The following is a 62,400-nucleotide window of genomic DNA, read 5'->3' as shown; positions in this document are numbered from 1 at the left end:
AGCAAGGCAGTCTCGGTTGAATGTCCACTTCTGAAACCAGACTGGTTGCTGTCAAGGAGGTTGTTCTGTGTGAGAAGGGCTGAGACTTGGTTGAACACAACTCATTCAAGTGTTTTTGCAATGAAAGGTAGAAGGGAACCGGTGTCTGTAGTTCTCTAAAAAAGATGGGTTAAGGGTGGGTTTCTTAAGTAGTGGGGTTATACGAGCCTGTCTACATATTTAGGGACAAACACCAGTGTGAAGGGATGTGTTAATGATGTGAGTGAGTGCAGGTACAACTACATGAGAAATGGCTTGAAGGAGATGAGATGGAATAGGATCAAGCGGACAAGTAGTAGAATGATTAGAAAGGATGAGTTTGGAGACTTCTGCCTCAGCGAGTGAAGAGAAGGATGTGAATGAGTGTATGTTTGCTGGTAAGATGTGCTTGACATATTGTGGTGTGGAAAATTGTGCACCGATGTTTTTAATTTTATTAATGAAAAATGTGGCAAAGTCTTCAGCTATTAGGGTTGATGCAAGAGGGGGAGGAGGAGGACAAAGGAGCGAGGAAAATGTTTTAAAGAGCATGCGAGAGTTAGATGAATAGTTAATTTTGTTTTGGTAGTATGTCATTTAAGCAGTGGAGACATTAGCAGAGAAGGAAGAGAGGAGTGACTGATACACATTAAGGTCAGTAGGATTTTTGGATTTACGCCACACCCTTTCAGCAGCCCTGAGCTTAGAACGATGTTCGCGGAGAACATCAGATAACCAAGGGGCAGAAGGGGTGGTACGGGCTGGTCTGGAAGACAAGGAGCAGACAGTGTCTAAACAAGATGTAAGAGTGGAGCAGAAAGTATCAGTAGCACTGTTAGCATCACAAGATGCTAACAGTTTAGGGGAAGGAAGCGAAGATGAAACCAAAAGCAGATAACCGGGAGGGTGAGAGTGAGCGTAGGTTACGTAGAAAGATGACATGTGGAGGGGTATGTGTTGTGTCAGGAACCATGTTGAGGTTAAGAGTGAGGGGGATGTGATCCGAGGTGTGCAGTGGAGTAACCAGTACATGATAAGTGGAGCAGTGTCGTGTGTAAATAAGGTCCAGTTGGTTGCCTGATTTGTGAGTAGCAGTAGTTGACACTCGGTTGAGATCAAAAGAAGCAAGCAGAGTGTGGAAGTCTGCAGCCTGAGGTTTATCTAGGTGGATGTTGAAGTCTCCAAGCATAACTAGGGGAGTACCATCCTAAGGAAAGGTCGAGAGCAGCACATCTAATTCATCCAAGAAGTTACCTAGTGGTCCTGGGGGTCGATAAACAACTACAAAATTGATTTTAAGAGGGTAGGTAATAGTAACTGAATCAGATTCAAAGGAGCTGTTGATACCCAAAGATGGTAAAGGATTACATTTCCAATCATTAGAGATAAGCAGACCAATACCTCCACCACTTCCAGTCAAACGGGGGGAGTGGGAAAAAGAGAAATTATTGGAGAGTGCTGCAGGTGTAGCAGTGTCCTCTGGTTTGATCCAGGTCTCTGTCAGGGCCATGAGGTTTAGCTTTGAGTGACTAATAATAGAAGTAATGAAATCAGCTTTGTTTACAGCAGACTGGCAATTCCAGAGACCAATAGAAAAAGAAATTAGTGTATTAGCAGACATAGGCAAAGTGTGCAGGTTGTTAGGATTGCGCTGCCTACAGTGTGTGAAACATGGTTTGCGAGTGGTAGTTATAGTAGGGATCTGGAAACACATACTAAGAATGTGTTGTATATATATATGTATATATATATATATTTATTTTTTTTGTCATGATATGTTGAAATGTTAGTTAAATAAATAAGTACCGTAAGTGAGTCTACATAATTACTATCAAGAGACTGCGATTGTATATCAATATATCAATTGTGATGGATATATTGGCGGAAAGTTAGCTGCAGCTGTTAACAGCTTGACATGATGTGTTATGAAAGGTACTGTATTCTCTCATTCTGCGTGTGAGAACAGGCATTGATGCTGTGTACTTTTTCCCTGCAGGTGCCTCAGGATGAGTGGGGGGGTTATCCAGGGATTGAGAAGGAGGAGGAGATCCCATGTCGTCGGATGCGTAGCAGTAGTTACGTCAAAGCCATGGGAGATGATGATAGTGGTGAGTCTGATACCAGCCCCACGACGTCACCTCAGAAGACTGTGCGGTCCGATGCCCTTGTCCTCAAATCAGCCATGCAGAGGCCACATATAGACACCCAAAGGTAAGTCTGAATAGATCTTCATTGTTCTCATTTTTAACGCTGAGTTGCCCATGACTGTCTGTCCGTTGTTTATCCTCCTGCCTTATCAAAATGTTTCTTCTCAATTTAAAAGTTTGAGCAGTTTCCAGGGTGTTTGCCAAAACGCTCTTTAGAATCAGCTGGTTTTCTCTAGTTTTGAAGTGTAGATTCTGTGGTGTTTGAGTGGCTTAGTACTTCACAGCATCGCAGAGGACAATATTAATGTTGAGAGAAATTGTGTACTATATGATCTTTTAATAGTCTTATTATCTTGAATGCTTTAGACCATATTCAGTGCATGAGGCCTGGCCACAGGCGTGTAAAAATGTATTGTAGGGGTGTAAACAGTCAGTGTAAAAGAGAAATGATAGTTTATAGTTGAACTCACCCTTGTGTCTTCCCAAACCTCTATGACTTTCTTTCACAAAACAAGATATTAAAAAAAAAAAAAATTAGATTTTTTGTCCATGCAGTTAAATTCAATGTGGTCCAGTCAGTGTTGTATTATACTCCATTAACTTCCATTGTATGAACATACATTTTGCTACAAAATAACTTATTTTGTGTTTTATAGAAGAATACATTTTGTACAGGTTTGGGTGGATTCTGAGGTTTGGGTTTTTTCCTGATAAAGAAAAAAAAATCTGAAGTTCTTAAATTCTATGTTTAACTGAAAGTGGCTAGTGCTGTTACTAAATCTATTTAAAACAATTCCTATTTATCAAACAATTCTTAAAATACTGTATATTACGGTTTATAGTATACAGCCATATTACACAGTATATATTCATCTTTTCACTCTTACTCTATATACATATGGAAATGTATCTGAGTAGAGTAAAAAGATTAAATTTCAATAGGACTTGAGTAAAGTGCAAATGATAGAAAAATTGTAGCATAATAAAATAGAGTAACTGAAGTACTTTACATCCCTGCATGGCCCCACAAGGGAAAGTTCAAACATAGGATTGGAGGAGGAGGACAAAGGAGCGAGGAAAATGTTTTAAAGAGCATGCGAGAGTTAGATGAATAGTTAATTTTGTTTTGGTAGTATGTCATTTAAGCAGTGGAGACATTAGCAGAGAAGGAAGAGAGGAGTGACTGATACACATTAAGGTCAGTAGGATTTTTGGATTTACGCCACACCCTTTCAGCAGCCCTGAGCTTAGAACGATGTTCGCGGAGAACATCAGATAACCAAGGGGCAGAAGGGGTGGTACGGGCTGGTCTGGAAGACAAGGAGCAGACAGTGTCTAAACAAGATGTAAGAGTGGAGCAGAAAGTATCAGTAGCACTGTTAGCATCACAAGATGCTAACAGTTTAGGGGAAGGAAGCGAAGATGAAACCAAAAGCAGATAACCGGGAGGGTGAGAGTGAGCGTAGGTTACGTAGAAAGATGACATGTGGAGGGGTATGTGTTGTGTCAGGAACCATGTTGAGGTTAAGAGTGAGGGGGATGTGATCCGAGGTGTGCAGTGGAGTAACCAGTACATGATAAGTGGAGCAGTGTCGTGTGTAAATAAGGTCCAGTTGGTTGCCTGATTTGTGAGTAGCAGTAGTTGACACTCGGTTGAGATCAAAAGAAGCAAGCAGAGTGTGGAAGTCTGCAGCCTGAGGTTTATCTAGGTGGATGTTGAAGTCTCCAAGCATAACTAGGGGAGTACCATCCTAAGGAAAGGTCGAGAGCAGCACATCTAATTCATCCAAGAAGTTACCTAGTGGTCCTGGGGGTCGATAAACAACTACAAAATTGATTTTAAGAGGGTAGGTAATAGTAACTGAATCAGATTCAAAGGAGCTGTTGATACCCAAAGATGGTAAAGGATTACATTTCCAATCATTAGAGATAAGCAGACCAATACCTCCACCACTTCCAGTCAAACGGGGGGAGTGGGAAAAAGAGAAATTATTGGAGAGTGCTGCAGGTGTAGCAGTGTCCTCTGGTTTGATCCAGGTCTCTGTCAGGGCCATGAGGTTTAGCTTTGAGTGACTAATAATAGAAGTAATGAAATCAGCTTTGTTTACAGCAGACTGGCAATTCCAGAGACCAATAGAAAAAGAAATTAGTGTATTAGCAGACATAGGCAAAGTGTGCAGGTTGTTAGGATTGCGCTGCCTACAGTGTGTGAAACATGGTTTGCGAGTGGTAGTTATAGTAGGGATCTGGAAACACATACTAAGAATGTGTTGTATATATATATGTATATATATATATATATATATTTTTTTTGTCATGATATGTTGAAATGTTAGTTAAATAAATAAGTACCGTAAGTGAGTCTACATAATTACTATCAAGAGACTGCGATTGTATATCAATATATCAATTGTGATGGATATATTGGCGGAAAGTTAGCTGCAGCTGTTAACAGCTTGACATGATGTGTTATGAAAGGTACTGTATTCTCTCATTCTGCGTGTGAGAACAGGCATTGATGCTGTGTACTTTTTCCCTGCAGGTGCCTCAGGATGAGTGGGGGGGTTATCCAGGGATTGAGAAGGAGGAGGAGATCCCATGTCGTCGGATGCGTAGCAGTAGTTACGTCAAAGCCATGGGAGATGATGATAGTGGTGAGTCTGATACCAGCCCCACGACGTCACCTCAGAAGACTGTGCGGTCCGATGCCCTTGTCCTCAAATCAGCCATGCAGAGGCCACATATAGACACCCAAAGGTAAGTCTGAATAGATCTTCATTGTTCTCATTTTTAACGCTGAGTTGCCCATGACTGTCTGTCCGTTGTTTATCCTCCTGCCTTATCAAAATGTTTCTTCTCAATTTAAAAGTTTGAGCAGTTTCCAGGGTGTTTGCCAAAACGCTCTTTAGAATCAGCTGGTTTTCTCTAGTTTTGAAGTGTAGATTCTGTGGTGTTTGAGTGGCTTAGTACTTCACAGCATCGCAGAGGACAATATTAATGTTGAGAGAAATTGTGTACTATATGATCTTTTAATAGTCTTATTATCTTGAATGCTTTAGACCATATTCAGTGCATGAGGCCTGGCCACAGGCGTGTAAAAATGTATTGTAGGGGTGTAAACAGTCAGTGTAAAAGAGAAATGATAGTTTATAGTTGAACTCACCCTTGTGTCTTCCAAAACCTCTATGACTTTCTTTCACAAAACAAGATATTAAAAAAAAAAAAAATTAGATTTTTTGTCCATGCAGTTAAATTCAATGTGGTCCAGTCAGTGTTGTATTATACTCCATTAACTTCCATTGTATGAACATACATTTTGCTACAAAATAACTTATTTTGTGTTTTATAGAAGAATACATTTTGTACAGGTTTGGGTGGATTCTGAGGTTTGGGTTTTTTCCTGATAAAGAAAAAAAAATCTGAAGTTCTTAAATTCTATGTTTAACTGAAAGTGGCTAGTGCTGTTACTAAATCTATTTAAAACAATTCCTATTTATCAAACAATTCTTAAAATACTGTATATTACGGTTTATAGTATACAGCCATATTACACAGTATATATTCATCTTTTCACTCTTACTCTATATACATATGGAAATGTATCTGAGTAGAGTAAAAAGATTAAATTTCAATAGGACTTGAGTAAAGTGCAAATGATAGAAAAATTGTAGCATAATAAAATAGAGTAACTGAAGTACTTTACATCCCTGCATGGCCCCACAAGGGAAAGTTCAAACATAGGATTGTTTGTGGTTTGGAATACGATGTGAAATAATTAGTGATCAGATTGTTTTTTTTAACAACTAGTTGAATCCTGTGCTTTATTGCACATCATACCTTCATACACTTTTGCTTCTTTTAACAGCTGATTACTGTGTTGTCATCAGCATATTTGGGTGTGGCTTCAACTGCTGGCACTTATGGCCCTGGAAACACACTTGTCACACTTTCACTGAATTATTTAATTTCTGAAAGGCATATACAAGATTGACATCCAAAATGTATATACAGGACATGCATTACAGCAGAATAGTAAATACTTTTCACACAATATTTCATTCTTATATTTTTATGTCATAGTTATTATTTATTTTTATATGATGGAATTTCTATCATTACAAATATTTAATATATTTTTTAAGATCATTGCAGAACAGTCAAATGTATTTTTTTTATTTTTTTTTTTTTCAAAGGACCTAAGAAAATATGCAGTGATACTGAGGTGGAAGTGAAGCAAAACAACATCTTGTCCAGGTTTTCCAAAGAGCTTCATAGACAATGAAGTCTGTCTGCTGTTCAAATATACACCAGTCGACAAAAGAGACAGTGATCAACCTTAATTGAGGAAACTTCTGAAGCTACAAGCTACTCATAATTTAGATACAGTTAAGCTACAGGTATACAAGTAGTTAAAACACTGAAAACACTTATACTATCACTAAAACTCTGCACTAATGCACTAAAAGCAAAAAATACACTAACAACTCGGACAACTTTATCTTTAACTCAATATCTTAGTTCTAACTAACCCAACATCTCAATAAAATTCTTAATTAAATGTAATCAGAATGTTTTCAAAATGTCATCTGACACGATTCTGGGCACTTTTAAACTAAAGAAAGTGACAGTACTTACTCAGACAATCACAGTATTCATGGACAACAGCATTTTTTGAGAATCAAAAGAGAAAAAAACGAAAAAGCCATGACTCCTGACGACAGCAGTGATGTGGATGTTGGGTTTGTAGATTTCGACCCCATACAGATGTGTTCCAGGAGCTGGAGAGTTGCTGAGATCATAATTTATCACCATGGTGCCCTTCATGAAAAACACTTAACCCACTTTTCCCCAGAGACTGTGCCTATAAAAAGTGCACTATGAGATGTTATGGGCAATAGACGCCACTAAATAACAATAGGGACACTTAATTAAGACATCTCAGGGTTTAACTATCATTGACTCATGTCTTATAATGCAATTGCTGGTATGAAATTATCTGTAGTCTGCAGAAGAATATTGGATTTTGATGCTAGGAGCGTCTCGGAAATCTCAATCACATTAAATAACCCTGGCAATATGTTAAAGGATTTGATATTGCTTGACATGGGCTCATAAAATAGTAAAACTCTGAAATGCACAGAGTAAGTAGTATAGTCATTTTAAATAAGTAATTTTCATCTAGAAAAATGTATTGGCAATTGACTACTTCTTTGAGTAACTTTCCCAATGCTAGCCAACAGTGCGAAGTTGAGGATTTTGTTGAGACATTGTCCAGACAGTCATTTTTATATGCTGTCAAACTGATGATAAGAAGGGCATCTGTTTGGGTGCCGGGGCGACGTCACTGAAAATGGAAAACAACATGAGGCACAAGGTGTCTAGTTTGCTCCAGAGACACTATCACACTCTGTATTTCCCAAAATAGTTGTTCTGTGTGTCAATTCGGTGCCTACAAATCCTGCACACTCAGAAACTTGTAAGCTGGGTTCATACAGCTGCTGATGACACAGTAAAATACGTTCATTGTCAGATTTGTGTTCTGAGTGAGCACTTCTTAGCAAGTGACTTGCCCACAATTCTGTGCTGTATCATTTTGAACTTAAATTTATGCTGACTAATGTTTGATTGGATAAACTTAGAGTAAACTAATCTTTAATGTTTGGTGGTTTAAAATAGGTTGTTTTAAATAAATATTTAACCCCAAAATTAATAGTTCACTCTTTTTTTCTTTCTCATGTTGTTTTAAGTTTTAAAGAAATTGTTGTCCTATATTATGAAAGCAAGTGGGAAATGACAAAACGACTCAAATGTTGGGATAATTTGATATCCTTGATATTCATTAGGGGAGGTAATTTAATTACGATATATAATGTTTTAGTTAAGTGCCATTTTTATGTAATTATAATATATAGTGTTTTAGTTAAGTGTAATTTAGCAGATGTTTTGCATCCATAGTACTTCTGTTGATGAATGACAGTCCTAGAAAAACCTGGTATCTTGCTCAAGGGCAACAGGAAAAGGGGATCTCAGTGACTTTCCAGTTCACAAGCTGCACTTACCCTAGGATTACCCATTGATATAGAATCTGTCGGTCTGTCAGCCATAGCTCCTCATTTTATCATTTAGGTGTATGAAAGTAATGCACCAACATTGTTACATTCTCTTTTTCAGTACGTTCAGTCTAATTAATCAGCTAACAACTAGGGAATTAATGTCTGTTATTACAGATAATTACAGACTTAAATCACAGCTTCTGTTTTATTACATACTCACGCCATACCATGATCTCCATTCCTTTCAATACACATTATTAAAATAGGGCATACACCCACACAGTTTCATTGACTACATTTTTTTTTTTATATATATATAATTTCTGAGGCCTTTGCCTACATTGATTAAAGAATAGGGGGCTCACAGGCATACATTCACTAGCAGGATGTTTTATAAAAATTTAAATGAGAGGTACAAAGTCTTGGCTGGTGTGAGTGTGGATACAAAATAGGGTGGACAGAGTTTGAGTTTGACTCCGTCTTTTAGATTGTTTACATTTTAATGGTGAATAATGTTCTGAATGCCTTAATTTGCATTGGCTATTTGTTAACAATTTAAAAGTTGATTTTCCTGAAAAGTTTGTTTGCGTATCCCAGACAGCCAGGCACATCAACTCTGGCTCAATCAGTAGTGTTTGTTTGGGAATTGTTTGTCCAACCAATGGCAGACAGAAGAAAACCTGTTTGAAAACAGTCATTATTTTTATAGTTATGTTTGTTGATTCTAGTGTCGCAGAAATTACACACCTCACTTTTCAGGATAAAGAATCAGATCAATAACTTTCTTTTCATGTTTATACGAAAGTAGTAATTCACACATTAGCTGCTGATGAAAGAGCTGAGGAAGAAGGGAATGCTGTCAATGTTTGAGATCTATCGGCAGTGAGGAAGTGTTAGAGGCTTCAAAATTGTCAACTGATTTGTCTTTCGCTCTCTCCACACTTTCTCTCCTGTCCATATGGTTGCCTGGTGTTTTCTGCTGACAGATAGTTGCTGTCTATGGTTTTGGACTGAGTTATGCCATCATACCATATGGGTTAGGCCATCATACCTTATAAATTCCAAGTACTAACCAATTTGGAAAACTAGTAAACAATTGATTGACAATCATAGTGAGTTCATTTTGATGTGTCAACACTAATCCAAAACCATAATGTTTAATTTTTTTCTGGCACTTCTTGGAAAATTGTTTGCTTACTGCATCTTAATTTTGGTGTCTTACATTTGGGTTCATGACAGCAAAGCTGTTAACCAAGTCATTTATCTTAAATCATATCCTCAGAGTTTGCCAAAAGGTCACCATTGGTGGTTATTGCAGAGTTACCCTTCAGTTTAATTCGGAATAGGTTACTCTATGGCTATATTAGTTTTTGGTTGTTCCCTCCATTTAGCTCTGGCTACCACTTGCAAACAACGAGAGATATGCGCCCTCATCCCAGCGTGTCTCTGGACCCAGCAACCAACTTCAACCTCCCACAGTTTCGCTCCAGAAACCAGAGCTACATGCGTGCAGTCAGTACCTTCAGTCAGGCAAGCTGTGTCAGCCAGGTGAGTCCAACCACTCGCAACACCACACGGCACTAATACACAGGTACAAGCAAGGACTATCTACATACAGTAAGTGGTTTCAAGCAAAGGGCTTTAGCTGTCTGAGATGTCCTGCTTTTTTCTCAGATTGTGTCTTGAGCTGATGTGAAGATTAGACTTCTTGTAGACTTGATGCTACCTTAAGTCAAATGGTCTATGCTTCATTAAGGGGTTTCCACTTAAAACAAGCTTAAGGTGTTGACTGATCATTAGCTGATCCAAGTTTGTCCAAGTTGGTTTAGGTGTAACAGTTGAATACTTCTGGTGGGGTCTTGTACAACCTGGGTTATCTTTGTCAATCTGGTTGGAGTTGATGGATGACCTTGGCTGAACTAGTGGGGAATAGGTTGGTCTGATTATCTGTGTTCCAAAACCTAGTTTGATGTAGGTGGTTGGCCAGTGTAACTACCAGCTGGTCAGAGAGAAAACAAGTAGTTAATCTTGGTCCAACTGATTAGAGTTGGTAGACAACTTTGCTAAAGCGGTGGAGATATTAATCTGATTAACTACATTCCAAACATCAGTTTGATTTGGGTGGCTAACCAGCAGAACTACCAGCAGGTTGGACCAAGGACAACTTGGGAGGTCATCTTGGTCAGCTTGAGTAGGACTGGTAGACCCCCTTGGCTAAACAAGTGGGAAATATGTTGAGTTGATTAATATCTCAGGTTATGCATGTAACCATGGTTCCCTGAGAGAAGAACAAGACACTGCATCCTCTAGCAGTCACTATGTGGAACACCTTCAGCATGGCCTGTGTCTGTAGCACATGTCTGAACATGACAATAACATTGGCCAGTGACAACCTATGATGTCACTACCAGTGTGACAATAGTATAAAAGGGCGCCAGGGGAATACATCATCAACTTCTTCGTCTGCAATAATGAAGCATTCGTCCTGAGGCATGGCAAGAAAAGAGGATGCAGTGTCTCATTCCCCTCTCAGGGAGCCATGGTTACATACGTAACCTGATATGTTCCCTTTTGAGGGAACACTAACTGCGTCCTGTAGCAGTTGCTATGAGGAATGGAATACCCACGCTGCCATGCTGAGGGAAGTGCATGCCATATTCTCTGAGGCGAGCACTAAGCATCAACTCCACAGTGAAAAACCATCTGTGTCACCCGTTGGACGCATCAGCGGTTGTCAGTGACACTATCCCCTTTGGCCAAAGCTACATACCCAAAATAACTTAACTGTTAAGGGCTGACAAGGAAGTCTGGTCCCAGGGCAGAGCTCAAAGGCTTTGAATCAGATAACAATGTGATTAATTTAAGGGGATATGGCTGGGTGTCTAGGTATCACCATATTACCAGACCCTGGCCTTTCACTTAGGGGGACTTCATACATCTACCCCCAATTCTCCCAGGGGGGCTACAGGATAGCCAACAACCTGTCCAGTGCAAATGGAATTGCAAGGAACCGGCAATATACACCTTCACTGTACCTGAGACAGAGACTTCCTATAGGATCTCTCTCTCCAGATATGCTGGTGGGCATATACCCCCACAGCCCAGTCAGATTGGAGACATTGTTAAGGTATCAGTAAAGATGCATATGTAGAGTGGGACCCAAGGTAAGAAAGGGTATAATGCCGGCAGTGCGTGACTCTTACCATAAATGGATTTTAGAAAGGACACAGGATGCTCAGCGAGTGCGCTTACCATAAACATGGATTTTAGAAAGCACTCAGTGCCGTTATAAAGGCCATGAAGAGGCCTAGCAACCTGGTATGACTGCATCATGGAGATCTAGGGAGTGGAGTACTCGACTCTAAGTAAGAGGACTCACATACTCGACCTCGCACATAACACGACTCATGAGAGTAACATGCTCAAGGAGACCCATCAAGAGTCCATCAGGAGGGCCGAAAGAATGGCCTAACAACCTGATATGTTTGCTTCACAGGCCTAAAGGAGCAGAGCACTCAACTCTCAGAGTGTCTTGGTCCAACTGATTAGAGTTGGTAGACAACTTTGCTAAAGCGGTGGAGATATTAATCTGATTAACTACATTCCAAACATCAGTTTGATTTGGGTGGCTAACCAGCAGAACTACCAGCAGGTTGGACCAAGGACAACTTGGGAGGTCATCTTGGTCAGCTTGAGTAGGACTGGTAGACCCCCTTGGCTAAACAAGTGGGAAATATGTTGAGTTGATTAATATCTCAGGTTATGCATGTAACCATGGTTCCCTGAGAGAAGAACAAGACACTGCATCCTCTAGCAGTCACTATGTGGAACACCTTCAGCATGGCCTGTGTCTGTAGCACATGTCTGAACATGACAATAACATTGGCCAGTGACAACCTATGATGTCACTACCAGTGTGACAATAGTATAAAAGGGCGCCAGGGGAATACATCATCAACTTCTTCGTCTGCAATAATGAAGCATTCGTCCTGAGGCATGGCAAGAAAAGAGGATGCAGTGTCTCATTCCCCTCTCAGGGAGCCATGGTTACATACGTAACCTGATATGTTCCCTTTTGAGGGAACACTAACTGCGTCCTGTAGCAGTTGCTATGAGGAATGGAATACCCACGCTGCCATGCTGAGGGAAGTGCATGCCATATTCTCTGAGGCGAGCACTAAGCATCAACTCCACAGTGAAAAACCATCTGTGTCACCCGTTGGACGCATCAGCGGTTGTCAGTGACACTATCCCCTTTGGCCAAAGCTACATACCCAAAATAACTTAACTGTTAAGGGCTGACAAGGAAGTCTGGTCCCAGGGCAGAGCTCAAAGGCTTTGAATCAGATAACAATGTGATTAATTTAAGGGGATATGGCTGGGTGTCTAGGTATCACCATATTACCAGACCCTGGCCTTTCACTTAGGGGGACTTCATACATCTACCCCCAATTCTCCCAGGGGGGCTACAGGATAGCCAACAACCTGTCCAGTGCAAATGGAATTGCAAGGAACCGGCAATATACACCTTCACTGTACCTGAGACAGAGACTTCCTATAGGATCTCTCTCTCCAGATATGCTGGTGGGCATATACCCCCACAGCCCAGTCAGATTGGAGACATTGTTAAGGTATCAGTAAAGATGCATATGTAGAGTGGGACCCAAGGTAAGAAAGGGTATAATGCCGGCAGTGCGTGACGCTTACCATAAATGGATTTTAGAAAGGACACAGGATGCTCAGCGAGTGCGCTTACCATAAACATGGATTTTAGAAAGCACTCAGTGCCGTTATAAAGGCCATGAAGAGGCCTAGCAACCTGGTATGACTGCATCATGGAGCTCTAGGGAGTGGAGTACTTGACTCTAAGTAAGAGGACTCACATACTCGACCTCGCACATAACACGACTCATGAGAGTAACATGCTCAAGGTGACCCATCAAGCCGTGAGGATGCACTGTTGCTCACAGTCCATCAGGAGGGCCGAAAGAATGGCCTAACAACCTGATATGTTTGCTTCACAGGCCTAAAGGAGCAGAGCACTCAACTCTCAGAGTGAAAGGAGAACACACATGCTCAGAAGGGCGCATAATGGGGCCCTGGGAGTGCATATTCATAGGAGACCCTCCAATTGAGGGGAGTTCTGCAAACTCAACCCTAAGGGCAGTCACATGGTGGGAACTCCAGGGAGCAGCGGTGAGGCGGTCATCAGGGAGGCCACACTGGAGGCCTTAATCCACCTGGTATGGTTTCCTCGTGGAGCTCCAGAGAGCTCCACCATAAGCTCAACCATGAGAGCAGCCTAACAGGGAGGCAAAAGATGACCTAACAACCTGTTGTGCTACCTGCAGAGCTCTGGGAGAGGAGTCCTTGGCTCTTAGATTGAGAAGAGAACTCACATGCTTGCTCTGGGAGCAGCGGGGTCAGATAACCCTCCCGCAGGGAGGGGAGCACTGCCAAGCTCAACCATAAGCAGTGGCTGTATACAGAGCCCTGAGAGCGGAGTACTCGATTTTCAAATCAACAAGTGAACTCACATGCTCAACCTGGGAGCAGCATGCTCATAGGCAACCCTAGGCAATTTCTGGAGACATGAATGATGGTAATAACACTTGGGATCACCTACAGTAGATCCAGTCCATCAGTATGCAGTTTTTATGTAAAAGGAACCAGCAAACACATAATCAGTGCAAGCACATGGAAGCACCTAACCTCAACAACATAATGTTACTGCATCACTGTACAATACCAGGGTTAGGGCACCAGATTCTGTGCCAGTGATGGACTCACAGGTGGCCCAGAAGCCCGAAGGAAGTACAGTCAAGCTCCTAGCCTCAAAAAGCAGGGTAGTGAAGTGACGTGTGGCCAAGTATGGTGACCCATACTCGAAATTTGTGCTCTGCATTTAACCCATCCAAGTTTAAACACACAGCAGTAAACACACACACACACACCGTGAACACACACCCGGTGCAGAGGGCAGCCAATGCTGCGGCGCTCGGGGAGCAGTTGGGGGTTCGGTGCCTTGCTCAAGGGTCTCACCTCAGTCATGGTATTGAAGTTGGAGAGAGCGCTGTTTATTCACCCCCCCCACCGACAATTCCTGCCGGACCTGAGACTCGAACCCGCGACCTTCGGGTTACAAGACTCTCTATCCATTAGGCCACGACTGCCCCGCGACTGGGTACTCAACTACACCGTTTGTGTGTAAGGAGCACCAGCTCAGTTCAGGATTTATAAAGGAGGCTCGCAAGCCTACACTTAAGAAAGAGAAGGAGCCTAATTGAGGAGGCCTTGTAGGAGGCCATACATCCAAAGAGGTACCCAGGGCGGGGGGAGGTCCATACAACCCTGAAATGAAAGTAAAGGCACACAGCATGCGTTTCTGGGGTGCAGTTATAATGTCAGGTCCCTTCCATGCTCTGCCTGTAAACTCCGCAAATGGTCCGACTAACCGCGGGCGATAGGCAGAGAATTATCACCACATCCGCAACGTGCAGTATGTATTCAGCTCTCGCGGAAGCTAAACACGCTTTGTTCAAGTGCTAGATTCCCTCGGAAATCAAGTGAGAACAGAAACCGCTGTATGTGTCGCTTTGAGCTTGTTCAAGGTGAACACACTCATGCAAACGCTTAGCTGCTAACATAAACAAATGGCAGTGAAGATGAAGAAGAGGATGATGAATTCTCCTGGCTCCTCTTTTATACTATGGTTGTACCAGCCAATGTTATTCTCATGTTTAGACATGTGCTTCAGACACCAGTCAAACTGAAGGCGTTCCCTGTAGCAACCACTGGTTGATTTATGTGGTTGCCCAGCAGAACTACCAGCTGGTCAGGCCAAAGACAAATTGGGATGCCATTTTGGTCAACCAGATTGGAATTTGTAGCTTGCCTTGGCTAGGCAAGTGGGGAATAGGTTAAGTTGATTAACTATGTTACAAAACTCAGCATTATTTAGGTTTTTGAACCCCCAAAATACCATCTGACAAAAACACTTTGAGCTACTTGACTAGCTCGACCACCTTAAAGTTAGTATGCCTGTTTGTTTTTCCCAAGAGTTATGGAGATATTTATTTAAGAACATAATGTTTTATCATGCTTGGTTATAGAGGCAATAAGGCCTTAAAATTGTGATGTTACCTTTGCTGAATACTGTTCATACAAACAGCTGTTAAAACAGGATATCAGAAAGTTGAAGTTAAGGTCTGTTGAGCTGTTGTAGTAATAGTTAATGTGGGCTTTAGGTAGGTGGCTTTTTACAGGCTTTTATTGATGGAATATGTTATAATTGAGTTGTTTTGTGGAGGTTTTATAGAACATGCTAAGTTTCAAACACATTAAAAAAATCTATTTGTTCAAATTTCTGTTGTAATTATAGGAAGACTTAAAAGCAGTAATTTAAGTTACGTAGACATGCAGACTATGTATCTTTTAGCTTAATATTGAAGTTGATTTAGGAAAGTTAGCCATCTTCTTATGCTTGGTTAATGAACATCTTTGCTTGTTGCTGTCTGCTGCTGTTGACTGTTTGTGTCATTTTCCCTCTGAAAGTTCTTCAAACAATCTGCATTTCTTCATTTACCTATTATGAAGTTAAATTCCAATCTGAAATGTTTTCTCTTATCCTGTTGCTTTTTGACATAACTCTACTGAGATGCTCAAGGTCGGAAATTGCCAGTGGTATATTCCTCCTGCTAACACTCCTTCATATTTACTGTGCAAAGGGGAAGAATCAAAGTGAGAAAGAGAAAGGAAGAGGAAAAATTAAGGACTGCTATTCCTGTTTTTGTCTCTCAGGTGAGTGAGACTGAGGTCAATGGCCAGTTTGAGTCAGTTTGCGAGTCCGTTTTTAGCGAAGTAGAATCCCAGGCCGTGGAGGCCTTGGACCTGCCCGGCTCTTTCCGCACTCGAAGCCACAGTTACCTGCGTGCAATTCAGGCTGGGTATTCCCAAGATGACGACTGCTTGCCTTCAATGACATCCTCTACTGTTACTTCAACTCTCAGATCCACAACAGGTAACCGTATGCCTCAAATCCCACCTGAGAGAGAGAGAGAGAGAGAGAGAGAGAGAGAGAGAGAAGGCTTAGAGCACATACCCGCCATACATCCAGCACATGCTGATTTTGTGGAGGTTTTATAGAACATGCTAAGTTTCAAACACATTAAAAAAAATCTATTTGTTCAAATTTCTGTTGTAATTATAGGAAGACTTAAAAGCAGTAATTTAAGTTACGTAGACATGCAGACTATGTATCTTTTAGCTTAATATTGAAGTTGATTTAGGAAAGTTAGCCATCTTCTTATGCTTGGTTAATGAACATCTTTGCTTGTTGCTGTCTGCTGCTGTTGACTGTTTGTGTCATTTTCCCTCTGAAAGTTCTTCAAACAATCTGCATTTCTTCATTTACCTATTATGAAGTTAAATTCCAATCTGAAATGTTTTCTCTTATCCTGTTGCTTTTTGACATAACTCTACTGAGATGCTCAAGGTCGGAAATTGCCAGTGGTATATTCCTCCTGCTAACACTCCTTCATATTTACTGTGCAAAGGGGAAGAATCAAAGTGAGAAAGAGAAAGGAAGAGGAAAAATTAAGGACTGCTATTCCTGTTTTTGTCTCTCAGGTGAGTGAGACTGAGGTCAATGGCCAGTTTGAGTCAGTTTGCGAGTCCGTTTTTAGCGAAGTAGAATCCCAGGCCGTGGAGGCCTTGGACCTGCCCGGCTCTTTCCGCACTCGAAGCCACAGTTACCTGCGTGCAATTCAGGCTGGGTATTCCCAAGATGACGACTGCTTGCCTTCAATGACATCCTCTACTGTTACTTCAACTCTCAGATCCACAACAGGTAACCGTATGCCTCAAATCCCACCTGAGAGAGAGAGAGAGAGAGAGAGAGAGAGAAGGCTTAGAGCACATACCCGCCATACATTCAGCACATGCTGAACAACATACTCTGGCATACCTACATATGTACAGTGGGATTCCCTTGTGCTTGAGAGATGACTGACTTGAATGTCGTTTCCGTCAGCTCCTGTCTGTTGTGTGTGTTTGCTTTTATGTGTCTGTGCTCCCCGAGTGTTGAAAGACGGTTGCCCGCAATTCCCTTTGCACGAGTCATATGTCTTTTTCTGGGCTTCTGATTGGTTGGGTCCAGTGGTAATGAGAGGCTAGACTGGGGGTCAGAGGGACTTAGGCAGAGACACAACTCAGCATGCTTTTAACTAGCACAGCTGTCCAGAGCATGCAACACACCATAGGCAAGCGTTTTCACACAACACAGAAAGTCAGGTTAAGGTTGGGCAGGAAGGTTGGCTTTAGACGTGTTCACAGTCCTTAATTTTTTTGTGTATTTTCTGTCTTCTATATATTGAAAATTGATTAGTAGTTAAAAAATAAATATGTTGGTTCGGTTTAGTAAACTTTAAAGGCTGTTTCAGTCCTGAATGCACAAAGCAATGACTGTGAACTGCATAAACAATTTTATGTGATATTATGTGTTGCATAAATCATCTACATTAGTGAGTAGAAAGAAATTCACAGTGCTTCAGAAGTGGGGGTCAAAAAGAAAGTTGAATCAAAATATTTGCTTAAAAAAATATTGAAATTAAAGTTTTCATTCTTCAACAAAATGAATCAGAATTAAATTTTAAAAACTAGATGCTAATTTACTGCCAAGTTAAATGCCTAGTGTTCAATGCATAATATTTAGTGAATTTTAGATTCTTTTATTTTAGATTAGTGTATTATATTGTCATTTCTGTATGCTAAACCAACTGCTCCACATGACTAAATCCTTTATTTTATAGAAAATATTAATTTATTTTAGAAAAATAAAATCTTCTCCTTAAAGATGTCATTTAACCACTTAAGGGTTTGGTTTATTATTTTGAATATTATATTGAATTATACAGAATAATAACAGGATATTTTAGTAGTGTATTTTTTACTTTTTGAAAAATGTCATTGTAATTTTGCATGTGAGTAATTCTCCTGTCGCTGAAGTGAAATTTTGGTTGGTTTGTTAATGCAATAATTGAATTATGATTTAATAATCTCTGTATGAATTCAAAAATTGGAGGTGAAAACAAATCCTATTATCCTAATCCAGTTTTAACATTAATCCTAAATAATTAGTAATTTTCACAACCTAAATGAGTTTAGGAAGACCTAACAGAGCAATTGTGGAGGTTTTGTGCAACACATACTCATGAGAATGTGTGCATCACGTGTCACAGTTTCTTTGTGCAAGCAAAATGCCGCCTCCGCACCCTGTCCCAACACCCCTGCTGTGTCTGGTGTACACATGGAGTAAAGCTATGAACCCTATTGAAATGCCACAAATTGATGTCAAATGACACTAAAAATACTTATTTTTTTTCAGTTGTTTACATTTTGAAACCAAAAGGATACTTTCTTTTGTATGATTTGTTTGGTCACTCCAGTCCAACTTTGTTTCTTTCATTTAATGTGGGCTTCTTTGTGTTTGTTATTCAAACTGGAGTGTGATTTGATTGGACCTTCATACTGCCAAAAACTCATACTGACAACACACCGAAGACTCTAAGGAGAAAGGAGAGCTCTCCAATCCCACCGTCTCACTCTGCTGAAGTGCTTTCACCACATATGGCTCTGTATGCAATCCCTGTCAGCTCAAGTCAACCGGCTGTAGGACTAAACCATTTTCTCAAAAGGATCTCCTCCACTCTGTTTCACTCTGAAGGACTTCTTGTTTCAGCAGTCCTGTACTACTTTGGATTTACAAAAAGAACCATACTTTGCGTATGTGTAGAAGCTAAATTAGGTGGTTTCTTCCCTTAAAAACTTACAAGAAAGTTCAAATATTTACTTGAGCTCTGGTATCAATGCTCTCTGGTTCTGTAGTTAATTCAAAAGCACTGACCAATCAGAGTAATATTATCAAGCATATCCTATAGATGAAGCTAAATTTAGTTGCTGCTAAAATCATTGGGAAATATTGAGTAAGGTGTTGGGTGTTCTGTGATGGTGGAGAGGGAGGGTGGGCGGCATGGCCCCTCATTGGCCATCACAGGAAAGAGATCCAGGGGAAAAGAGCAGCTGGAGAGATGCCTGTCACAGGTATTATAATGTCAACACATCTTTCAATGGATATGTGTGTTTTTGCACTGCCTTCTCAATTAAATCAGGACTAATCCTTTGAAAGACACATCACTGAAGGTCAGATTAGGGACAACCAGTGTTCAGTTGCCAAATTAGCAATGCTTTTCCATGAAGGGCATTTCAAAAGATTTATTTTATTGCAGGATTAAATGTTGTTTATTACCACAGAAAATAATTTTGATTATATAACAAAAAATGTATTTACAGTAAGATGTGCACTTACAGTGAAAGCCTATGGGGTGAGACATGCTGGAGGGTTTAGAAGTACAGTTGTGAAGAACGTAATTTTTTAAGCGATACTATCACACTAGTCTCATGTTCACACGTGTAATGTTTAAGTCTTATTTTGATATTTTTGCAATACATTGTATTTTACTGGTGCAATGCCTTGCCCCATAGAAATCCATTGAAAGAGCATTACTGTACTTGTAAATGCATTTTTTTTGTTTGTTTTTACAAACTGATGGATGAGTTTAAATTTTGTGGTAATCGACATCATGTCACAGATGCTGTCACTACAGCATAAATTTAACCCAGAACATTAAATATTCAAATGAAAATGATCAAATGCAAATGATCGAATGGTAAAGCAATTCTTATTCATTTTTATTTCATGCTTCTTTCTTTTTGTTGTTAAAAATGTTTGGGTCACTTTTAAAATTTCTCTTTATTTTAACACCAACCTTGGAACCCTTGGAGGACAAACGTGGCCAGCTAAATGCGGTTGGAAGTAAGAGCTGGTGTGGAAGATTTCAGCTGTGATGGACAGTGGGATTGCAGCCTCTGCCTGGTGCAGCCCTCATAAAGGACTTTATTGGATCGTGTTTCTTCTTAATCCCGCCCCTATAATCTCCACATGGTCCAATCAGCTTGATAGTTGGGCTTTTCAACATATTCAATAGGGTTCATATCTCCTTGCCTGAATGATTGTGTGACATTTTACTGCCTTTTCATCTTTTCTGTTGCACAAAAACAAGACAATCCTTAAAATTAGACTCCACATTTCCCACAATGCTCTGTGATTTGATAAATGGATAAACGGTGGTTACTAGTATTGAGATTTTTTTATTGGCTATGCTGTGAAGAGATGGAAAGGCTGAATAGATGAGATGCTCTTTGATGTGAGTGAGAAGGCAGTGTAAACACACATCTGAAAGCTAAATGTATGTGAGTAAAAGAAAGTGACCCTGACAACACAATGTTGAATGAATTTCATTCAGTACATTTTTAACATGAACACTTTCATTAAACGAGTGGCATACTGATGAATACTTGTATCAGTTTTTTGGGGGGATATAAATAGATATAAATAGTATTTACCTGCAGCACAAAGTCATTCATAATGTATACATGCAATAAAGATCTGCTTTGTAGTTGACAAATGATACCTACAATTGATTATAGGTAAATATTCACCTCATCCAGCTTTATAAAATATCCTGTTACCATTTTTATGTGAGGAACCACTGCAAATAATTCAAGCCCTGGCTCATTGAAAATATGTGCTTGTGGCAACGTTTCTGCAGCACCCAATATTATGTACCTCATTGCATATTTTGCATTAGTTTCAAAGTAAAATGTCCAGTGAGTGGTGCTAAAATGCACATTCAACAGGTGACCGTGGCCACTTTTAATATGTTGGTACAGGCACATATTGCAGTGTTTTTATTATGCTACTTCAAACACTTATTGGTTCACAATTCAAATGTCTGGGGTGTGTCGCTAAAAGGCTAATGCTCTATCCTGTTGGAAAATAACATGCTCCTTACACCACACCCAACCCTAAATCTACCAGATAATGTTAACGGATGCAAAAATAATATAAAACGCATTCACTGATGCAGCTGTGCTATTTTAACTTCCTTCTACATGGGTTTGAGCTGTTTTGTCAAACCAACACAGTATTTCCAATGAGCCTGGGTAGAATGATTCGGTGCATGAGTGAAGAGTCCGAATCGCGAACATTTTTAGACCTTTTTGCAAACCTGAATAGATTACCAAATCTGGCATCACAAGTTCTGATTCTAAACAGCTGATCTAAAACACAGAACTTGACTGCTGAAATATTAACAGCGAAAATTATTTTCAGGTTGATGTACGGCAATCCTGTGTACATATAATTATTTATTAGTAATATTTTGCTGGGCCATACTGGAGGGGTATTTGACTTGGATAATGTTAACGGATGCAAAAATAATATAAAACGCATTCACTGATGCAGCTGTGCTATTTTAACTTCCTTCTACATGGGTTTGAGCTGTTTTGTCAAACCAACACAGTATTTCCAATGAGCCTGGGTAGAATGATTCGGTGCATGAGTGAAGAGTCCGAATCGCGAACATTTTTAGACCTTTTTGCAAACCTGAATAGATTACCAAATCTGGCATCACAAGTTCTGATTCTAAACAGCTGATCTAAAACACAGAACTTGACTGCTGAAATATTAACAGTGAAAATTATTTTCAGGTTGATATACGGCAATCCTGTGTACATATAATTATTTATTAGTAATATTTTGCTGGGCCATACTGGAGGGGTATTTGACTTAGGCTCGTGACTCAGTAAAAAGAGTCTAGCTACACCCCTGCATTAAACCTAGTTGGAAACTAGTTGCTTGCGAGCCTGCAATTTAACATTAGCAGCAGAATGGACTTGCTTCCCCACTGCTGCTTCTGATGAAATCAATCTAATGTTTTGTCTTGTTCTTCAGTCTCTCTTCATAAACTGTCAGAAGTTCAAAAATTGTACCTTCTCGGGTACCACAGCTTGTCACTAGAGCAGTACCCTCAAAGGGACACCTTTGTACCTTCTTTACCCCTAAAGGGTTTATGTTAGTACCTTAAAGTAGTAATATGTACTCTTATGGTACTATCATGAAACATTGAGGGGTAAAGAATGTACAAAGTACTTTGAGGGTACTGCCCCAGTGACAAGCTGTTGTACCCCTAAAGGTACAATTTTGGCACTTTTTTTTCTGGGAATGTACTTGATACATGTGAATTTTCTCCCAGGAACCGATGTAGTACGCAAACTTGTGAAAATTGTGTGTACAGGGCCTTTACTCACATACTGCTACTACACGACACAAGTGTTGACGTTAGATAAAGTGAGAGGCTTCACTGAATTCCACAGCTGTTCATCCCTTTGAATATCCCTATTTCCATATTCAAATTTGTCTTCCAGAGGGGTATGATGCAATGGAGGGCACCTCATTGCTAAATGAGGATATAATTGATGACGATGATGGCGCCAGCTCCTCGGCTTATCAAGAAATTGAGCGGTTTGAAAGAGAAAATGCTGCGCGTAGTCAACACAGCACCAGTTCCACGGTCACGGCTGTCTCCATTCCTCCTACCTCCACACATGCCTACCAAGTCCCGTGTCCGCCCCCATCCCAGCCCCCACCGGATCCTCCCGTCCCGCAGGCTATTCAGGCTTTCAAGGAGTCCGCAAACATGGTGGCCGCCTTCAACATGCAGTGGAAGGAGGAGATTTCGGCAATGCGCTATGAGCTAGCGGAGCTGCGCAGGGACGTCTGCGGAGAGCTCAAGACTTTTAACAGCAACTTCTTTAATTTCACGCAGTGCTACAACATGTGGACAATGTGCCGGGAGGCTGCCACTGGCACCAATTCCAGCACCAGCGAAAGGGTGTCCGTTGGCGTCCAGACTGGCGCTAACGGCCTGGTGAGACAAAACACTGCAGACGCCTCAGTAATGTGCCAGCCCGAACCGGCTGCCTTCAACATTTTCGACTTGATGGAGCCTCCACGCATCAAGATCACAGAGGGAACTCCTGAAGGAACCACGGCCACCAACAGCCCAACCAGTCCTACCAGTCCAGGTAGAGCCACCACTGGCCCATCGCTGTCCAAGCCATTGGGAAGGTCCAAATTGGACACTGGCAAGAAGAAGAAGAGCTGCAGTCGAGCGGACGGTCAAAGAAGTGCCAGCCTTGAACTCTGGTGCAGAAAGTACACTAGTGGACCAATGTCCTACTTATCTCTATCCTTCTGATCATTCTTGTCATTGGAACACTGACTTCGTTTCTGAATCAACACTATACACATTTATCCAGAGAAGAGCTTGTCTCTTTTCTCTTGGCAAAGATGATACCTTGGCTCAAATGCCGACAGGAGAAGGTGCCGTTTTGGCATAACAGGGATAAGTGTAGCTATTCTAGAGGGAACCATTTGCTGTGCCAGATCATAAAATCTGTTTACATCACCACGGAGATGAATCATGAATGTCATTCGCATTGTAAGGAATGTCGCAATTTGTCTGACTGTCACTGTCATTGTTTTTTTGTTTTCATGGCTAAAAGCAGTTTTTGTGTGACAGTGGTGAATGATCGCAGCACTCAATTTGACCAAAAGAGGATATGAATGCAGCTGGAAGATGGCTTATACATTTAACGCTTATCAAATAAAGCGAAATGCATTCAAATTTGGCAAATTCCTTGAATATATTTCTTTGCATTGTTTTTAAGTTAGTTATTTTATTTGTTGTAGACTTGGGTGAAAATAGGGAATGCCATTAATTTTAGTGACAAAATCAAAGAGTCAAATCAAGGTTTTCAGTCATGAGGTCAGTTTGTAGGCCACCACGAAAGGCTAATTTGACATGATATCCCACTGAAATATTGAATGGATTTTTATACATTTCAAATTTAGGTTTATTTATGAGTATAATAAGTGGTTAAGATTAGCATTAAATGTTGTGCTACAACATAAATGATCAGATTTGAAATAATTGTGTGCTTGCTATCAAGTTGCTACTTAAGAACTACAACTACCACAATGATGCGAGTGTACATGCTATTTTAACTACATTTCAACTACTATGTACTAACATTTGAATTTAACATTTTATACAATGCACTTATTTTGTGCATACATGTTTTTATATTGAAAAAACCTGCTTGTAATTACATATGTAATTACACTGATGACCAGACTCCTAGCCAAGAGCAGCAAAAGTGTTTTGCATGAATACAATAAGTGCACTGTAGAAAAAAAGGTGCAAAAATTTTAATTTTAAGAGTACAACAGCTTGTCACTGGGGCAGTACCCTCAATGAGACACCTCTGTACCTTCTTTACCCCTAAATGGTTATAATAGTACCCTAACATGCACTTTTTTTTCTGACAGTGTTCCATTTATGTCCTTATGTAGCAACTTTTTAAAGTTTTAAAATTCACATTTGAACCATGACTCTGTAATTTATGTTGTAGAACAACATATTTTATGACAAAATTTGCCATTTCATTGGTCTACTAACTGAACCGCTCTAAAGCTGTCACACAACGCTTTTGCTTTTCATGCCAAGTGAACATGATGGTCCATGCACAGCAATCATGTTGAGCTTTTTGGTCTCAGTTTCCCAGGAGTGTCACATATAGATGGATTTAAACAAGTCACTAAATTCAAATGTTATTTTAACTCAAGCAGAAGCCCTTACCATATTTATTGTAACTCTACATCTGCAGTGTGTCATTACTAGCCAATATAGTATACAGAAAGCATCTGTGGACTATTTATAAAGTAGTGCTGAGTGGTACATCTTTTTATTATTGTTATACTTTAATCAAGAATGGAAAGAGATGCAATTTATTTGACTGAACAATTCAAAGATGGGTATCTCCCTCAATGTCAGATTTCTCAATAGCTGCTTTTTTGACCTCTACCCTCAATACTAAAAATATAGTTACAGCTGTGCAAAGTATAAGTAGTTAACCATTACAGACAGTCTAGAAATATGATGTCCCTTTCATAAATATGATATGTATATATGTGGCATATATTTGCTGACATATATTGCATCAGTAATAAGTCATGGAGACCCACATAACTCACAATGCATATGACCCTGCCACATTATCCCCCGCTCAATAAATACACATTTTGTATCCTGAATACACTAAAAATAACTAAAACTTGCTTTTATGAGAAGCAGCCTACATGAAAATGTACAGTTCTCAATTGCAATACCGATAAGTCCTAATTACAATTATTGACTAATTTTATATAATTTGATTTCATGTTAAATAGCAAACCAGGTAATGGCATTTTAAGAATTGCCTTGTTAGGTGCTTTTCTGAAACTGAATTTAGTTTTGAATTCTATTGCATTTATATTATTTTGTATTAATTAATGCACTACAACATATCTTTCATGATTACATGAACAGCCTTCTTGTAGACTGGAAGTACAATCATTTTATTTCAATCAGTGCTTACTATTAAAGCATTTGCATAATTCTGCTGCTCCTCCGCACTCTGTTAATAAAATATAGTGTACAATGTATATAATAAAAATCATATTTATTAATATTAATTTCCCAACGATTGTTGCATTTAGGAATTTGTTTAACAGTTGCAATCTTCAGAAGAATATATACTTATTTTCAATAACTCACAATGAATTGCAGAAATGAAAATGACTATCGCTCAGCACTACTATAGTTTTCTACTTTTTACGTAGCCTCACAATATGATTGCTCCTGTAATTGTGACCTTGACCCCCCCCCCCCACACACACACACACACACACTTCATTTATTTATTTTTTTAATCAAGAATATAAAATTCAAAACAGATACTGAATTTCCCTTTCCCGTTATTTTATTTAGTTAGTTAATTTTATTAATTTCATTATTTGGGATTTGTCCTAATCACCTAATCCAATGCCCTGGATAGTGATTCCTTTAAACATTTTCCATTTCAAGTCACTTTTTCATAATTTAAAGGACCTTCTGAATTTGTCTCCACAGGACACACACAGCATGTGGAACCAGTTATGTACAAAATGTACATGCACAAAAAGTTGTAAATCGAATCATGTAATTCATTTTATTTATTTATTCAAGGGTTTGTTTTCAGGACATTCAATCTTCATGTGCCACTATAATAAAAAATAAATGAGACACTGTGACACTTATGAAAAACTTGCATTTATCCTCCATTTATAAATGTAGTTAGCATAGAAAAATAGGTATTATGTTAAAAAATATAAGAAATACATTCCTTGTATTTTTATGTACTAGGGTTAACTAGTTTATTTAGAACAGAGGCTATATAAAACTATTTTGTTTACTGAAAATAACTATCATCATGCCAAAGTTTAAGGCAATATTTGTCTGCAAAAAATTAAGTATATTTTAAGCCACTGCAGAAAAAAAGGAATAAGAGGAATAAAAATCGCTGCTGAACTAGTGTGATTTTAAGAAAAGTTGGTCGAAGGTTTCTTCCATTTGTTGTTGCAGGATCACTAATGGTTGTTCTTAGAGTATGTTACACCATAATGTCAGTACAGATATTAAAGTTTTGGCATGTTCCTACTGAGTTGTAACAAAAGTTTTCATTCTAAAAGGTAATTTCATAAGTATAGAAGAAATATAAGAAAATGCGTCACTCATATCTTCATTTACCTTGAATAAATGATGAAAATCACTATTTTTGTTCATTTTATTTTATAGTCAGATTTGTCAATTTTACAGTCAATTTCTCTGTGCATGAGCATTTCTAACTTTAGTTGAAAACAGTTATCCAATGAAACCATCTTAAATCCATTAGCTCTAGCCTAGCCAATTTGTTTTGGCTTTAAAGACACTGTCAAATGCCCATGCTCCTTTGCAATGCACAGAGTGGCAGGTTTGAATGTACTGACACCGTCATCACTAGTGATGTCATTTCTAGGCTTTTTTTTTTAACTCATCAGTCCGTGGGTGGGATCTTGCTGATGTGTGTCCTGTTGCACATGGGAGATACTGATTTATAGAGTTTAACTGATCTAACAGGTGGCATTATTAGAGAGTATGAGATGATAGCCTTGAAATCTTAAAATTATTTTATCAATGATTTTTATTTCTACAATAATAGGATAGTTCACTCAAACCTGAAAAGTAGGGATGCACCGATACCGATACTGAACTCCACAGTACTGAGCCGCTGCAATGGAGCAGCTCTAATGCTATTAAATTAAAGATGATGTACCATAGAACAAAAAATTAACAGTGAAAGTAACAAAAACTTGTAAAATACATTGAATGGGCATAATTAAGTGTGAAACCAGTAAAATGTATACAAATTTGGGACCAACAATTATTCAGACCGAATCTACAATAAACATACCTTTCTATCAAAGTTATCTAACATTATCAAGCTGAATTTTTTCTGACTCAGTTTAACTCTGAGTTCTCGTTACATTTTATTACCATTTTCTAAACTATAGCGAATAAACTGTGATAATGTGAGAAATGTTGAAGGTGTCTGAATACATTTTGGCTTGACTGCATCTATTTGATAAATGAAGTTAACCAACTAACATTATACATACCCTTTTGGTTTCTGTACCCAATATTTAAAAAATGTACAAATGCTATAAAATATTGGTATAGGTACTCGGTATCGGCAAGTACCAAAAATAAAAGTATCGGTATCGGGCGAGTACTGGAAAAAATGGTATCGGTGCATCCCTACTGAAAAGGTTGTCATTTACTCAACCTTATGTTGTCCCAAACTTGCATGGCTGTTGTGGAGAGAAAAAGAGGATATTTTTAAAGATTAACTATTTTGTCCTTATAATCAAAATCAGATCCAAAACAACATTGACCCTATTAGCGTTCAATGTATGGACATTTTTTTTAAATATCTTCTTTTGTGAAGAAAAATGTAGGAATGACATGAGGCTAAGCAAATGAATTTTCATTTTTGGGTGAACTATCCTTTAAAGTGGTGAAGGTATGTTGTTTGCCTCTTTTTATTCTGTCAGAAATAAGAGAATCACATTGAAAAACAGTGACAGAGAATGTCTGGTGGAAAAAAAATGTATGGATTTTTATAAATTAATAGAATATTCTGTTGTTATATTCTAAATGTCCGTAGTTTGAAAATCTATGATATGTTATTCCATGATGAGCTTTATCCAAGGAAGGGGTTTTAGCCATAAGAAAACATTAACAGCTAAAAGGGAACCCTATAATGTTAAAGAAATTATATGATGCATTATTATTTTATTTATTTTTTGTGGTGCAAGAAGGACCTAGGAATTGTTATTTCGCATTCAGATATTGGTTTATTACACTATATATTGCATTGTCAAGAGCTTATACATTTTTTCTAAAAAACAATTGGCCAATACTAGGTAAAATAATGTTTAATTCCCACAGAGGTGTAATAGACTGATGAATTGTTCCAGTTTTTTATTTCTGTTTTTGATTTGCTTGGAGACATGTTCAGGGAATGAAAAAAAAAATGTTTGTTTAAAGGTGCTGATGATATCGCAGATGTTTTCATGATCTTCATTCATTCTATGCAAGTCCTGTGTTTATCTATACCAGTCACTGGCATGTGTCTATTTCATTTTAAACAACACTTAAAGGGCCATGAAAATGAAGCCCTTAGATATTTTTTGACAAACCTTGCATGAATCTCAGGCATTTACTGTAACACTTTGCCTCTTTTGTTGCTGTTACTAATGTTGTTATAAGAGTTTGCATTTGTTTGTTATGCTAATTCATACAATTTCAAAGTAGCAGCTACATATTTTTTTAACATTGTTAATACAGTAAGTAAAGAAAAGTTATGTATAGTGTGGTTATATGTGAATAAGGCAATGTAGCTGTGAAATTTAGATGCCATGATGATGATTTATTGGGTAATGGGATTTAATGGGATCACCAAAAACCAAAAAGTATTTTTTTAAATGTAGCTTGCTTATAATTGAATGCCAAAACTACACACTCCCCCTCTATAACAGATGTTATATTTGTCCAAACTATATTATGAGTGTAGTTCTAAAAATATGGCTATCAAGATTAGGAGGGATTCATTTTCTTAATTTTCACCCAAAAATTAAAATTCTGTCATCATTTACTCACCCTTGACTCGTCCCAAACCTTAATGACTTTCATGTTTCATAAACCAAGGGTTTGGAATGACTTGAGGGTGAATAAATTATGTCATATTCTTTTCATTTTTTGAAGTCATTTAATGTTTCAAAACTTGTTATATGTGCTTCTCTTTCCAAATTAACTGTGATTTTGATTTGTTTTGATTTTTTTTCAATGTATACATGCCTTATGTATTTTTTTCTTTTCAGAGATAAACATACAATATATATATATATATATATATATATATATATATATATATATATATATATATATATATATATATATAAATGAAATGATTATCAGATATGACATAGATTGTGCAGGTGTATTCAATCATTTGACATCAGAATTTCATGTGGGATCATAGCTACACTGCTGTGCTCAAAGAAGTGTTTAAAAGAAGAAAACGAGTGAACCATTTGAAAGTATGTTTCTTCTATAACCAAACATTAACATAATAGGCAGAATTCAAAAAACTAATAAAAATGCATTACAAATGCATTCACCTCTCGGACCCTTTAATTGACAGACTTATTTAACCACATACATTGCTTGCAATCATCATGAACATGGACATCAACACTTAGGTAGCTTGGTTTAGTGTGGAGATTTTCAGATGAATTTTTTTAGATTTGATAAAAGGAAAAATCCCTTACAATGCCCCAGCAAGAACGATATACCACAAATTTGAATCATATTTCTGTGAAATCCTGTGAAATTCTCAAAACCTAATGAATGAATAAATTTTAATTGTGGCAGAAGCCACATAATTAAGTTTTAATGGCAGAAGCTAACTAATATTTATTGATCATAATTTTTAATTGCACATGTTTACTCTACATTGTAGTTTTGTTGCTTTAGCGCTTAAAGGAATAGTTCATACAAAAATGAAAAATTGCAAAAAAAATCACAATAATCCACAAGTAATCCACACAACTCCAGTCCATCAATTAAATGCTATTCCTTTAAAGCTTTACATCTTTGTCAGTAAAAGAGAGAGAAATGATTTGCCCAGTGCACCCAAAATTAGGATTTTATAAATTTCTATGTTTATTTTTATTTTTATGTTAGCATTTTTTTCTTGTTAAATTTGTGCGTTTTATATATGTTTAGGCAGAATTTCACAGAATAAAAGTGGCTTGCTTGATGCATGATGACAGATCCAACACTGTCCTGATTTGCAAAAATTATTCAAATTGGAGCAATTGGATCATAATTATAGTAACTGCGTAAGTAACACTGAACTGATAATCGATACATTAAATATCCACTTATTTCCTGAAAGATTTCGATCTTTCTTGTTGTTATTTATTATATTTATTTATTTTATGTAGACATTTTAATCTATACATGGTATTGTTTTGCTTACTCAGTATATGCCATTTATTGATTTATGTCATCATTGATAAAGGATTCAATTTAAATCAATTAGTATGATAAGGTTTTTATGTAACATAATTTTTTTAACAAAATACTATATTCTAGCTTTCTGGTGTAGTTTAAAATTCTAACAGCACCTGCACGAAATTCTTTGTGAATTCGCCTAATTGTGTTTGTTTGATGTTTCTTTGTTTAATAAAAATTAAGACACATACATATCATCACTGCAGAGAGTGCATGACACAATGCATGAATCAGGGATAGTGTTTAGGTGTTTATGTTATATAGTGTTGAATTATTTGGCCCGGTGTTTTTTTCTGTGTTTATTTATTTAAAATTTTCTTCTTACTAAGCTATCACTTTTTTTTGTTTGTGTTTTTTTTTTTTCATTTTAGGGGCCCGTAGCTTAGCTGGGGGGCGTAGAATGTACGGTAGGTCTGACAGGGCTCCTTTGTAATATACCTGTTGTACTTCATTTCACATCATTGTTTTGTCTATTTTCATATAATCTAGCAAAATGTATTATCTTTATCAAAAAAAAAAAAATGAGGCAAATATAAATAACATATTTCATCAAATTAAAAGACCTCATTTAAACGTATTTTATTTTAATCTTGTAATGATTTCTTTGTCTGTTTTTAAACACATTATTATTGCTATTATTATTATTATTGATTTTTTTGTGTTGAAGTGTTTGATTTGTTATTTGAATTCACAGGGGATCGTGCATGATTACAGCATCAATAGCATAAATTAAACCGAATACGTTTTTTATTAAGTATGTGCTATAACTGTAGTGGTCCTAAGTAAAACTCTTAACATTTTTAATAAGCACATTCAGCCAATAAGAACATGTTATTTAAAAAGGAATGAAAACATGTTTAAAACAATTTAATATTTAAAAACAACATTTAAAAGAAAATGATGTAAAGTGGATTGTAATAATTTACAATTTTATATTACCCCAAATAATACCAAGTGACAGCAGCTTTTTACCATAGGACAGGGTAGCTGTATTTGGAAATGTATTTATATAAATGTATAGTGATATAAATTATATAAACTGGAAAAAAGTTAGATTTATTGAGTTTTCACTAGGATGTTGTGTTGAATGATTTTAGTTGATTGTAGTTCTCTATCGAAACAGTCTCTCATGTTGCATTTATGATGCTTTGGGGAAAGTCAAAAACTCAAGTTTTCCTCCGAATACTGAAGCTTGATTTGTTAACATTTGTGCAGCTGCACAAACCTATGGCATTTCAGCCAGCCAATGCGGGTGGAACCGACTACCTATTTATGTTGGCGCTGAATGCCATTTCATCAGAATCTTTCTCCTTCAGAGTGAAGATTATGTCCTCACTGGACTCCAAAGACGGAGAATGAAGGAGCCTGTTACTTGCCGTAGAAGAGCCCCTGCAGAGGAAAGATACTTTCCCACTCAGCGCTTCTCCTCTGCGGCCATCTGGGAATAACTGAGAGCAAATTTTGGCGGCGTTTGTTTCAAAATGCCGCACCATGAATGTGTCAGACGAGCACAGTGAGTGTGTCGCTTGCCTCGGCCATGCTCGGATTGCTCTCACAGCGAGAGCATGAGTCTCACCTCGCTTTGCTCATGGATCGCCTTCTTTACCTCCATTGATGGTGTCAAGCAAAAGAGCTATGAGAAATACCTTCCTCTTAAAGAGACCGTCGCTGAGCACCTCTGCCCACCCACAGCTTTGGGATGGAAAGCCAAGGCTGTTCATCTGTCCATGCAGAACTACTTTAGCCCTAGCGGCTAGGGCCTAATCCACAGCGGGGCAGGCAGGCTCAGCACTACACACTATGGCGGTCCCCCAAGTTTTTCAGGCCAAGCACCTTCAAGCCATGGATGAGTCTGGTCCAGACCCAGTGGATTTTAGGCTGCCTGAAAACCTCAGACCCCTTGCTGCCCGGCTGCAGCCTTGAGAAGCCATCCCGTGCATGCCAAGTTGGGTTCTGCAAACTCTAAAATGAGGCTACTTGTTTAAATTCGCTCGCAGATCTCCCCATTTCAAAGGTGTGGTCCAGACTTCAATTCAGGACAGCAATGCTCACGTTCAAGTGCAGTGTCTGCTGGTGAAGAGAGCTATCGAAATGGTCCCACCAGAGAGCAGTGAGTCAGGCTTTTACAGCCGTCATTTCCTCATTCCAAAGAATGATGATGGACTCAGGCCCATCCTCAATCTCAGGCTCCTGAATGACACCTTTGCCCAGGGGACTGGTTTTTATCAGTGGATCTGAAAGATGCTTGCTTTCTTATCTAAATAACCATCCATCACAGACCGTTCTTGAGATTCGTATTCAAGGTGATGGCTTAATATATAGAGTCCTTCCATTCGGCCTGTCCCTGGCTTCATGCACTTTTACTAAGTGCATGGACGTGGCTCTCTCCCTTCTGAGGCAGATGGGAATCTGTGTCATGAATTGCCTCGATGACTGGCTAGTTTTAACCCAGTCAGAACATGAGCTCTGTGCTCACAAGTCGCTGCTTCTCAGCCACCTGGAGCTTCCTGGGCTCAGAATCAATTCAGCCAAGGGTTGTCTATCTCCCAGCAGGTGTATCACTTTTCTGGGGACCGTTATCGACTCAGCCCAGATGTGAACTTGGCTCACTCCAGAACAGCATCTTTCAAAATAGGGGCTTTCCTTCCCCTCAAAACTTTCCAGAGGATCCTGGGCCTGATGGAAGCCGCATCTCCTGTGATAGTGCTAGGACTGCACCACATTCAGCCCCTGCAGTACTGGCTGAAAACCTGTGTTCCATTCCATGTTTGGCATCTGGGATGCTTTCGCTTTCGCAGTGTCTCAGCTGTGGCCTCCTCCTATGTGCTCAGTGCAACCTTGGCTCATTGAGGGCAGTGCACATGCTGGGGAGACTGAACCAGGGAGTGGACATGCTGTCCCTGGGCACTGTGTCTCCAGGAGAATGGAGACTTCACCCCTAAATGGTTCAGATGATTTGGGAGATCCTTGGGAAGGCAGAGGTAGACCTCTTCGCTTCAGAAGACAACTCTCATTGCCCAACGTTTTTCTCCAAGGAACAGGATGTGCTGGCCCAAAAATGGCCCAAGGCCTGCCTGTATGCCTTTCCCCCGGTCACTCTGCTCCCTCATCAGACAGATCAGTTCAGGGAGACCGGATGCTCAGCTCTACTGGTTGCTCCACTCTGACGAAACCAGTCGTGGTTCCCTGACCTGATTCAGCTGTCATCGACAGCTCCCTGGCCAATTCCACTGAGGAAAGACCTCCTCTCTCAAGCTAGGGGTTTCCTGTGGCATCCCCAAACCGAGTTGTAGAGACTTCATTTGTGGCCCCTTGACAGAAGCCTTTGCAGCTCCCTGTGAAAGTAGCGAACACTATAACATAGGCCAGAGCGCCATCTACAAGGCGCCTTTATGCCCTTAAATGGTCCATCTTCTCTGACTGGTGTGCAGTCTAAAACTAAGACCCATCCTCTTGTGAGGTAGTGACCATTCTTTCCTTTTTACAAGAGCTGTATATGTGGAGGCTATCGCGGTAAACCATGCCCTTGTGGCCGGCCAATTGGTGGGAAGAAGGACCTATGTGGAGCACTTTGGCTGATATTGGCAGTCAGAGCAGCTCTTTGTGTGATTCGGAGGCTGCTCTAAAGGGCTGCCTGTTATGAGATTATCCCGCTGGATAGTTTATGTGATAACCCTGGCTTATGCCTCAGTGGGCTCTGAGTGCCCCATTGGAGTGAGGGCCCACTCCATTAAGGGGGTGGCCTCCTCCTGGGCTTGGTCCAGTGTAATTTCCATTGGAGATATTTGCAAGGCAGCAGGCTGGTTGTCACCATCTAGTTTTGCTAGGTTTTATAACCTGGACTTCCCTGCCCTTCAGGCATGGATCTTGTCCGCTTAATTGTCTTGCACCCCTAGTAAGTGATCTAGAATGAGTGCTTTGGCTGGTGGCCCGAGCCTTACTAGTTAATCTGTGTTTCTTAGGGCACTCATGGCAATACCCTAGAGTTGGGCTTGCAGGACAGCTTCTTTTTTGTGCTTACAGCACAGCGCTATGGTAAATCATTCCCCCAAGCATCAAAAACACAATGTGAGAGACCATTTTGTTAGAGAACACTCTGTTTATAACGTAACCTTGGTTCCCTGAGAGAACGGGAACAAGCGTTACATGCCCTGCCATGCTATACCTCTGCACACAGGTCGATGCTGCCGCTTCTCAGTTGAAAGATTCTGATGAAATGGCATTCAGCACCAACTTACCCTGGCTTATGCCTCAGTGGGCTCTGAGTGCCCCATTGGAGTGAGTGCCCACTCCATTAAGGGGGTGGCCTCCTTCTGGGCTTGGTCCAGTGTAATTTCCATTGGAGATATTTGCAAGGCAGCAGGCTGGTTGTCACCATCTAGTTTTGTAGGCAATCAGTTCTGCCCATTTTGGTGGGCTGAAATGCGATAGGTTTGTGCAGCTTCACAAAAGTTAACAAATCAGGATTCATTATTCGGAGGAAAACAGAGTTTCCCCCAAGCGTCAGAAATGAAACACTCATTCTCATTATCTCAGGGAACGAAGGTTACATTTGTAACTGGAGTGCTATACTATGATGACATCCACTCTACATTCATGGGGGCATTGCCACTGTATGTATGTATGTATGTATGTATGTATGTATGTTGAGAAAAAAAGGTCATCAGGCTCTAACTTCAGATCTCGACCAAGAGGTGAGGTGTGCAAACTCGTCCTCCACCTCCACAGCTCTGATGGACTAGATGTGACATCCCTCTCTCCATCCACCTACCTGTAGTCACTGATTCTTCTGTGTATCAATCCATCTATTCAATCATTAATTCATTCACCATATGTCTGATCCACCACACAAGTATCACTGAAACACGTGAACAAGTCTGTTGGAATCAGAGAAATTAATCAAAACTCAAAGAAGTCACATTATGGCATTTTTTCCCTAAATAATATGATCCAAGATGGTAGACAAAGTGGGATTGAAAAAAGATTTATTACCCAAAAATAAATATTTTGCAATGTTTTTTGAAAGAAGTCTCTTATGTTCACCAAGGCTACATTTAATTGATCAAAAATACAGTAAAACAGAGGTATTGCATAAATAATATTATTACAATTTTAAAATAGTAATATCTTACTTACCCCAAGCTTTTAAATATCAGTTTATGGATACAGTAGTATACCACAGTAGTGGTGGTGACATATATTATATCAACTATATAATTAGTTCAGTCTAAATTATTTTAACCAAATATGTGTGCATGTTATTTATTTTATGCTTATTAGACCATGTTGTTGTTGTTAGCTTAGTAATATGCTAATGTCAGACTCTATGGAAATCTTGATAGGTGAGTCTTCCACATACTTAATTTGATGAGTACTATTTATACAACACACACATTTATACTGCCTGTGTAGGGAGTTCACACTTATGATTTTACCAGTTGGTGGAGTTATTGTGGTTAGGCGTGATGTTATGCGGTGAACAGTTGTTCCATCAAGTAAGAACTGTAGGCTGTTTAAATTTGTCAGACAAGCTCTTTTTTCTTTAAGTGGTTTTGAACATTGCTCATGAGATTTAAGAACCAGAACTATCCTTTAGGAAAGTAATATGTTCCGTATAGAATATTGCCCTGATAGCACACGTACATCACAGAGACATCTATTTGAGTTTTTTTTTAGAGTGTTTGCTCATCTACAATACATCTATAGGAGATGCCACTTTAAGATGTTTATGATTTAGAATGTATGTAAAACTGACATCTTAGAGACATCTATCAGATGTTTTGTACACAACAGATGCTTTCCAGATTAAGCGATCTTTAACAGAGATCTTGCAGACGTATGTGTGCTATCTGAGTAGCCTACTTGTACTACAGTAAATATACAGTGCACAGTATGCAAAATTGCTATATGCATGGAATATCCAGATGATCACTACTATACATTTGCTGAAATATGTAGCTTTTAACAGAGCACATCATATGAGGGACTGTATCCCACAATGCGATCTTGAGACCTTGTGTAAATATCTGTACACAAAATAGGATTCTAAATATAAAATAATAATATTTATATCTTGGTCATGTGACACTTCAGCAAATACATTTTTGGAACATTTATAATTTCATTTTGTATTACACAGTTGCGAATGTAAGATGTGACAGCTCTATTTATTCCCGGTATCCAATAGCCACACGATCTGATTTCATTAACTGTGAAACCTTTACCTTGATGCTTTACACTTTCATGACAGTGTGCAATTATCAGCTTTGTTACATGATGCTCTTTGGGAAGGATCAGTGGATGCTTAAATGAATGAGTGTATGATGAGTGACTTAGTCTACCTCCCACCTTGATCATACCATCCTTGTCTATGAAGGCATCCAAGTGATGAAGTTTACTATGACTTGGAAGTTGTTTTCCTCGACTCAACACATCAATCTCTTTCTGATACATTTGCTTTTGTACTCCTTTTAGAATCAAACATTTAGCATCCTCTTGTTCACTTACAGAAGCCGGTAAATTTGTTTTATCCTTCTTAATCCATCTCAGAAGGCGCGCGATGGCTTTGATAGTTTTAGACCAAGACGAGAACTTGGACAAATGGTCTACAAGATCTTTACTTTCCGTGGTCTTTGTTTGCAATGTCTGAATTTTCTTTACTTCTGGGTCTCCTACGGGGAGATCCGGCACGACATTTGAGGTCGTTATTTCCCTTTCCCACAAGAATGAGGGACCAGAGAACCAGTTAGATGAGAGCAGTTCCCTTATTGTTCTCCCTCTAGAAGCATTGTCTGCTGGATTCTCATCCGTTGGGACATACAGCCATTGTTTAGGTTCTGTGCTTTGACGTATTTTTTGGACTCTATTGGCTACAAATGTGTGAAAACGGCGGGCATCATTATTTATGTAACCCAGAACCACCTTTGAGTCGGTCCAAAAGAATTCGTCGACATTGGTGAGGTTAAGCTCCTCTCTGAGCATATTGCTCATTCTGACTGATACCACAGCTGCCGTCAACTCTAATCTAGGGATTGTAATAATCTTTGAAGGAGAAACCCGGGCTTTGCCAATGAGAAAAGATTTCATCGTTTCATCGTTCTCATTTATCATTCTCATATAAGAACACTGACCGTAACCACAGGTACTCGCATCAGAGAAATTCTGTCTTCCTGTCTTCACAACCTTGCCAAATTCAGCAGGTACATAACATCGTGGTATGTTCACTTTTTCCAAACTGACAAAGTCATTCTGCCATCTCTCCCACCGTGGGCTGAGTGTAGGGGAGAGCGGATCATCCCAGCCTGTACCTTGGCGACACATTTCCTGCAGGATCCTCTTGCCGTTGAGAACATATGGCGCTACAAAGCCTAAAGGATCATATATGGAGGCAACAGTTGACAGTATGCCACGGCGAGTTGTAGGTTGACCTTTTAGTGGGATATGAAATTTAAAGCTATCACTCTGTATGTTCCAATGAATACCCAAAGCTCTCTCAAGCGGCATGTCAATGTAGGTGAGATCTTTTGTTTCAAAGTTTACAGCACATTCTGATGCTGGTATACTCTGCAAAACAGTGCTGTCATTTGATACGAACTTATGAAGTCGAAGACCACCCTTTGCACACAGCTCCCGTGCTTCTTTTGTCAACTGAATGGCCTTTTCTACTGTCTCTGCACTTGTAACTCCATCATCGACATAAAAATCTCTCATGATGAACTGAGCTCCTAATGCGTGTGATTGACTGTACTCATTGACTAGATATCTTAATCCATAGTTTGCGCAACTGGGCGAAGACACTGCACCGAATAGATGCACTTTCATTCGGTAAGCTTGAAGCACTGAATTTGTGTCTTCATCTTTCCACCATAAAAAGCGCAGATAATCACAATCCTTTTCTTGGACGTGGAACTGGTGGAACATTTTCTCAATGTCACAAGTTACTGCTATAGGATGCCTTCTGAACCTTACAAGGACTTCTGTTATTCTTTTTGTCATCAAGAGAGTCAGCAATTTCAGCCAGCTCTTTATCCGTTATGTCTGTTTTTAAGTTCTGTCTTGCTTTACGAGCTTCTAACTTCCATTGCTCATACAAAGTGGTTAACCTTTTTTCTTTCTTACAACATTCATCTTTCTGATAAGCAAGCATTCTCTCCGTGAGCATATGTGGACGTTCTGAGCGTTGAGGGAGTTCTGCTCTATCTTGCACATGACTCTGAAGTTCTGAAGTATTTTTATCTTTAAATTTAACGGCTCCTTCTATATCCTTTTCACCTTCTGTTTCCGTCTGGAGCAGGCTTTCAGATTCTTGTTCGTCCGTATCCATTTCCATAGTGAACTCGTTGACTACAGCGTCTCAGCTCCGTAGACCATCACGCTGATTCGGACGTGCAGCAATCTGTTAATGACCGTCACGTTGCCATCTTGAGCTTGCACGTGCATCGGGGATCTGAACCAGCGAAGGTGAAGCTCTTACTGTAGCGGACCCCGTCCGAATGATGGCCGAAACTTTACTGATGATTTGAAGTTTTATTACTTGTCCGTTTAGTCAAGAAATCACCGTAAGAGCTGAATGAAGCGATAAGCCATTAGACATATTCAGCGATTTTCACAAATATTTGTTTTAACTAACAGTATACAAATACACAAACCTTATGCCTTTTCGGGGGGTGCTGAATAAACTTATAAACCGTCCTTTCATGCACGAGTTCTGTTAAGCCGTCATGAAGCGTTCGCTCTCCATACCATTTCTCATTACTCTCCGAGCAGTGAAAAGCAGATTCCGTTTCAGAATAAAAGTCCCCCATGAACAACGGAAATAATGCGACCCTTAGACCATTTTTAACGTACAAAATATATCAAAGGCAACGCAAAACAAATAGAGAAATTAAGGATAATTCTTATTAAAGTCTGTTACAATTTTGTTAAGCTGAAGTGCTGTTCATTTCCAAACAAATTGAAAAAATAAAAAATCTGAATATTCCTCAACCATCTGCCATTGGTCATAGAAGAGTTCATATGTACGTAAAGTGATGAGTCCTGCAACAGATGTTTTATTTCCGATTCAAAAGAACGCAGGGTGAAAATGTATAAAAGATATTAAGATGTGTCCGTATGGTTGTCTCTGCATATAGCCGTGATATGAGAAAATATTTTAACATTCGTAACAGTTTTAAATCTTCCACGCTTCCAGAGAGTAGTTGCAGAGATGAGTCATATTCTCTTGCTCTGAGAGTTTTCATTTTTAATCACAGCTGATGAAGTGTTCGACATGCTGATGACAGAATCAATTATGACACAGAGCATCAATACAACAGGTCATGAATGGATTTTTGTTTTCCTCTCTTATACAACCCTACATTCTATTTTTGGAAGTGTTTTACTCCTCTGTATGAATCACACGTCTCTCTCCCACATTTTTCCCTTCAGTCTGTGACTCATTCAGTAGTTTTATAATAGTGTGCTATTTAGAGCCCATGGTTTTGATTGGCACATCATATGTAGATTGTTACATTTAACCACACTGAGGTATTTTGTCATGTTGGCAAATACAAGTACCCTGCAGGTGCTGCAAAGTCATGCAGTAGGTCTATAATTCCTTCTTTAGAATTATTAATATTATTATTTTAAGGGCAGCTTGATTCTTCCAAGGCTTCATTGCCATCAAAGAATCAAGCTGGATTAGCACCAGGGTTTGGTTGCACAAGCCAGAACTGACCGGAGCAGGAGAGCAGCAGCACGTCATCTCAGTGCTGACAACTGTAGCAAAATACCCCCCCCCCCTCTAATTTATTCCATTTATTTCCATTTTTTCATTTTGATAGATTTTAAAATGTTATTTATTACTTTTGTAACATTATATTTGTCTTTACTGTCATTTTTTATCAACTGTGTCCTTGCTTGATTAAACGTATTAATTTCTTAAGAAAAGAAAAGAAAAAAAGAAAAACTGGTAATGTTATTTTGATAGTCCACTTTAGACTTTCTACTAACTATGTGTAACTTATTCTACTTACCATAACCTGACAGTCTACTAATATTCTAATGAGAGTTAGTTAGTCACAAAGTTACTTACAGTTAGTAAAATGTCGAAAAGAGGTCGAAATGTCGAAAGAAAGTGTGACCTATTTGCTTGCTGAGGGAAAACAATTGTCTTTTTATGACACTGAATGTTTTATACATTCAAGGATTTTGTTCATGGAAGTTAGTTGAAAGTAAATGAGATATGTTTGCCAAACTAATACCTTTAATGCACAGTGTATTGCCCCACTCTAAACATCCCTTAAAATCAAATCAGAATGATTTGTTCTTTGTCAGATTAAGCTACAGTATGCTTCAGATTTAATGTGGATAGTCAGAACATTGCAAGACAAACAGTCTTTGTCTAGTGAGACTGCATTGTAAAGGAGGAACAAAAGAGAATATCTGCAGTTTATATGAGCTGCTGGGATGCATGAATAATGCAGATACCACAGAGTACCAGCTCACTTCAAGCACTGTCCAATTTACTCACTATACACATTATTCCATTTGCAAAAGATTTATCCTGGTAGCTTGTGGTGTTCTTAAAGCTATACTATGTACAAATTTTTTCGTTGATCAAATTCAACTACCTGTGATTTTCTAATGATGCTGGCATTTCAACCTGTTTTCACTCCCAAGACATACGATACTGTCCAAAATCACCCTTTACATTTGGTAGACGCTTGTATGCAAAGCGACTTGCATTGCGGTCGAATTTTACATATATTTCTATCAGTTCTTGCATTCAGTGGCAATCGAATCTAAGACCATGGCGTTGCGAGCGTGATGTTCTACTGTTTGAGCAACACTCAATGGACAAATCATTTTGTCATCATGACATGATATGTTGGGTTATGAATTACAATTTGAATAGCCACAGTTGTCACATTATACACACTTAAAAGGGTTTTACCCAAAAATGAATATTCTGTCATCATTTCCTCACCCTCACGATGTTCCAAACTTATAAGACTTTCGTTCATCAAAAACACAAATTAAGATTTTTTAAAGATTTCTGTCCATCTATTGGAAGTCTATCCACCAAAACTTTAACACTCGAAGAGATTGTAAAATCCAAGGCATCTAAAAAGACACAATCACTTTATATGATAAACATTTCATTTAGGCTTTTATTCACATATAAACATTGATGAATGCACATACACTGAACAAAATTATAAACGCAACACTTTTGTTTTTGCCCCCATTTTTTATGAGCTGAACTCAAAGATCTAAGACTTTTTCTATGTACACAAAAGGCCTATTTCTCTCAAATATTGTTCACAAATCTGTCTAAATCTGTGTTAGTGAGCACTTCTCCTTTGCCGAGATAATCCATCCACCTCACAGGTGTGGCATATCAAGATGCTGATTAGACAGCATGATTATTGCACAGGTGTGCCTTAGGCTGGCCACAATAAAAGGCCACTCTAAAATGTGCAGTTTTATTCTATTGGGGGTTCAAAATGCCATCAATAAAATGTACCTGTGTTCGTTGTCCATAACATATGCCTGCCCATACCATAACCCCACCGCTACCATGGGCCACTCGATCCACAACGTTGACATCAGCAAACCGCTCACCCACACGACACCATTCACGCTTCAGCTCATGAAAAATGGGGGCAAAAACAAAAGTGTTGCGTTTATAATTTTGTTCAGTGTATATAAAGCACATCAAACTAGAAGCGCAAACGTGCTTGCTTGAGACTTAAGAACCAATGAGACTTGTTTGTATAGGTTTGGAATGACATATTGGTGAATTTTGAATTTTGAAATGGCAAATCTCTCCTTTATAAATGAACATTTTAGAGCATCAAACACAACCCCCTTCTGCTAAACCTAACCATTTCTGAACAAAAACATGTGGCATCAGTATTTGGCCCCTTGGAGGTGAGAATAAATTCAAATTATAGATGCATTTTAGTGAGTTTAGATGATTTTAGCCTTGATTTTAAAGTCTTCTATGTTTACAGCACTAGATGAGAGATACAAAATGAATAATCAATAAGTCATAAACCTCCAGAACATTTTTAAACTTTAAAATGCATCACTGTATGTTCATGATGCAATTTACAGGGACTACAGCATTACTCTGGATGCTGAAGAAACTAGCTGTCACTGCCAGAACTAATAATAATATGAAATAAGGAAATCAGGAATCAGAGGAAGGTCCATTTACTGTATGAAAGGCTTTTACCTAGCAATAAACCATATCTGCAATGTTTGGTTACAGTCTAGGAAAGTATTGTATAGTCCATTAATGGACTGTAACAGGTTGCTAGCAGTGTTGGGGAAAGTTACTTTGAAAAGTAATGCATTACAATATTGTGTTACTTCCCCCAAAATTACATTACTTGGTTACTTTTTATGGAAAGTAATGTTACATTACTTTTGCCTAACTTTTTCCCATATGGGCTGGGCTTTCTTGAAAAATAAAATGCATGAAGAATAGGACACAGGAGAAGAAATTTCAACACTCTTAAGCAAAATAATAATAAATAAATAATAATAATAAAATAATTTTTTATTAGTATGGTTGAATTGGATCATCAAAGGTCAGCAGCAAGACATTGGTTAATAAAATGGGATTAAATACATAAAAGGATATTTGTGTTAACATTTAATTATTGCAGGTTTGTGTCATTCATTTCACTGTTTGCATTTCACTGTTTTTATTCATTTTGAGAAATACTGTATCTGTTTTTGTGCAAGTGAGATGAATAAATGCATGTTCACATTTAGTCTAGAACTACAGTAAGCATCATGTTTACACACAACACACTCTCGAGTTCTCTCAAGTCAATAAATGGGAAAACAAAGTAACTGTCATTACTTTATTGAAAAGTTAACCCAGAAATGTTCTTGTAAATTAAAAAGTAATTAGTTACTTGGAAAAAAAAAGTAGTCTGATTAGGTAACTCATGTTACTTGTAATGCGTTACCCTCAACACTGGTTACTGGGATCCCGTGTCTCCATTGGGCTCTTGAGCAGGCTGCTTTAGGGGGCTGTCCATATAGCAAGTGTGCTATAAATCGCTTGAGATAACAAAGTGTCTGTGAAATGACAGCTCTTTAAGGAAAGTCTCATATGTGTGCCTCTAAGCTGTTGTTTTCTCTTCTGGGTCTGTGCTAATGTGTTCATGTCACCCACAGGACATTGTATTACTTTAGAAATACTGTATTTTGTAGGCATTGCCTTGAAACTTACATTACTACTCACTGAATGTGCGAAACCAATTTTGTATCTGTTAGTTTTGTTATTATTGTTCGGACTGGCTGGGAGTCTATGGCAATCACTAGAATCATATTGTACAACAATTATAGAGGAACATCTCAGCTTATATCATGGTAAATTTGGAGTCTCAAATGCTCTAACATCATCAATGGATCTTCTTAAAACCATTAGGCCAAGAATCAATATTTTTTTCTGTGAATCCTTGATTCATGCCATCAGTCATACAGGTGGTTTCGATTTCCACCCAACTAGATTTTCCACTTTTTACAATTTTGAAACTTCTCCGATAGCCTTTATTTGATCTTTTCCAAATTTAGGTAAATACATCTTAAGACCATATTGATCAGAAGTTTTAAAACGACACTTTGGCATACTGAATCAAACTTAACATGAAAACACACCATAAGTGTTACATAAGAATTACTTACTTGTAACTTATAATGGTTAAATTGCAAACTTAGCAATAATTAACATAAAAGTCACAGTGCTTTATTTCTTTGGATCATGCTTAATGCAGTGTGCATAATCTTAGCGTCTTTGGCCCCATAATTGCAGCTTGCAGCAATATTTTCTTACTTCTCTGGTTCACCTCAGATACTCAGTCCTATTTATTAAATATATATTCTCATTCACTATGTTTTCCTTTTTATCTCTTCCCTTCCTTATTCTTCAGGTGGAAGCAGCCACAGATTCTGAGACCGATAGTAAAGGTCTCCCACAGTATCAGTCCGTGGGTATCCAGGTGGAGGATGAGAAGAGGTAAGTTAACAGGACTTTTGTTCCACAGAAATACAGAGTTCTGGCATGAAACTCTAGATGGCGCAGTCCGATAGGTCTAACTCAATCTGACCTAATGACATCATTATGACATGGCACAGCTGACTGGTTCTCTCCTGTATCGGTAGCCAATGAGCTCGCTGCTCAACATTCAAATATATGACTAGTGCTTGCCGTAGCAAATGCAGCTTGCTTCAGAAACCCTTCACCTTCCCCAGCTCCACCTGTATAGATCTGCTACGAGGTGATTCATGTATGCTATATGGGGGTTATTTTATGTATGTTATATTTGCAGCAGCAATATTTCTTACATGCTCACAGCAGCATGTTGTGGATGTATTGGCAGTAGCAAGTATCGGTACTTGCTCTGCCGCAGCAGCAGCGTAGCAGATCTATTCCGCCAAGACCAAATACATTAACATTGTCATGTACATTACCATGCCAATCCCTCCGAGAGTTGTCATGACAGAACTAAGGTTATCCTGAACTAATAATCATTTTGAGACCAATAGAAAAATAAGTTAAGTGAAATAATTAATATATATCAATATAGATAGCCCTTTTCTGTGTGTAAACACAGAAACTGCTTTCTTTAATATTGTCATTCTTCTGTTCATTTTCAGACTTGGCCGCTTTAAACGGTCCAACAGTGTGACGACGGCAGTTCAGGCTGATTTGGAGCTGGAGGGGTTTCCTTCGACCGAAGACAAGAGTCTGCAGTTTGGAGGATTTCAGCGGCATTCTGAACCCAGTACACCCACACAGTACAATGTGGTTAGGACTGTACGCACACAGGGCCTTTTTAGCTACCGTGAGGATTACAGGCCCTCCAGTGGGCCGCCCAGTCCGCAGCCTGAACCCTGGCTGGTGGAGCCCGCTCTTGAAGCAGCCGAGTCCGGCCGGGTGTCGCCACTCCGCCGCGATGGCAGCTGGTTCATGCAGCTTCTGCACAGCGAGACCAAACGTCTGGAGGGATGGTGCAAAGACATGGAACGTGAGGCTGAGGAGCACGACCTGTCGGAGGAGAGTGAGTGTGCAGTCATCAAAAAACAAAAACCAACACAATCTTTCTATCCATCCATCTACCTATCTATCTATATAATTTCAAACAAAACTGTGTGTATATATATATTCTGTATTTCACATTGGTCAATTTCATACAAAATTGTCACCGCCACCAGAAATATATAAATATATGAAATTGTTATATTTAAAGTAATAACATACTTTAGTATATATATATATATTGTGTATATTTTTCTATCTAATAATGTTTTGCAGTTCTTGGGAAGATCCGGAGTGCTGTGGGCAGTGCTCACCTCCTCATGTCCCAGAAATTCCAGCAGTTTTACTGGTTGTGTCAGCAAAATTTGGTATGTGGCATTTCTACGATCCCCATGAGATATACTTTAATGCTCCTTTTGCATCATAAAATACATCAACCATGCACCAGTTCTGTCATAAAAGATTCAGTTTGCCTCTTTGAAAGGCAGTTCATTAGGAAGTATTTGTAAGTGTTTACCTGGCATTCTTGTAAGTCTTTAGTTTTTGGTCAAAACAAGGTTAAATACTAGCTTTTCAGAATCTTATAATGTTCAAATTTTTTTTTTAGATGATTAAGATCCTTAAAAGCCAATAAACTTGAGAAGCAAACTTGTGCAAGATATTATTTTAATCAGACATCTTTAAGTTGACTTTTTTCCACATTGACAGTTAAAAAAAATTATCAAAAATGATCAATAAAGCAATATATTATTTTATAAAAGGTCTAAATGTATTGTGCATTTTTGTCTCTAGCTGACTGAAATACACATTGATAAGTTGCAGTGTCATCTCCACTAAATATGATTTCAGCCTGAAAGGAGCTTTAACCAGTTTCAAGCTGTGTGAGTGTAAACGATCCTGAAATGAATTGGTAGTTGATGGGCTGAATGACACTTTAAAGGGTTTGTTTAGTGGTCAGTGATTGTTTCTGTCTCTCTCTCTGTCTCTCTCTCTCTCTCTCTGGAGATTGTGAAATGATGGATGTTGTAATACTTTCACATTTAACCAGTTTCAAGCTGTGTGAGTGTAAACGATCCTGAAATGAATTGGTAGTTGATGGGCTGAATGACACTTTAAAGGGTTTGTTTAGTGGTCAGTGATTGTTTCTGTCTCTCTCTCTGTCTCTCTCTCTCTCTCTCTCTCTGGAGATTGTGAAATGATGGATGTTGTAATACTTTCACACGGACAGGCAGAGACCAGCTTGTCCTCTCTAGTATGAGCTTCCAAGAGACTGAACAGTTTAGTGAAGCATCATTAACATAGAAGAGAGGATGTAGCCAGAATAAATAGCAAATATTCTATTTGTATCATTGTTTGGATAAGAGATGATGAAAGTGAAGCTGGACTACAGTGACCTCTAGTGATTATTCATGATAATGTATTAATTCATGGCACTTGGTGCAGTGATGCGTAAATAGTGATCAGGATGCTTATTTGATGTGATTCCTCAAGGGGTCATAAGTTTACACCCCTTTCTCATACGTTTTTATATTATCATTATTTTACATGACACTGGAAAAGCTCCAGAACCCAAGACAAAATAACTGAAACGAAACAAATCATGCTCTTCAAAAGTTCACATATCTGCACTGCCTCCTGCTCATTGGCGTTTGTGATAAGTGAGTGTATGAGTCCTTCAGTTGTCCTGAGTGGCGAAGCTGGGTCTCGATATCACTGCGCCACTGTGGGGAAGATCTCAAACGTGCAGCGCATGCTGAGAATCAAAAGAACTTACTGTACCCAGAGGATTTTTGTCAAAAACAGCACACAGCTTCACTGCTCAGGACAAACTAGAGACTCACACACTAACTATCAGCTAAACAGGGTCAAAACATTAATTTACACTCAATAGGCAATTATAGGTATATATGTCAAATAGCTTCATCAACAGAACTGAACAAATAACAAAATGTATTGTAATGATTCCTCTTATTTTTAGATGTATGTATATATATATATATATATAAAAACATTTTTTAAAGATCCCTGAGATTCTGCAAGTGGTGTGTAAACTTATGGGTAGAACTGTAACTTATAACTGTTGTTTATGTTTGTGAGGAGTGTGTGACATATAATGGTTTTGTGCAGGACCCCAGCGCTATGCCACGCCCCACGGCTCAGGACCTGGCTGGATTCTGGGATCTCCTGCAGCTCTCCATCGATGATGTCACTGCCAAGTTTGATGAGCTGCAGCAAATCAAGAGTAATGAGTGGAGGATGGTGGAGAGTCCAGAGAAGAAGGTACATGGAGCATTCATGTTGAGAGAAATCGGGAGTAAGTGCAGAGGGGTTGTGTGTGTTGTGTAAACATGATTGACTACAGTAAATGTGACTAAATTAGACTAATATTCTAGACTAAACACATGCATTCACTCATCTCACTTGAATAAAAAACAGTGAAAAGCAAACTCAGAAAATTACAGAAACCTGCAATAATTTAATGTTAACACAAAAATCCTTTATGTATTTAATCACGTTATTAACCAGTGCTGACCTTCAGTGATCCAATTCAACGGTCCCACTTTATATTGTGGCCCTAATACCTGTGTACTTACATAGTAACTAGATGTGTACGTAGTATGTAACCACAGTGTAAGTACACATTGGTCCATAGTATCTACAGCTGTAATATTTTTGTAACTACACATATGTAACAACCCACTGAATGGTTTGTGTAAGTACAAATGTGTAACAGGACATATATAACTACATTTTGTAACAACAATATGTATAAGAGTAATTGGAACAATTTGACAATTTGGAGATGGGTAGGTTTAGGGGTGGAAATTTGATCCAGGGGTGGAGATGGGTAGGTTTATGGACACCAACCACAATTTATATGTAAAGCCTAACTTACTGGCCGCTGCTGTGTAACATCAGATTAATTGCATGGTAAATCCATAGGAATTGTTCACTTAATATAAAGTGTAACACTTTCTTTACCAAAAAGTGCTGTTAGTCCTGTTACACATTTGTACTTTCATTACCAAAAAGTGTTGTTACCAATGTCCTGTTACACATTTGTACTTACACATACCATTCAGTGGGTTGTTACATATGTGTAGTTACACAAACATTACAGCTCTAGATACTATGGACCAATGTGTACTTACACTGTGGTTACAGACTACGTACACATCTAGTTACTATGTAAGTACACAGGTATTAGGGCCACTTAATATAAAGTGGGACCCATTTCCTTCAGCCTTATTCATTTCACTTTTGGTGTGAAAGGGCTTTTACATTTGCCAAAAATATAACTTTTTTTATATTAAAAACAAACAAGCAAGCCCAGGCCAGATGAGAAAAAGTAACACAAAATTTATTTAACGCATTACTTTCCATAAAAAGTAACTAGGTAACGCAATTAGTTACTTTTTAGGGAGTAACGCAATATTGTAATGTATTAATTTTAAAAGTAACTTTCCACAACACTGATAGTTTATATATATTTGCATATCAACATGTATATATAATTACTAATACGGAATTCCTGGGATAAAATTAGTAAATATAGCCATTCAACATCACAGTAAAATCAAAAGCCTTAATCTTTTTATCATTTAATTTAAAAAATGTAATATAGTGATGCTTTTGTCTCTGTCAATATCAGTTCTTTCTGTTTAAATGAGAGCTGTCAGTTAATTTTTTTCCCACTAAGTTCATTTTGTGCATTTGTTTTCACAATAAATAAGAAAAGGAAATTATAACAAACTCTACTTCTTTACCTCAGGAAAGAAAATGGCCACCTCCTGTTACAAAGAGGCCTCCTAAAGGTCGTGGAGCTGTCATGCGCGAGCGATCCTTGGATCTGCAGGACCGTCAGAGGCAAGAGGCCCGCCGTAGGCTTCTAGCTGCAAAACGGGCTGCGTCTTTCCGTCAGAGCTCAGTTACAGAGCGGGCTGACAGCATAGAGATCTACATCCCTGAAGCCCAAACACGTTTATGAAACACACATAACAACAGGGTACATCCATTCTGCTCCATGTCACTGCTCCGCCCGTACACATTTTCCCATCTGTTACAAGTATTCTTCCTCTGCTCATCATCTACTCTGAGCTGAGAATAGTGGTGAGTTTATATATGCCTCAAACAGAGCTCAATGCAAAGAGGTCATGGCAGTCTATGCACTCCAAGGCCTGCAGCTACTGCAACCCAGTTTGTATTTCAGTTTTAAGGTTATTCCGAGGCCAAAACTGAGGCTTTGTCAACACTGCACACAAATCCGATTTGGTTTTCACATCCAATTTTTATGATGCAATTAGGACACGGTTGCAATAGTAGTGATATAAGTAACAATCCCGCCATGAGATGTGTGAGAGCGATTAGCTCATTAGCAATTATTATATTAACATTCATGCACATACTGTGTCCAAAACCACTGACTCATTCACTCACTATTTATGACATGAGTTTTATGGAGCCATAGGGACATGGTGATGGAAAATTATATTTAAATGATTTTAAGTTCTCTCACAAAACTCTCGCATTCTCTTGAAAAAATATTGCGTTCCCCTGAGAAACTGCATTCTCTCACAAAACATTTGCGTTCTGTTACGTTTCTCTGAGAACCCTTGCATTCTCTTGCGTAACTTTTGCATTCCCCTGAGAAACTTCGCATTCTCTCACAAAACGTTTGCGTTCTCTCAAAAAAACGTTTACATTTCCCTGAGAAGCTTTGCGCTTTCTTGTGAAACGTTTGCGCTTCTCACAAAACCTTTGCTTTCCCCTAAGAAATGTTGCTTTTTCTCACTAAACGTTTGTGTTCTTGCACAAAAACCTTTGCGTTCCCCTGAGAAACTTCGCATTCTCTCACAAAACGTTTGCGTTCACTCAAAAAAACGTTTACATTTCCCTGAGAAGCTTTGCGCTTTCTTGTGAAACGTTTGCGCTTCTCACAAAACCTTTGCTTTCCCCTAAGAAATGTTGCTTTTTCTCACTAAACGTTTGTGTTCTTGCACAAAAACCTTTGCGTTCCCCTGAGAAACTTCGCATTCTCTCACAAAACGTTTGCGTTCACTCAAAAAAACGTTTACATTTCCCTGAGAAGCTTTGCGCTTTCTTGTGAAACGTTTGCGCTTCTCACAAAACCTTTGCTTTCCCCTAAGAAATGTTGCTTTTTCTCACTAAACGTTTGTGTTCTTGCACAAAAACCTTTGCGTTCCCCTGAGAAACTTTTCATTCGCTTGCGAAACGTTTATGTTGTAAATAATATGAGGTGGCTATATTCCAATGCTTTTGTGGGTGAATGCAACATTTCTTGGGGCAACGCAAGAAATGTGTTCTTTTACGTTTGCGAAAGAACACAAAAAAGATTTGTGAACCACTGCAATGTTTCTTGAGGGAACACAATACTTTTGCGAGAAAATGCTTAGAAATATGTGACCCTGGACCACAAAACCAGTATTAAGTCGCTGGGGGGAAAATTTGTAGCAATAGCCAAAAATACATTATATGGGTATATGGGATTTTTTTTTTATGCCAAAAATCATTAGGTTATTAAGTAAAGATCATGTTCCATCAAGATATTTTGTAAATTTTCTACTGTAAATATATGAAAACTTAGTTTTTGATTAGTAGTATGTATTGCTAAGAACTTCATTTGGACAACTTTAAAGGCGATTTTCTCAATATTTAGATTTTTTTTTTTGCACCCTCAGATTCCAGATTTTCAAATAGTTGTATCTCGGCCAAATATTGTCCTATCCTAACAAACCATACATCAATGGAAAGCGTATCTACTCAGTTTTCATGTGATATATAAATCTCAATTTTGTAAAATTGACCTGGTTTTGTGGTCCAGGATCACATATCATTTTCATTCCCATCTCATATTTTTTTCCAACACCATGTCCCCTTAGGGGCTCCATCAAATGTCATATAATTGTATATATGAGGGGGAAAAAAATAAGAAAAAAGAGACATACGGAATGTGAGGCTTTTGGAATGACTAAAAACTAATTTGACTGTTCAGACACATTCCAAAAGATTTTAAACCAATTTCAGACCACATATTGATGCAATTTGGAAACATCAGACTCCAAAATTTTTTTTAAAAAAATCTGATTTTTGCTGCCTGTCTGAACAAAGCCAAAGTCTAGCCCTCAGCGTAGGCACAGTTAACACTCCTTTCAGAAAATGTATTCTATAGCACTGGCACAAAACTAATGTCACAGCATAGTCACTTCATCCACAGCATCATTCCCACGAACAGAAAACTAAAATGACTCTAAACTTGACTTAGTATGGAGTTTAGATTTAAATAAGCAAATTTAAGATAGCAATTTCTTTAAGGTTGCAAAGTCTTTACTGCTCAAAAGGCGTTACAAAGCAGTTCTACTTCTTAAATGATCCACATTTGTATTTCCAACGGAAATGTTGATCTTGATCCTCGTGATGTTGTCGCAGTGGGGGATTCGCACGAAGGTTTTGCTTCTAGACTTCAATTTAGTTTTAGCTTCAGGGTTAATGGAGATTAAATCTAGTTCTGGACTTAACTGGAGTGTCAAAGAGAGTTTAAAAAAATAATTTTATTCGATGGCTAAGGTTTAAAGTCCATTCAGCCCAAAAAGGCCTTGATATCATTCAGTCATAGCTTGACTTTCATTGACTGACCACCGGTTTTACACAAAAACATTTACAGAGAAATATTTACAACACTAATCTTCCTCAATGTTCACCACTCAAGGTAGTCTGTGACATATAAAGGTGCAAAAGAAACTTTAATAATATTACTGTAAATGGTGCTGCTTTATACTCTAAAATGTAGAAGCCCCCTCCTCTCCTTTTCTGCACAGCACTATAAACCACCTGTGGACTTTTTAAAGGGAGGTTTAACATAGTGTCTCATCTCGGATTATCATATTTATGGTCACTGGTTTGTTGAAAAGAAATATATTTATTTTAGTTTAGACAGTTATGCTTTTTGTATATCACACTTTTCGGTCCAGCATTTGCACAACAATGTGTCCATCTGCCTTGTCACTTTTGAGAACAGAAACCCGGGTGTGCAATAGGGGTCTCTATGATGAATTGTTGAATTCAAATACCATATTTTGTTGGGTGGCAACAATTCACTTTTTTATTTCTAATTTGGCTTTAGGTTCTTTATTACCTCGATTGTGGACTAAATAATAACCAACAGCAGCATTAGATTCAGTACCTTATATTTGTAAATACAACAGTTATTTAACAGCAGTTATTAATTATTTTTACTGGCACAATGATGAATTTTAACTGTCCACAACTCTGACTGCGGGATTTTTCGCCCTGGTTCCAGGCCTAACTATCTAGAGATGGCTGTTTGCTATGTTGCTAGCGGTACTGTCTATCCTCTAAGCAAAACTGCTGCTTACATTCATAAGGCGTTAGAAAGCAGCATATAAATACCTGGCTTTTTAGCTATTTCCTTTACCTGGCAGCCTTACAGCATCTTAAGCAAAAAGCAATGTGAATGTACTGCCCTGCTCTTGCAAAAAAATTAATGAATAAATAAAATAATAATAAAAATAAATAAATGTATATATAAAGTGTAAAAAAAAAATAAAATGAAGAAGCAGCAGAAAAAAAGGGATTTGTCAATAAATGTTTTAGCTCATTTTAGGAGTAAATTCAGACTCGTACAGGAAAAATGAATTGAGTAATGATTAGTTTTAATGCCACATTTAAAGCAAGGGATATTTCAACCAAAAACTGGTTTACTATCATCTCGTTATCTTTACAAATTGTTGATCAGAACTCCATTGGTTTAATCCTCACATTGAGCACAAAAGGAGCTCTTTAAACCCTCATCCGTCCCTCCCGAACCTGTAACAAAAGTGTCCTTCGCGAGTCAAAATGACCCCAAGACTAAAAATGACACTAATCATTTTTTTTGGTCCAGAAATCTTATATTGATCCATTTTTATATATTTTTTTCTAAATATTTATGTAGGTTTTTCTATTACTTTTTGGTCATTTTTATGACATTTAGCTTTATTCTGGATATTTTTAAGAAAATATAAGCAAATAAGCAGTTTTTGTACATTATTTCACCAAAAATAAATAAATAATAATAATAAAGACACAATTTCAGTCCCGTTTCATCAAAAACCAACAGATGTCCTTGGAATTGAGTCACTGAGTGTCTCTAATGCCATCTGGTGGGGAAAATTACATACAATTGCATTTTATGGTGACAGCCACTAGAGAAGCCTATAGAACCCTATAGAGATTTTTAACTGAGCAAAACAAGTGAAACATGAGAAATGAGATCATCTTAAGGCTTCAATTTGGTTGTTTATGGATTTAAATATATATTGAAACATTACAAAATCCATATTTAAAAAAAAAACTATAACTGAATTATAACCTAAACATATGTATATTCCTACAATTTCATAAATATGAAATAAATATATAATATATTTAAAAAATATATTAATATGATATAAACTCATTGGTCTCCACCACATATCTCAAATTTAACTGTGTTAATTAAAAAAAAAATGGAAAAAGGACAGTCATATCCCATCAGAAAGATGAAACATATTATAATATGTTCTATGGGAGTGTGTGTACCATGTGTGTGTTTGTGCATGTGTGTGTGCGTGCGTGTGTGTATGTGAGTTTCTGTAAACAAAGCAGAGCTGTGCTTATGAACAGCAATGATACGATAGCTGTGTCTCATTTAGAAGGCTGCACTCTCCGGAGGTCGAATCCTCTGGAGGTCGCATCCTCTGTAGGATGCATATACAAAGTGTCCTCAACCTAGTATTAAACGAGACGGCCTTCGTAGGACGGGCGGAAAAGGAAACCGGAAGTATCGCGTTGCTATGCCAACACATTTAGAGCATCGTTGCGCTCTCACACTACTTAAATGAAGGAAAATTATTTCTAAATTTGGAAAGTAATTTGAAAAAAAAATGCTTTTACTTGTTATATTTTGTTCAATGTTTGAGGAGCTGCAGCGAACGTACAGCAGGCATCTATTAGAGAAAAAAAGGAGGAGTATATTAAAAACAAAGTTTATCCGTTTTTACCGAGGCGATTTAAGGTAAGTTGTAAACACCACATCTGCGCTTGTGTGTACGTTACATCTGCCGGCGCCGGCATTTTTCAAATTAACAACGGTTGTTCACGGCGACGCAAAGAATTGTGGGTTATCTGTAGCAGCGAAGGATACACCTCATGTATCCTCTGAATTCCCGTGAAAGAAGGTCGCATTCGAAGGTCACATTCGGAGTGTCCTAATTGCTTTTCTGAAATGAGACAGCCTTGATGACGTATGCAGCCTTCGAATGCGACCTCCGGAGGACGCAGTCTTCTAAATGAGACACAGCTTGTGTGTGTGTGTGTATACCCGGTGCAAGTGTGACAAAAGTAAAGAAATCTTGGACCAGTACGATCAACACACGATTTTTAGAATTCTTTAAAAATCTTTTTTGGGTCAAAATGACCCGAGGGACGGATGAAGGTTAAGTGAAAATAGAGGCAGCTTATACAGTGAAAAAAGGATGGTGACAATTAACTGGCAAGATTTAAAAATGACAAAAAAGATCAGATGGTATTTCCATTCCTCTCAGTAGCATTTGCTTGGATGGCGCAGGACTAGGTGTATCTCTGGTCTTGCGAAGGTTTTAGGCCAAATTGTAAAACGTAAATGCCGTGCCACTAGGAAAAACAGTCTCAGCCGCTTCATGCAAATGATTTGTGATTAAAAAATAAAAAAGTCAGCAGACTGAAAATGGAAAATATAATCCTTTCCATGTGATTACATAATAGTCCATTTCATGTTTAAGAGCATGAATATAGTCCTTTTTAGAGCTTGACAGTTCAGGTCACAATACCTCACTGCAAGGACAAAAGCAACCGGGACATTCTGCTAAATATCTTATTATGAGTAAATGATAACATTTGAGGGTGAAATATCCCTTTACGAAACAGTGTTGTTGAATAATAAGGCTGAAGTGAGATATGTTGAGTGTGTAATGCTGTGCTTTTACATGCTGTAGTGGCTCAGTATTCTTGTCTCAATGCATTGAATGCGCCACATAAATAAAGAAATGACCAGCGCTTTCCAATTAGTCCAAATAGTCTAATCTCATATGAAAGGTGGATACAGACATTTTGTGCTTGAGGTTCTTATTCACGGCTGCTGCGTTTCCTTTCATGGCAACTGTAAGTCACCCAGTGGGAAGATATTGACATGGTACCAACTGCTGCTAAATACGTATATTGAGGTACAATTATCATCTTGCACATTTTATATGAATATATAACAGCTGAAATATGATAATCCACAGGACAGGTGTCTTTCTCAATGATTTACATATTGTAGTCCAACTTAAGAGTACTTTACAACTAGGTCCCTTTTTCAAAGAAACTTTCCTCCCTGTTTAAAAGATATTGTCATGAAATAACGCGTTCAGGCAGTGCTGATAAGTTGTATCGCTGCTTGTGTAAATGTAAATAGTTGTAGAGTGCCATCACCTGACACATGCCATGTGTCTGTCTATTTTTATTTTTTATCTTTAGTAGAGATCTAGCAGATATCGGCGATTATAAAAGGTGGAAACATCCATAGGTGCCTTATAATCAGTGTTGGAGACTTAAAATGATTTGCATGAGATACAGCTTATGCAGAGAAAATGTTTGCGCATGGTCGAAGACTGGCGAAACCCTGCAGTATTATTTCTTGTCATGCATTTCAGATCAACTGGGGGCTCAAAAAATTTAAAACAGATGCATAATCTGTGGATCTTTTTTTGTTGTTGTTTTTTTTTGCTTCGAACATAATTTTCTGACTGTGTGATAGTGATGTGTTCAGTATAAATGTTGGAAAATTATTGACAGCTATTAGAGGTATTAATAAAGTGTTTTATCAATATGGAAGTCTAAAGGTGCGGTCACATTAAACTATAAAAACTATGTTCATACACAGATGAGCACAGGTGAGTGAAAGGTAAAGTTGGATCTGCAAATTCATATAGTGAGAAATCTGCAGTTTGTCAAAAGCCAGCCTCAAAGCTGCATAGTTTGCAGTTTAATGAAAAGGTGGAGTAGATAGAAAATAGCATTCAATATTTCAAGCAACAAATGCTCATTGGAAAAACGTGCCTACCTACATTTTTGCTAAACTCCTATAACATACTTTTATTTCACATAACCAGCTCCTTAGGTACTGTATGGCTTTTCTGAGGTAATGAATATGCTTGAAAGCGCACCCGGTATATTTAACTTGAGATGCAGAGTGCTCAAGAATGAGTCCTGTGAAACACAAGTCACAAGACTCAGTAAAAGAGCTCACAGACTTGTAGAATCGAACAACAATTACATGGATGGTTCAGCATTTTTATTTCACAATTTCTTTGGTTAACACTATCGGTTGGGTTTACTGTAGGTGTGACTTTCAAACGCGATAGAGCATTAACCTTTTAGGTTGACATTTCATTTCCGAACTCCTGCGATATGTACAACAACCAGTGTAATGAAATGTTGCCAGACTCCCGTTCATCTGTTTTGGTTAAAACGAAACATACTTTTAGCATCACTCACTGAACAATTCACTTTGAAAGAGCCATGCATTGAAGGAGAATGATATCATTTTGCAGAAATGTCACCACAGGCACATTTTTCCAGTGAGCCTGGGTCAATTACAAATGTATTTGTTATTTGCAATTTATTATGTATTATTCCATGGCCTGTCTGAATACTGGATTCTGATTGGCTGGCAGGTATGCAGTAAAACCGTTTAATGCACAGGTAGTTCCAAGTCAGTTTAATCACCGTTCTATATTAATGCGCTGCTTTAATTGATGCACACTAACCAACACACACACAGAGAGAGAGAGAGAGAGAGAGAGAGAGAGAGAGAGGTCAGAGATCGCTGATTGCGCTGCACACACACACACAAACTCGTTGTCAACGCTTCCCCGTGATTTTCATTAATAAAATAGCCTAGATATTAGATCGCTACATTATATTCCTCAGCAACGAGGTGGTAAAAATCACTGTTTTTGAAGTAATTGTTTGTACAGAGACGCGCAGACACAGCACGCAGGTACACACAACTGTCATCTCTCTCGGTCTCTCTCTCTCTCAAACGATCGATCGATAATTAATTGAAATACATGCTATAATTAATTCAAATGAATGTGGTCTTACCGCACTATTTCATCTCTGTATATGATTTGAAGCGGGCTGAATGCTAGCGCTAACGTGCCGTAACTGACGAAAATAACTGTCAAATATTGTGCTGCAAAGAGCAATACTAGTTTTAACTTGTCTATAACTTGGCAAATGACCATGGAATAAGCGGGATAATCAACGGCTAGCTGTGCATTAAAGGATTTTAAATGCACTTTGCGTCGGGCGGTTCTTTGCCTCCGCATCGTGCTTTGAAAATCCTTTAATGCACGGCTAGCCGTTGATTATCCCTTACTTAATGTATGTGTGACATATCTTGTTGCCCATATTCATTGCTGCATCTCAAATGTGGTTTGTGTGACCGCACCTTAAGACTGATGAAAGCGTTAAATGCAGGTAACTTTAGTTTTGATCAATATCTGTGCTCTGTTATGATGAACACATGAGGGCTTCACATCATTCATCTCTACAAAACACAATACACGGTATTAGACTAAATGCCAGTGTCCACCTCTCTCGTGCTTACACACTCTACCAGACTTGCCAGAATGTGCAATAGTGTATAAATACATGGCAGGCACATGGTGTCATTACCTCTTAGTGTGTGGTATTAATGGCAGGACACTACACTAGTGCTAGTAAAGTCTCTCTACTAGTACCGAGTCTCTCTGCGATCAGTTCAAGGCAAACAGAGCGATTTGTCATGCCTTTCTACTATGCAGCAGCTCTAGTCTGACTTTCTGAATTCCAGAAGAGACACTTATTCACAGAAACTATGTTTTACCCATTTTCGTGACTTTTTTTGGGGGAATAACAAAAAATGCCTTGCAACCCTGTTGAAAAGACAAGCTGGTATGATGCTGGTCTAGCTGGTGGACCAGCATAGCTTTGCTGTTCACCAGCAAAAAATACTAGTCAACACATGATCTGTCTAGTGATGCTGGTTGATCTAGGTTGGACTACAAAGGCAAAATAATCCAAATTGAGTAACGACCGACTCGGATCTATCCAATTTGGCTCAATTATGCATATTCAAAGATGTATGAATCTTAAATTAATGAATGAATCAATCAAGTTGTTTCTCTCAGTTGCTATAGTTACTGCGTTTGCATTTATAGAGCAGTACAGTCCTCCTGGTTAAGCTAGTTAAGAAGGGGCACTCACCGCATCTAAACCACAGCATGCTGGTGACCAGCAACGCTGCTCTTTTCAACATGGTCACAGTTTATTTATTCACCACTTCCCCTGAGGATATTTCTCGCCTATAAAAAAACATTTTATAAAGTTGTGGCCAGTTTGTGCACAGATATACAGTAAAGTTGCATCGCAAACGCATTACATCATTACAAAAAAAAACAAAAAACGACTGTGCTGCCACTTTCAGTTTACTGACATACTGCAGGGAAGCCCTTTAATAGGTTTTGTTAGTTTCCGATTCTCCTCTTTGAGGGTCAGTTCCTCCATAATGCAACGGCGGCTGTTGTTCTATGAACAATGCTGTTATTTCTTTTACTGAAAATGTGAAACAATCTAAACCACTGTTTAAAAATACATTGAGACATTTGAGAGGTTAAAACTGGTGCTTTGTCATAGAGGTGTGTTGGATTCATATAGGCATGGATTGGTTTTGACAGGACAATCAACATGCATACACTCACTTACTTACACAGAAACAATATGTTCAGTAGTGTGTAGGCCTCACTGTCCGCCCTCCAAACGGCATGATTATCTTTTAAATATATATGTAATTGCTTATAATTACAAAATTAAACATTATACCCTTAACCAGTTGTTCTCTACCCCCCCTTTTCATTTGTCAGTTGTCCACCTATTCAAGGCTTCTCTGCAAAGAAATCACAGTATTATAGGCAGCTGAATGATTGTTCAGCTGTAGATCTTAAGTACAGATGTTTCACTGCCTGTTCAGCAATAACCTGAAGGGTTTCATTAAAGGATCATGGCACAGACACAATTAGACATCTTTGCTTTGGTAGACTATGTGAAAATAATGATTCTTTACATTTCAAAAGTCTTAGACAAAGCAGGATGTTCAGACAGAGGTCTGTCTGTGGTGCTCAATTGACTTTTCAGAGCGTGAGGTGGGATTTCAGCTGTGCATTCACAGTTTTTAGCCTCAAAGGTTAACCATGCTCCCAGTAAGAAAATACGTTGGTCTTAGTTTCTCATGACTAATTTGTCAAGGGGAGGGTTTTTCTCGTTTGTTTTCCAGCACATCTGATGTAATGTGGTTTGAATAAGTGAGACCTCTCATAAATGGGCTATAACAGTGAGTTTTTGAGAGTGGTTTGGCTTCAAACTTGTTTTGAATCATAAAATATATCAATAATAAGGATGAATCTAATGCCAAATATACATTATTTATTTAAGATACATATATTGATAAATTAATATTTGCCTAATTTAATTTTTTTCTTTTTTTTGCTCTAATCCATGTTTAACTGAACTTTGTCAAGATTATTTTATAAAGCTATGACAGCATGCAGGATCGTAAAAAAAAATGAATGTATGATTTGATGTTTCATTGCTGTTAGCTGTTTTGGCATTTTACAAATAGTTTGGTATTTGTACAATTAATAAACTTTTTTATTTATAATTTATTGAGTCATATTCATAGATCTAAATATGAAATGTTGGGTTTTTTGCAGATTAGGATTTTATGAAGGGTTTGGTCCTTCTCTGCTTTAGTTTTGCTTCAGTATTTTGCCTAATTTCAGATTTGATCAATCTGCCTCTTTGAATATTAAGTATGATCATTTGTTGTACATAGAACTACTATTAAACTTTTTTTGAAGAAAAGAAAGAATTCTGTGCTGCTCGTTTTCATTTGTTCTAAATATGCAATTTGACTTGACTATGAAATGTTGGTTGATATTCTTCATTTACTTCTTCCAAACATCAGACATTGTTGTTTAAAAAAAATTATGAAGTATTAAACACCAAGAAGTTGGATGTCTTTATTTTTTTATCAATGCAAAGAATGTCAAAAGGACAACATTTTAAACAGGGAAATGGTTGACATTTTCCTATGTTTTAGCTACTGAAAGGCACCTCTTAGCTGTATTTTTCTCAAAGTACTTAGAAAAGTTGTTCATGATGATGGTGATGGGTAAAGACACCACAAGCAACCCACAGAGAATGCAAAGTGTAGCTACAATCCGCCCAGCTGCTGTCTGTGGATATACATCCCCATAGCCCACCGTAGTCATTGAAATAATGGCCCACCACCAACAAACAGGAATAGAAGAGAGTTTGGACGAAGCGTCTTCCTTTTCAGTGTAGTAGATAAAAGTCGAGAAGAACGATATTCCAACAGTAATGAAAAGAATGAGCAAACCCACCTCGGATTGGCAATTCTTTAGAGTTTCTCCAAAAGCTCTCACCCCTTCTGAATGTCGAGCAAGCTTTAGGACCCTGAAGGCCCTCATTAACCGGAGAACCTGAACCACCTTCCCCATGTTGACAAGACTTTGGTTTTCCTCCCCATCCCCTTCGTCCAAACCTTCAAAGGCCAGCGTCACATAGAAAGGCAAGACAGAAGCCATGTCAATCATGTTCAGAGGGTTTCCCAAAAACGTCCATGGGCGAGGTGCTGCTACAACTCGCAGAACAAATTCCACTGAGAAGAAAATGTTACAGATGAGCTCCAGAGAGTCCAGAACAGAATGTTCACTGTCAGTTGCATACCTGAATTCAGGCATACTGTGAATACACATGGCCACAATGGAGGTAAAAATGACCAGGACTGAAAGCACAGCTACACCTTTGGAACACTTGGAGTGATTGGGATCTTCAAGAGTTTGCCACATGAACTTGCGAACATCTGAACACCACGTGCCCTCAAACCTCCACAGGTCACTCCCCACAACGGAGATTTCTCCAGACGATGTGGCATTACTTGACATGCCACACGCGTTCTGCTCCCGGTCATGTTTGCGCTCAAGGAACCAATCGAGACAGCAGGCCTCCAGATCCAGTTCACCAATGCCCCAGTATTCGATCTCCTGACTGAAGCAAAACACACACAGCTCCTCCAGAGCATGAAAGTGTCCTGTACGGTAGAAGTTCAGAACACAGTGGAAGACTTGCGGGCTTCTGTCGAAGTAGTATTCCTGCTCAGCAGGGCTGTAGTCATCACAGAGTTCCAAGATGGCGGCATCGCTGCAGCACTGGATTAACTGACCCACACGCGTGTTGGGGAACCGGAGCAGAACGCAGCGCTCCACCTTGTGCTGGATGCCTCCAATGTTGAGGTTAACAAGATCTTCCTCCCTGCCTTGATGGTGGAGAACTTGGCCATACATCATAGTGGTCCTGATTCATTGAATCTGGAAGTCTTGCCAATGATATACTTGCATTTTTTACTAAAACAACAGAAATGTGAATGTTAGCTACATCAGTAACACTGGAAATTACTTAATCTATTAAATTAATTTGAATGGATTTTGTTTAACAATTGTCCTGCAGTATGACAAGCTATACTCTTTTTTTTTTACTGGTTTCTGAATATCTTTTTTTTT

At 38.5% G+C, this 62,400-nt stretch overlaps 3 protein-coding genes across 6 annotated transcripts in view; 2 read left to right on the top strand and 1 right to left on the bottom strand.

The window, feature by feature from the left end:
- The first annotated feature begins 4,683 nt into the window (after positions 1-4,683).
- Positions 4,684-23,376, top strand: LOC107549501 (disks large-associated protein 1-like). Its single transcript, XM_016230615.1, has 6 exons — positions 4,684-4,922; positions 9,610-9,766; positions 16,019-16,238; positions 16,428-16,456; positions 16,847-17,066; positions 22,544-23,376. The coding sequence occupies exons 1-6, from the start codon at positions 4,684-4,686 to the stop codon at positions 23,374-23,376; spliced, it is 1,698 nt and encodes a 565-aa protein (XP_016086101.1).
- Positions 23,377-40,758: 17,382 nt separating this feature from the next.
- On the top strand, positions 40,759-51,035 carry LOC107549500 (disks large-associated protein 2). The gene is made up of 6 exons (XM_016230614.1): positions 40,759-40,773; positions 44,589-44,674; positions 45,316-45,719; positions 45,974-46,065; positions 47,825-47,977; positions 49,470-51,035. Exons 1-6 carry the CDS (start codon positions 40,759-40,761, stop codon positions 49,683-49,685), a joined length of 966 nt encoding a protein of 321 aa, XP_016086100.1. The 3' UTR covers positions 49,686-51,035.
- Positions 51,036-60,832: 9,797 nt separating this feature from the next.
- kcns3b (potassium voltage-gated channel, delayed-rectifier, subfamily S, member 3b) overlaps positions 60,833-62,400 on the bottom strand; it is a 4,597-nt gene continuing 3,029 nt past the window's right edge. For 2 of the 4 annotated variants that reach the window (XM_016230641.1, XM_016230642.1), the window contains exon 3: positions 60,833-62,244. In XM_016230641.1, coding sequence (XP_016086127.1) covers positions 60,907-62,187 — 1,281 coding nt within the window. In that variant the 5' untranslated portion in view covers positions 62,188-62,244 and the 3' untranslated portion in view covers positions 60,833-60,906. The remainder of the gene's footprint in view (positions 62,245-62,400) is intronic. The other 2 variants (XM_016230639.1, XM_016230640.1) reach the window with 1 other exon arrangement.

The sequence above is a fragment of the Sinocyclocheilus grahami genome, unplaced genomic scaffold (genome assembly GCF_001515645.1).
Source record: "Sinocyclocheilus grahami isolate Dianchi unplaced genomic scaffold, SAMN03320097.WGS_v1.1 scaffold374.1, whole genome shotgun sequence".
In the NCBI taxonomy this organism is placed as follows: Eukaryota; Metazoa; Chordata; class Actinopteri; order Cypriniformes; family Cyprinidae; genus Sinocyclocheilus; species Sinocyclocheilus grahami.
The sequence above is the reverse complement of the archived record's forward strand: the minus strand, read 5'-3'. Positions and strand labels throughout refer to the sequence as shown.

Coding starts and splice junctions, on each gene's coding strand:
- LOC107549501 (XM_016230615.1), top strand. CDS start 4,684: ATGCTGTGTACTTTTTCCCTGCAGGTGCCTCAGGATGAGTGGGGGGGT. Junction 9,767..16,018: donor AGGCAAGCTGTGTCAGCCAG/GTGAGTCCAACC, acceptor TTTGTCTCTCAG/GTGAGTGAGACTGAGGTCAA. Junction 16,457..16,846: donor AAAGCAGTAATTTAAGTTAC/GTAGACATGCAG, acceptor TTTGTCTCTCAG/GTGAGTGAGACTGAGGTCAA.
- LOC107549500 (XM_016230614.1), top strand. Junction 44,675..45,315: donor CAGGTGGAGGATGAGAAGAG/GTAAGTTAACAG, acceptor GTTCATTTTCAG/ACTTGGCCGCTTTAAACGGT. Junction 47,978..49,469: donor TGGAGAGTCCAGAGAAGAAG/GTACATGGAGCA, acceptor TCTTTACCTCAG/GAAAGAAAATGGCCACCTCC.